Below are 69,556 nucleotides of genomic sequence, written 5' to 3' on the forward strand. Positions count from 1 at the left end.
ATGATGTAACCATTTATGTTAAATGTTAATATGTACAATTTTCTGGAAATCATAACTTTTGCAAGTTTTTCAAAATATAGGATGAAAATGTAACATACAAACTTCAAAATGAAAAAGTGGTACCCAGTTTTTCAAAACATTTAGGGGTTATGCAGTAACAAAGATTGAAGACCCAATGTCTAGATTCTAGAAGACAGTTATTGTTTGACTCTTCAGAGTAGCGCCCACTTCTGATTCTTGAAGGGGTTACAGTACCTGCTCGCAGCCACAGTCATGCGTTGAGCGACAGGCACATGGACCAGCAGGCTTAATTTTGTCATTAAACCGAACGGAAGAGTGACGTCGTTTGCCTTCTCCACGCTGTTCCCGAGAGCAAAGGAGGGAGGTGGGACGGTACAGGACAGTTAGGATTCTGGGGCCAGAGGATGGGGTCTCAATGGCTACTGTGGGCTTGGCTCAGGCCAAGGTGGAGCTCCCAGCACGGGGAGCAGGACAAGGGGCTCCCCACACCCCTCCACCCGAGGTTCCTTCTCCCCACTCTCCAGCCCCACTCCCTCCCCACCCCGACACGCCCCTCTAGCTGACCCCAGCCCTCCCCCCTGCTCCTGTGCACTCCGCATCCCCACTCACCTGAGCAAGCCAACTCCCACCCCATCTTCCTCACACTGAGCCTTAACCTCTGCCAGCTCCCGCCTGCCCCCGCCTCACCTCTCCCACGCTGCTCACTCCCGCCCGCCCTCAGTTGCTCTCCAGCGTGGCCCCCGGCAGAGCAGAACCCTCCTCAGCCATCCAGCCTCAGTGCCCACGGGACCCTGGGGGCGGCTGGGGACACAGCCTCTGCTCCGGGTTCCAGAGAGCACTGGTGAGTTGCTTGGGGCCCCTGAGAGGATAAAGCTGGAACATTCTGAGGTCATGACGAGGCAGGAGCGGGGCAGGGAGTTCGTAGTCCCGAGTGAGAAAGTGGCCGCAGGCCTTTGGAGGCTTCAGCTCACTCAGCCCTGTGTCCCTCTGCCATCTCTCCACCTGCCCCTGCAGGCTTCTCCGGTATAGATCTTGAAGGTTCTGACTCATTTTCTGAGGCACTGGGGTGGCTTCCGACCTGTGGGGATATCGGTCTCCCCAGACCCCCGGGGGCCGGGACGGCAACGCCATTTCCAGGGAAGGTGGCTCCCACCGCCGTGTCCTTCCTCTCCTCCACTGAAAAGCTGGACTCGCCCCAAGTTCCGGGCCCCGTTCCGGGGAAGCCCCGGGTTCTGTGTGCAGCTCAGAGGAGCCCAGCGCCCCAGCTGCCACAGTGCTCAGGCCCAGAGCGAGCCAGGGTCCCACCTCTGCCCCCCACACTCGGACCCTCCCGGGTCCCCACTCCTCGACTCCCTTCTTGGCCTCTTCTGTAGGATGACCACTGTTTCTAACTTGAAAACGAAGCCAAAAATTTGAAAAATGTTGAAAATTTGAAATTGGGGGGCTTTGTAGGCAGACAGTGAGCCTCTCTCAAGGTCCCACTGCCAAGCAGTCACCGCCGCAGCCTCACAGGGGCCTTCACCTTCCCTTGCAGGCCATCCAGACCTTCACCTGCTCCTCAGAGCTTTTCTGCCTTCCCGCCCGCTCTGGGTAAAGACACCTGAGTCCACCCCTCTCCTGCCCACAAGGCTTCACTCCATCCACTGTTCTTACTCTTCCCGGGATCCTCACACTTTCCGGGAGGCGTCGCCCAGGCCCCATCCTGAATCGAGGTCTACATTTGCATGTGCCACATTCACACTCCGCCTTGACCCAGCGTGGCCAGGCTCTGCACCCACTGCCCCTCCTAAAACCCCACCGGGTGACTGGTGCCCAACTGGTCTGATATCCCACCTCTGCGGCTTCTGGCCCTCTCTCAGACCTGGGCCCCGCAGTCTCCACCCTTCCATGGCTCCCTCTGGGTCTCCTGTGCCCTCTCACCTCACTGTTCCTCCTCCTTTCACTCTCTGAGGTGCCTCTGCCCTTCCTGTGAGCTACCACCCCCCACCAGGTGCCACACAGCACTTGCCCCATCGATGGCTGGTGGCAGCTGGCTCAGAGGGGAGAAGGCCTGAACATGGGCAGAAGCTTTGGGGGCAGGAAAGCAGGGATGGACAGAAGAGGGTTCAAAGACAGGAGCAGCAGAATTTAGGGGCAACTGGATACCAGGGGGAAAAGTGGACAGAGGCCACGGAGGACAACCGGACTTACAGCTCAGGGGGTGTCATTCACTGAGCTGGGGAGCAGAGAGCGAAGCTTCCAGCTCAGGAAGCACGGGCTCAGGTCCAGCAGGCCTCGGAAAGAGAGAGAGGCACGGAGAAGCCGGGCACATGGGCATGGAGGTCAGCAAAGAGACTGGGTCAGAGACAGGGATCTGCAGGTGATCACTGCGTGGGGCTGAGTGTTTGCTCCAGGCCGGGGAGGTTTGTGTGAGCTGTCCAAGGGACAGCAGAGTTTGTGCTCCCGATACCTCCTCAAGCAGGCAACAGAGAGGTGGTTTCATTTCTTATAAATTTATTACATAATAATATTATAATAATTATTATCAATAATAATAATAATATAAGAAACATAGATCTCTGTGGGGTGTATCACAACGTCAGGGTCAGGAGGCCTCAGGACTGGAGCAGGGGGTGAAATCCCCCAGCTGGAACTCCATACAAAAGGAGGGGTGAAGCAGAACTGACCCTGTAAAGTTAAAAACCCAAATTGAACGGAACCAAAAACCCACAGGTGAGTGTGAGACGAGTGTGTATGCGGCAGTCTGTTACAGTGACTGCCGCCGTGTGTGTGACCTGGTCTGTTGGTGAACGGGTTACTGGGTGTGAATCTGCCCAGGGAACGGGGCCGGCGGGCCGGGGGCGGGGCGGGTGGGCACAGACCGGCGTGCCAGGTCCCTGGGCTGTGATAACTTCTGTTTTCTGGGTTTTTTAATTTTTATTAAAAAAAGCTAGAAATATAAACAGAAACTTGTGAGTGACGTGGATGGAGCTTAGTCCAGACTCCAAACCCTAGGTTTAAAAACGTCCCGGGCCCCCCACCCCACAGGTCATTGCTGAGTGTGAGGAGTCACAGTAAGGGGGGCTGGGGTGCCTGCTGGGCTCTTTGCCTCTCCCCAGGGCTCGCAGTGGCCTGACTCTAGGGCTGCCCCGATGATCCCCCCTAGAAGCCCGACGGGGGGAGCACTGCCTCCAGGGGCCCTCGGGGGCCTCTCCCAAGCAGCAAGCCTTCACCAAGAAGGCGCACTCAGGCTCGGCGAGGCTCTGGAGGGCCAGGCTGGGCAGACAGCAGGTCCCAGGGTGCAAGACGACCTCTGACTTTCTTTGGAAGTGGAGACGGGGTGCTTTCACAGGCACACACCCATGCACGCACCCTGTGCACGCTTCCGAAGCCCCTACACTAGTCCAGAGTGGCCCCTAGGGACCGCTCTCCAGTCAGGCACACGCGGGGCTCCGATGCACTCAGTCGCACCCCGAGATTCACACACTCGCACATGTGCGCACACACACAGGGCGGAACTGGAGACTTCAGGTCTGAGGCAGGGAGGCTTCTTTGCTGTAGTCGCCCAGCAGCGTGGGGAGGAGGCTAGACCCCTACTGGGGAGGGACCCTGCGAGAGAGATAGCTGGGGGCGGGTGCCAGGGCCCTGCCCTCCCACCCCCCGCTCCAGGGCCACGGTCTCCCAGGCGATCTGACCTTGCTAGTGCCCAGCAGGACTCGCTGCCTGCCGCCCCTCCTCCACGCAGCACCTGAAGGGTCGGTGGGGCACACTATAGCTCAGCGAGGGGAGGGGGCCCAGCCGGGGCCCCAGGGCGGGTTACTGGGACCCTGGCCAACCCCAGACCAGCTGGAGCGTCCCCCGCCCCATGTGGGGTGGCAGTGGCAGTTGAGGGGCCAGAGATGGAAGACTGGGCAGCCGCAGCGGAACCACTGGGGGGCTGGAGGGGAGGGGAAGGGAAGCTATTGAGGACAGAGATATTTGTTCCTTTTCTCGTTCCAAATATAGAGTGGATTAAAATATGCAAAACAGGGGGGCTCCTTGGCCCCCAACCGAGAACCCCAATGTCTCCCCCCTCCCCCCGAGTCACCAAGGTGTGTCTTGACCTTGCATGCTGGACTAGGTTCCCCCCTCTGGGAAAGTAGCCACCAGGAGCTGAGCGGGAGATGGTCAGGCCGGAGCACCCCCGTCCCCAACCCCCTCCCGCTCCAGCCCCCCGCCCCGCCCCACGGCCCGCGCCCTTCCTGACCGTGCGCTGGGTGGGGCTCGACGGCCTGGGAGGGCACTAAGCAATGTACAGGGCAAGTCTCCGAGCAACAGCAAACAGGACGATTCATGCAACATTCCTGGCCCGGGCGCCGTTGGGGTGGGGGTTAGGGGGCGGGCCGAGCCCGCGGCCCGGGGGCGGAGGTGGGGGGCCCTGCCGGCAGGGCGCGGCCGGGGCGTGGGTTGGGGGTGGGGCGTCAGCTGCCGTCCAGCTGCCTGAGCGCGCGCTCGATGTTCATGCGGTGGCCCACGCGCGTGACGCCCAGCTCCACGAAGTCGTCCTTGGTGAGCGCCGGCAGGTGCGCGCCCTCGATCTCGTGGTCCTCGAAGCGGTCGCGGTGCTCGCCCAAGTGGATGCTCTCCAGCCAGTCGCCCACGTCGAACTTGCTCCAGAGTTGCAGGGGCTTTTGCTGGAAGGGCCGGCGCGGGCTGGGGGCCCCGGGGCCGGGGCCAGGCGCTGGCGAGGGCAGCGGCGAAGGCGAGGGCGAGCGGCTGCGCGCGCTCACACTGCGCACCACAAAGCGCACCTCCTTCGGCTCGTGCGGGATGGAGAGGCTGGACGACTTGAGGATGGTGGGGGGCGTGAGGCCGAAGGGCCGCCCCGCGCCCCCCGCGCCCGCCCCCAGCCCCTCCACCCGCTCCAGCGACGCGGGCTTCACTGGGCTCGGGGCGCGCCGCGCCACTGGGTAGCGGCCGCCGGGCCGCACCGGGTAGGAGGCCCCGCCGCCCGGGCCCCCAGGGCTGCGCTGCGCTGAGATGGAGCTCAGCTCACCGAGGCTGCTGAAGAGCCTGCGGAGGGAGAGGGGGTCAAGGCCAGGTGAGGGGCACTAGGCGAGGTGGGGGTAGGCGGAGGGGCGGGGGCCAGCGGCCAGGAGGACTCTGGGAGGGCGGGGGCTGGAGGGGGCGGCCTGGGACTCGGTGGGTAGCCTTAGGGCCAGAGGAAGAAAGGAGGGGAGGGTCCTGTGGTTACTCTGGCCTGGTCCTCAGAGTCAGAGCCGGTGCCCTGCTGGGGGAGGGGGGGCCCTAGACTGCACGGACCGTGAGGAGTAAAACCCCTGGCCCCCTCCACTCTTTGCGGGCTCCAAGAGCAGGCTGCCGGAGGAAAGACAGCCGCTGGGGCCAAGGGCTTCCCACCGCATTTCCGACAGCCCGGGACACCGGCTCTGGACACTGCCCCGTCCACCCACACCCTGGAGAGTAAGACTCTGGCAAGACCCCTCACCACTTCTCCCACACACCACTTCCCCCTCTGTCATCATGAGGAGACCCAGAAAGACCTGGGCTGGCTGCAGGGCTGGCTGAGTCGTGACAAAGGCTGGTGGCAGCACAAGACTGAACAAGTCCATGAGGTCTGAGACAGACACGAGGCGGCGTTCACACCCACACAGAGCAGCGGCACGTGCAGGACAGGCGTGAGGCAGCAACACACCCATGACACGCGGCCTCCCCGCACAGGGCAGCACACAGCAGCAGCAGTAACACCCACGTGTGTTACATACATGCAGCAGCAGTAGCACCCACGTGTGTTACATACATGCAGCAGCAGTGGCAGGAGTGGCAGTGGCCTGCTCATGACAGTGACACAGCAGCACATGTGCACGCGCGCGCACACACACACACACACACACACAAACACACAGATGGGTCTTCACTTCCCAGCATCACCTGATAGGACCCCAGGCCTTCAGCCCCGCCACGCCCCCCAGCATGGCCATGGTGGGAAGCCTGGCTGGGGGGACCCCTCCGGAGAAAACCCACTCCTAGATCCCATGCCACCTCCACCCCGTTTCTTTCCCTATCCCCTACTGTGGCCACGGGAAGCCTCATGGGGCCGTCAGTGGCACCAAAGCCCCGTGAAGCCACGCAGAGCAGAGATCCAGGCGGGCAGGTGCAGCGCACGGACAGTGAGAGGCATGGGATGGGCATGCTCACTTACACAGCCGGCGCTCGGGACCACCGCGCAGCTAGACAGAGCAGCCACATGCAGATGGGCAGGAGAGAGCAATGAGAGAGAGTGTTAGCGGCCCAGGCCCTCAAAGCAGGCACACGGCCCCCAGTCACGACCACAGTGAGGGCAGCCAGGTGCAGGGACCCCCTGGCCAGATACCCGGTAAGGGAGGAATTCAGGTGCAGTGGGCCCAGGTGCGATGGGAGGGAACACATCTGGAGCTGCTGGAGGAAGGAAAGTGCAGGCCCGACGTGGGCAGAGCTGGGTGGGCTCCTGGTTTCCCTGTGACCTGTTCCCCTGGTCCGTGAAGTGCAGACCACAGTGGTGTCCATCCACAGGCTTTACTAAGAACCCTGTGTGGCAGCTGCTCAGCAGACCCCTGGCACTTGGGGATGCTTTGTGTCCCCTTGTGCTGCTGCTGCCTGAAGGGCCTCTCTCCAGCTGCCATCCCACCTCCCTCTCCCTGCCCTTGCCCGCACTGGGCTAAGGACCCCTCCCCTGGGTTCCCCCACCCACCTCTGTGCCATCCTGACTGGTCCCTGTCCCACACCGCACGGGCACCCTGAGCATCCTTCCTCCCCTGAAAGCAGGTTTTGTCTTTTCCCGTCTCACCCGTGCAAGGTCAGCCTCCCCCTGGAGATCCAGCTCTGTCCCTCCTACTCAACCTGGTTTCCATTGCCTTCCACTGGCTCCTCTCCTCTGCCTCTGTCCCTGCTGCCTTGCCCAATTGCTCAGATCCAGAGCAGAGCCTCTTGAAGAGGCCAGACCATGCTTCCCCCACCCAGCAGAGGGGGACGCCAAGGACACCTGGGGTGATGGGCTCAAGGAACAGGCACCAATCACCAGAAGAAACCCTCCCCTCTCCCACATCTGACCTCCATGGTACCGCCTGGGTTTCGGAGCAAAGTGGGGCGGCAGTGGAGGGTGGGGGAGGGCGCCCAAGTGGTGGTGATTGCTAGGGAGAGGGCGAGGGAGCAGCGCTGGGGGGCTGGGCCCAGTACAGCGCTCCCCTCCCGCCACCCCGGGCCCTCACGCATCCCACCCTGGCATGGGGACCTGCACCTCAGGATGGAGTTCTGCGTGGCCCACCCCCAGAGTCCCCCGGAGCAGGGTCTGGGGCCCTGGCAGGGGGTGAGCTGGAGGCCTAGGATGAGGGCAGACCGGCTCAGGAGCACCAGGGAGACCCTGCCGAGGGGAGATACTGGGTGTGGGGAGGTGGGCACCTGCCAGAGGCTAGGGCTGGTGCCAGGAGGTGCCAAGAGTGAGGGGCTGATCCACTGGAGTGCAGGGGAGCGGGCCGGTCACACTCCTAAGGCTGCCCTCCCAAGACCCCAGGGCATAGCAGGGAGTGGCCAGGGATGCCCATGGCCCAGGCGTCTGCTCCTCCTGCCCTTCCTCTTGGGGAACAGGGAACTTCCCACATTGCCCCAGGCCAGGCACCCTGGGAGCATCCATGGTCAAGGTCCACATGTTTCCACACCACCTCTGCAGAGCCATCGCTGTCCGTCACCACTCTGAGCTGTCTGACGGCCTCCCCAGCCAGGCTCTGACCATGGCATGGCCACATCAACCCCTGCCGGCCTCCCAGAGGGCTTCTGGGCCACCCATTCTCTAACATGGGGTACCTTGCTAGGCACCAGCACCCCTGGGCGCCTTCCGCTCTTCCTCCAGACGTCTCAGCCAGGCTCCACACTCCCCAGCAACTTTCCCACCAGTGTCTGAACGTTGCAGTGTCTGGCTTCCTCGTGACTCCTCGACCAGTGAGGCCTGGTCTTGCCCCCCCACCCCTCGCCCCTGCAGTTACCAAGGCTGTCAGCAGAATCCCCTTGCTGACCTGTCCGCTGCTTTCCCTCTTAGGCACCCTTTCCTCTACCCCTTCCTTCCTAGATAGGTTCCCCTCTTAGTTCACACCTTCTCCCAGGCCACGTCATCCGCTCCCACCCTTTTCTGTGACCGATGTGCTCATGAATGCCACATGTGAAGCCAAGCCACTCTCTCCTGAGCTCTCCTGAGCTCTCCCCAGACCTCTCCTGGGGTCTCCAAACATGCTCTCCCTCGCCCCAGAGGCCTGGGAGCCACCATCAGCTGCTCCATCCTTTCACCCCCATGGCTGATATGTCACCAACTCCCAGCATTAACCCTGGCCCTCCTCCTCACCCCCAGCCACCTCTGGATCCAGACCTTTCATGGTCCCACTCAGGACCTTTCCTCTCACTTCCTAATTGTTATCCTTGACTCTTGGTACCTAGCTCAAAGCCAGGAACACAATATGCACTGAAAAAAAAATGTTACAAAACAAAAACAATGTGACATGTCACTCTCAGGCTTGACTGCCCGTCAACCCATTGGTGCCGACAGGCAAGAAGCAGCCCACTCCAGCCCTGGCCTCTGCCTGCAGCCTCCTGCCACTGCACTCACGCAGGGCAGGTCTAGGCCTGGGGCCTTTTGACATTTAAGAGCCTCATTAACGGAAATAATCCTCAACAGGAGCACAAACTATATACGGGCTTGTGAGCGTCCCATCGCACTCTCTCTGGTCTCCGTGTCTCACTCCAGCCCTAACTTCTCACCGCCCACACCAGGTCATGGCTCCAACCTTGATGCACCCAGATGCCCCTATGACCCCTCCTCTGTGACCCCTTCCCGCTCCCCTAGCAGAGTTCCGTGAACTCCTGAAGCCCTGATCACATCTCCTGCGAACACACCTCACAGGTCCCCAACCTGTGAGGACCTCCGCAAGGACAGAGCACAGCCTGGCCCCTGTGCTCTGCACTGGCCAGCACACAACAGGTCCAGTTTCAAAAGAACAAGCCCTGAGGCACCTGCAGTCATGCATGGCTTTATCCAGATCCCTGTCAGACGTGCTAGCAGGACCGGGCTCACAGCAGGTCCCTAGGGCAGGGTTTCTCCACCATCGCAGAAACGTGCATCTCCTGTGGGATGCTAATTAGTGATCTACTAAAGAAGCTGTCCGAGACCACAGCACACAGCACATCAAAAGTTCTGAGAAGTACTGCAGGAAAGAAACCTCATCAACTTTGTGTTTCCAAAGCTATTTCGCCATGAACTCTTTTCTGTAAAATCAGATGTGACGGTCAGACAGGTGTAAAACTGAGGGCCACAGCAAAACTGAGTATTGCTGTGGGGCTCAGAGACATGTGGCCCTCAGACCACATGTGGGATTCAGATCCAACCGTGGGGTCTGGAAGACAAAGGGAGTTCAGAGCAGATGTGGGGCTCTGAGCAGACAAATGTTCTGCCTATCAGGCTAGACCCAAAGCTAGAAGCATAAAGAGGTGGATGGTCTGGGATCAAAGTTCCAAAAAGCCAAAGGCCATGGGCCTTCTGGATGGCCCCAGTGCATTTCCACAAGTTGCCGAGCTTCAAGTCCATGACGTAAGGGGTAACCTCCCCTTCCCCTTCTGAGATCTTCCTAGATCTCGGGCCGCAGAGTGTCTTGCGGGTAAAGGACGCCAGAGCCTAGACTGAGCTGTCAGTGAGGAAGGTGGGCAGAGCAGGCGCTTCCTTTCTTGTGGTGCCTGTCGGGTGAGGAGAGGGGCAGGCCTGCGAGGGAACACATGGGGGGCCAGTGGACAAGGCACAGGGGTGTGACCCACTGGGTGGCCGTGGCAACTGCCCTAGGGCTTCAGCTAGGATCCATCCTGGGAAGGTCACAGCCCCACCGGGACATCAGAACTTCCTGCACTTCGGACATGTCTCTGAAAGACAGTATCACTAGCACTTTTATCACTACGTGAGAAATGAGTGTCAGACTCTAGCCACTGCTGGCGGCAAAACAAGAGCTGCCCAGCAGCGCCGATGGGCAACACAGCCACTGCCGGCCACACGCGGGGCCGACTGGACGTGGCCACGGCACCTCCTGCTCAGCCGCCCGCCAGTGGCCAGAAGCGAAGGGTCGAGGACAGGCAGTGGGGCCCACTCCAGAGGGCCATGGTTTCACCCAGGTCCGAGGGCAAGAAGGAAGAGGAATAAGAGGAAGGAAGGAAGGAAGTGTGAACAGGAGCAGAAGGGAATGTGGAGGGAGGTGGGGAAGGAAAGGCAGGGCAGACGGGTAACGTCGCTGGGCCTGTCAAGCGGCACCGGCTGGGCTCAACTGCGAGTAATTTCAGAATCCACGTGCTGTTCGTTATACGCCTGACTGATAAACAAAGGTTCGGTCTACACAACGAACACATATGCATTTCTGTGTGAGGGGAACTACTGCACATAAACACAGTGTCTGTCACTAGAAGGGGTTTAACGACAGAGGCTCCAGATTATAGTGGACAGATAGCGGGGCTTGAGGTCAGATGCCACCATCTACTGGCTGGAATGGATCTCCTTAGAACCTCGATTTTATTGTCTGGAAAATGGAGATTATATTATTATCCATCGAACAGAATGGCTCTGAAGATGAAGTAACGTGACCTGGCCTTCTCCAGTGCAGAGCGCTCATTTTCCCGTAAGGACCCTAAGAGTCCCCCTACCGGCCTGGCTGAGTGCCTGGTCACCCTCACCAGTTCACAGGGGTGGGACTGAAGTCCACTGAGGTTAAGTGGTTTGTCCAAGAATACAAACTCAGATGCAACCTGCTGAGGGTTGGAATCCAGGGCCATCTGACCCCAGGCCGATGTCAGGGAACAAAGCGAGGTGCTAAAGCTGGTGAATGCCATGGCACAGGGAGTCTCTTGTTTTAGGCTCTCCGGCATCTGGTACCTTTGGGAACAGCACCTGATTTTCCTTTGGATACCCGCCCCCCTCACTCAGCACCCATCCGGTAGCTCTGGCTGATCCCATGCCCTGGCTCCCAGGATAGCATATGAGGCAGGCCTGGCCAACAGCAGCCCTATGTCTCCCTGACCCCAGTGCCTGTTTCAGGGGAGGCAGGGGATCCACACGAAGCCAATCGGAGGCCGGGATTCTGCAGGAACTCCTGAGGGAAAGAGGCTCACTCTCCAGTGGGCCTGCAGGACAGATGCGATGCAAAGGTTGGAACTGCTGGCCTTGCCCCCTCCCCCACACCGCTTCCAAGAAAGGAAACAAACACAGGTTCTGGCATGACCCAGACCCACTGGACAAGAGAGCCTCGCCGTGACAAAGGGGAAATGCTGAGGACGACCGTGAGGGACGTGGCGGAAGGTCCAGCCCAGAGACCGCCTCCTCCTGCCCTGTGACTGCCCAGCTGCCCCACGGGAGCCAGCAGCGCTGAGGCAACACCTGGGCTCTCCTGAGCTCGGCCGAGGGGCTCGACAACCGGCCAACCTCAGCCAAGTGTCTGTCCTTCTGTGGCATTTGTCCTAAGCCGCCTCCCTAGACCTCAGATCACAAAAGACAGCACTTGCATTTAGCTTTGTTCTTTCGTACGTTTAGCAAATGTTTTATTGAGGCCTGCACCGTGCCAGGCACTGTGCTACCCGCTGTCAATGGCTTTAATTTCCATCAGGACCAAGGGGCACAGCGGAAAGGAAGGGCTGGTGGAGGGGGGGGAGAGACAGAGAGCGAAGATGGGGACTGGTCCAGGCTGCATCAGGGAATCCCCACCCTCCGTCCCTCAGAGGCCTCGGACCTGGGCCGCTCACTCCAACTGGGCACTCCTGGCCACACCCCTAACACCCCCTCGAAGGGCACTTTAAACATCGCCCTGCTGGGAAGAGGGCTTTCCCATTCAACTGGGAGTTGGAAGAGGTGAAAAGGGGAGGGCCGCAGCGCAAGCCTGGGATGATGGGAGCTGGAGGGCGGCGCTGCCGAACCACTCGGGGGAGGCAGCACCAGTTTCCCAAGCCCCCACTTATCCTCCGAGTCCTTAGCTGGAAGAAAGTAGACCAGACAAGCCCCTGTGAGTAAGACCTGCATTCCTCACTGCTTTGTGAACTCTGCCTTCCGAGGTTGGCAGCAAAGACTCACTAGGTCAGGAGGTGGCACCCCATGTGCTACCCACAAAGCCAGAAGTGGGGGAGGGCCTATGGGGCACAGAAGGCAAAGGCAGACAAGGGCTGGCCAGGGGACGACCAGCTCTGCCTCAGACCACTCATGGGCAGGAACCAGCTCTCCCGCCAGCAAGCATGGCGCCCACAGGCCCGAGGAGGTACCCCTTGGGGGCGGAGCCTTGGGAATGAGGTCCTCAAGGAAAGAGCCAAGGGATGAGCCCAGAGGCTCTGGCAGCTTCTGCCCAGCCGGAACAGCACCCCAGCCCCCTGCTTGGCCCCTCCCCCCAAGCCAGTGCCTCCCCCCATTTCCAGGGCACCGTGTGGCCTCTTTAAGTCCCCACCTTGTGTAGGAAGTGGGCGGGGAGAACAGAGGAACAGGTAAGGTATGGAGAAGAGAGGGCAGATGGAGGTGCAGAGAAACGGCATGATTTCCGCCTGAGAATGGCTTCTGGATGCACTTTGAAAATCACGCACAGGGATCTGTGTTTGAGGGACTCTGAGGTGGTGCTGAGAGACAGAAATGTTTCTGGGGCAGAAAACAGGAAATCGGTGGTGGGTCCTAAGAGGAAAAGGATCCAGTGTGCTCCAGGTTTCAAAAGGAAGTAAGGCAGCTACAAAGCGAAGCAAGGAAAGATGGCATCAGCCACGTGAGACAGCCACGTGGCCCCAGAGAAGCCAAGTGGCAGGGGTGGGGGTGGGGGAGAGCTGCCACTTGAGAGCGGGCCAGAGAACGACCCTTGATGGTAGGAGAGGCAGCTACGTCAGGTGTGAGAGTGAGAGCACAGGGACCCCGGGCCAGGGAGCCTCCAGGAGGGCTGTGGAAGCGCTCATGGCCAGCCGGGGTCTCGGTGGGTGCCCAGCGCCCACTGCCAGCACCAACAGGGATAGAGAGAACAGAACCCCTGACATTTCAGATCGCTGAAAGAGCCTTCGGTCTCAGACAGATAAAGCAAGGCCAGGTAAAGGACAGAGATGCGGACGGGAGGAGCACAGGGGTGGGTGCCACGGACAGGTGAGGGATGGGACAGGATGGGCCGTGGAGGAGGAACAGAGGGAGCCGTGGAAGGACGAGAGGAAGAACGGGGCGGGCGTGGACAGGGGACAGGACCCTCCCCACACTGCCCTGCTCACCGAGCTGCCGCGATGGGCGACTTCTTGGCAGGGTCCAGCAGGCCACCCAGGCCGCCAACTGGCTCCTCCCCCAGGGAGCGGGTGTCTTTGTTCAGCTGTTGCAGGCGGGAGCTGAGCTCACTGATCACAGTTGGTTTGTCGTCTTCGGGCCCGGGGAGCCCCCGGCTCTCCACGGGGTCCCCCCACAGCTTGGACCTTCTCTGGAAGAGGTAGCGAGGGCGAGCAGGCCCGGCAGCAGAGGCCAAGCCGGCGGAGGCGGCGTGATGCTGCTGGGCCATGAGCTCGCTGTCCGAGGACTGCTTCAGCAGCGGGTCCCTGAAGGTCACCGGCCCCTTCCCCAGCGGGGACTTGAGCTTGGGCTTGGGAGGCACTGGTGGCTTCTCGAGTAGAAAAGTATGTCCGTCGGCGAAGGAGGTGTGGGTGTCGGTGAGTTCCCCGCTCTCCGAGCTCAGGGTGGACATGCTGGACACGGTGGAGATGGTGCTCGTGGTCTCCAGGTGGGGGTCGCTGGAGCTGCGCGTGTCGGCCTCCTCCACCCCCGAATCCGCTGCAGACTCGGGGGCAGGGGGCGGCTCGCTGCTCGGCTTCCCTGAGGCCGGGCCTGGCAGCGTGGCGGGCGAGGGACCTGGGCCAGGGAGCGGGGTGGCCAGCAGGACCCCATTGGCAAACTCTTCAGGAGGCGGCACGAGTCCGATGCGGGCCAGCTCCTCTCTGGTCTCCTCATCGCTGGAGGACAGCTGGGCCGGCGGCAGGTTCACGGCGAACACCAGCTCTGGCTCCTCCTCTGAGCTGCCCTGGCCCAGCCCGGCGTCTGCTGGGGTACTGCCAGGGGGCTGGGCCCGGGGGCTAGGCAGGGGCTCTGCCACCACGGCCGACTGCGGGGGGGCCGGGGCCAGCTCTGGGGTGCCCGGGCGCTCCTCTTCGGCCCCCAGCCCGCTGGGCTCCTGCCCGTTGCTGGTGGCGTGCACGACGATGAGGCCGGCTGGCCGCTGCAGGGATGTGTCCAGGACGCTGAGGATCATGGACTTCTTGTCCTCCGGCGACTTCCGCTCCTCCCGGGGGGCCTTCTCGGCTTCCCTGCGAGCAGGCACAGGAACCCAGGCTGGGCTCCTCGGGGAGAAGGCTGGGGAGGCCAGGGGCCCTCGCTCGGTGTCACGAGCCTGCACGTCCACAAACAAGGGCCCAGGGCGCTCGGTGTCAGGGCTGTGCACAGGTGTGGGGGACCGGGAGGGCGCCTGCGAGGCCAGAGCCCGCTCCCGGGCAGCCAGGGCAAGGGCCAGGGGTGAGCTGGGGTCCAGGGGTTTGCCGGTGAGCGGGTGGATGAAGGTGGAGCCCGAAGGCCCAAGGCTCGGGCCGCTGACCAATGGCTTCAGAGCGGAGACAGGGGAGGGCAGCAGCAGGTCACGGCCGGTGGTGGCGCCGGGCCCCAGCAGGCGCTCGTCAATGGAGCGGGAGGGCTGCAGGGAGGGCAGGTCTGCGCTGGGAGGGCTGCTCTCCACGGCGCCCACAGACAGGAAGACGGTGGAGCGCCGCCGCTCCTCCAGCCGCCGGTCCTTGCCTGGGGCCGGGCCGCCGAACGCGAGCCCGGGCCCGTCTCCGGGGCCGTAGTCGAGGCCGCTCGGCCGAGGCCCGCGGTGTGTCGGGGAGGGCTCCCGGGCGAAGCTGCCGCCCGCCGGGCCAGGGCTGCCCACGGCCAGGGCCGCGCGCTCCTGCGCGTCCTCCACCTGCAGCTGCTTCACCAGCGGGCTTTTGCGGCGCTGAGGTTTGGACGGCGCGAAGAGGCTGGCGCTGAAGGCGCCCAGGTTGGCGTAAGGGCTGTCGGGGCCGGGCGGCCGCGGCCGACGCTTCGGGCGCTCCGGCGGGGTGGCCGCTGGCGGGGGCCGGGGGACGTCGCCTGCCTCGGGCGCCGAGTCCTGAAGGATGATCATGGAGCGCGCGCGCTTCTGCCGTTCCGGGTAGGGCAGCGGCCCCAGGGCCGCGCCGGCATCATACAGGCCCGGGGCGCCCGCGCCCAGGCGCGCCTCCAGGCCGGGTTTGAAGCTGGAGCGCACGGTGTCGTAGGCGCGGCCCGGCGGAGGCGGCGGCGAGAAGGCGGGGGGCGGCCCGGAGTCGAAGTAGTAGGGTGCGGGCGGGGGCGGAGGTGCGGTCTGCGGCGGGGGCGGGATGCCTCGGCCCTCGCGCACTGAATCCTGCATCGACGTGCTCCTCGGGAAGCGCCCCTCCAGCAAGGACGCCAGCTTCTCATCTTCCCCTGCGGGACAGAGGGACCCCGGTGAGCCTGGCCCAGGAGCCAGGGGCCTTCGAGGAGGCCCCTCCCGACCCAGGCGCCCGCCCTACCCGTCCGCACAGGCCGGCCCCGCCCCCCACCCCAGGGCAGCCAAGGTCCCGGACGCCAAGGCGCCTTCGAAATCCGCGGGAGGTGCTGGCCGCCAGCCAGAGGACGGAGTCAGGGTGGGCGTGGGCGCTAGGGTGAGATCAGGGGGAGACACGGGGATCCCAGAGCAGGGGATCTAACCAAGATCCCCAGTCTGGGCTCGTCTCCGCTGGGTTGGGAGGGCTCCTGCAGAGACTGGGGAGAGGTATCCGTTCAGATATAGTGGAGAGGAGGGCCCCCCAGCGGAGGCTGTGACAGAAGACCCAAATTCTGCCTACTCAGGTTGGGGACATGGAGAGGGCCCAAAGACAACACCGCAGGAGGGCAGGGGCAGGCCCACCCCCACCCCCACCCCCAGTCGTGGGGACAGAACTACAGAGAAGGGCCAGGGGGTGGCTGGCACAGGCCTTCGCACACAAGACTGAGCAAGGCCTCATCTCCGAACCACCAGCAGTGGAACAAGTAGGTGTCACTGGGAGGCCCTGGTGGCAACCAGAGGCGGGAAGAAGGGAGATGGTCAGAAGTGAGAGGGAAATCTCCCAAGCAGGAGTGACACGCTGTGGACAAGGGGGCAGCAGGGCTGTGGCCGGGGAGAGAGAGAGCCGATGCCCTGGTGAGGGAGGCTTTGTGAAGAGAAGTCCTGAAAGGCTCTACCCCAGAGACCGACGGGCACTGGACTGGGAGAGGCCGCCAGGAGGTCACTGCCATAGCCCTAGTGGCAGAAATTCAGAAAGGCTGGGCGGAAGGAGGGAGGGAGGGTTGCAGTGGAACGGCAGCCTGAGCACCTGACACATGTTTTAGTTTCACTCCTTATTGGCTGTGTGACCCCAGGCCAGGCCCTGAGCCCCTCTACGCCCCAGTTCTCTCATGGACAACACAGACTGAAAGTGAACCCTACTTCCTGCCGCACTCAGCTGTCATTAGGATCTGTGTGAGGGCAGGGCTGGAGCGCTCAGAGCCCCCACTGTCCTGCCGCCCAGCTAGGACGGGGCAGGACCTCCCGAGTGTTCCTGTGTACACAATGCGTACACCTGTGCTGCAGGTGTGTTCAGTCAGGCTGCAGGTGTAAGAAGGCCCAATCCAAGGAGAGTGGAGGAGTGGCTCCTCAGTGCTGACACACAGGTCTCTGGAACAATTCCTTGGGAATCTACACCTGGCCTCACTCTGGGCTTGGTCACATTTTTATGAACTCACGACGATGCAGACTGCCTGTTCCCAACCACCTCCTCCTTTGGCCACCACAGCGCTCACCAGGCCTCCCACCCCGCACTGTCTGCGTGTGTCCTGCACAACAGCTCTTCTACCCCCCGGCACAGCAAGGTGCGTGGGGCGTGGGGGAGCTTTTGTATAAGATAAGGCTTGAATTCCAGCTCTGCCACTTCTTGTCTGATGCCTCTTAACCTCTTGGCACTTCAGTTTCCTCGTCTCTGGAGACCTGCCCCCTCCCACTGAAGTGCAAAGTGAAGCCATTTAAAGCTTATAGCACAGGGCTGAGCCCCCAGCAGCGCCCCCAGGAAGGTGGCTGAGGTCGACGTCATCATCATCACCATCATCATTTTTAGGCCAGCCCTCCACCCCCACTGCTGGACAGATTCTGTGCCAGGTTCGGCCTGGGTCTCCTCCCTGCTGCATTTCTTGCGCAGCATATAAACGCAGCTCAACACCCACAAGCTTGTGCATGAGATGGAGCTACGTGGGACAAGCTAGTGCACCTGGAACACGCCGGAGGGTCAGCATGCCACGTTCTGACCCAGGGTAAAGACAAGTCACTTTCCTTGTGATGAAAATGGGAATCCGTTCTGATACAGAGCGGGTGGGGCCGCTGCCCAAATAACAGCCGTGAGCATTTCTCCAGCACTTTCTGCGCACCAGCCTCAAGATGCAGGACCTACATCTACTATCACCATGAGCAGTTACTCAGTACTCAGCCTGTGAGTACAGCCCTCTGTGCGAACCTCAGAGTGGCCTTAGGAGGTAGGCACTAGATGGTCCCCATGTTTATGGATCAGGACCCTCAGGTTTCAAGGGTTGAGATGTGCGCCCAGGGCCACAGAGCCAGGACAAGGGGTAAGAGCCCCGGAGTCTGACACCTCAGCCAGCGTTCAAGTGGGTGACAGGCGGCAGGCTAGGGCAAGGGGGATTAAAGATGAGCCACCCATGGACTGAGCACAGGAGGGCCCAGGAGGGTGGGCAGGGAACAGCTGGCAACCTCCACTGAGAGGCTTACAGCCTGAAGGACAGGCACTTAGATGCGGACCTGCAGTGGTCAGTACTGAGACTGGGTGGGGCTGAGGGACGGGCCATCCAGGCAGAGTGAGGGCAGGTGGAGAACAGCCGGTCCTGGCAGATGTAAATCAGAGGGAGGCAGAGACAAAGGTCCCTAGAAGAAGCAGGAGAGGGCTGGGGCTAGGCCTCAGGGCCCCAAGGCAAGGCAGATCCCACAGAGGACCAGCTCTAGGGATGTGAGGTGGTATCTTGTGCAGAAAGCCCCCTGTGGCCAGAGGGACGGAGTAGAGGGTGAAGCCGGGGCAGGAGGTCAAGAGGAGACCAAAGCTGTGGCCTCCAGACGCTGAGGCGCAAGACAATGGGGCCTGGCCAGGCAGGGCTGCGAGGACGGTGAGGAAGCCGACCATCCCTAATTTGTCTGGGGAGGCAGAGAATAAGGAGGAAACCACAGAGGATGCCCAGGGCTTAGGCCAGGGAGGTGAGGGGGGAGTGCCTCTTGGCTCCAAAGTAGCTGCAGTCTCATGTGTCCTCTCCCCCACCCTCCTACCTACAGAAATGACCCATAGTGGCCTCTGAAGGACCACTGCTGTCAGCAATTCATGCCATTCTCTCTCAGAAACCCCCACTCATCCTGTATATCTGAGCCCAAACACACACACACACACACCCGGCCTTTCCTGACACCCGAGCATGGTTGGTGCTCCCTAGTAAATGTGCTTTTGCCCCCACCAGGTAACTGCTGAGCTGAGCTGTCCGCAGACACGTCACCTCCTCCAACGGAGCCCCCAGACCCTGCCCAGCATCAGCCTGGAGTGTGCATCCATCAGCAGGGGCCCTGGGGTGAATGAGGGACTGGGTTTGCGGAAACTGATTGGCCAGATGAGTGAACAGAAGACAGGTAAGGCAGCTGTGTGACCTTGGGCAAGTCATTTTACCTCTTTGCCTCGGTTTTCTCATCTATAATCTAGAGGTACTGATGGTGTTACCTCAGCAGGGTTACTGCAAGTATTAAATGAACCAGTGTGTGTAAAACACAGAGCGGTGGGGTACACAGGGACAAATGGATGGACGAGTGGAAAGGTCAGTGGGTGAACAGATGGACAGAAAACGAGACACGTGTGTAGGTGGACGGATGGACAGGTGGGCAGGTAAGGGGGCCTCGATGCCTAGCAGGAGGGGCAGTGGGCGGGGCTTATTAGATGACCCAGTCTGGGGTCAACAAGAGAGGAGATGGCCAAGGGCGAGACGTGATGAGGCCCCAAGGAGACGGGTGCAGAAGGCAAAGAGGCTAAGGACATAGCCTTGAGAAGGACCCACATCTTACAGGGGAGCGATGGGGACTGAACAGGTCCAGCCTGAGAACTGAGGAGAAAGCCAGTAAGTGTTGTCCTAGAAGCCCTGGGTAGGAAAGTTTCATGGAGGAGGGGGCAGCAAAATCAAACGGGTCCACGGGGAGGAATGCCCTGGAAACCACTGGTGACCCTGGTGAGAACAATTTCAGTTTCAGGTATGGACAATGCCCTAACAGGCCGAGAGGCAGGCAGGGAATGGGAGACAGCAAGTATGGGTGACTTCTCGAGAAAACTGGCTGTGAAGGAGAGGAGAGATATAGAGCAATAACTGGGGTGCCGGGGGGAGGGGAGAGGGCAGATTCAAGGGGAGGGTAGCTTAGCATCAGAAACATGACAGGTACTCGGGCTGCAGGGGGCACAGCCAGGTAGGGTATGGAAGACCCAGGGACGGGGATGCTGGTGCCTGTGGGAAGTACAGACGGGGGTGCCCGCTGGCAGGCGGTGACAGATGGCGAGAAGCCTCAAGGGTATCTTCCAGCAAAGTGTCTCTGGCTTGGGGGAAGGACTGACACCGCCCCCCCATCACCACCATATACGTCCACAAAAAATGAGATTCCTGGGTTGGGGCCAGGAAGAGGCAGGACTGAGAGAAACCGGAAACCTCAGTCAAAGGGTGGGGAGAGACAGGGTCCTCCAGCCCCGCACGCACTCCAGCCCCCGCCCCAGTCCTCCAGCCCCATGCAGCTCCCAGCCCAGCCATACCTACAGACTTGGTCCGTGGAATCCCCTTCCGCAGGGAGCCTGGCAGCTTCTCTGGGCCTGGGAGGCCCTGGCGCTCAAACAGTGACTGTGAGAGTTGGAGGGGGCGGGGGTATATGGAGGTTCCAGAGCACTGGGGTCCCCAGTTGCCCATCCAGCCCCACCCATCCTCCTCCTAAGCCTGAGATCAGACACCCCATGTGCTAATTCCAACAGTGCTAATTCCCATGGTGTCTGACCCAGAAGCCAGGCCCAGGCCCTGCCTCCAAGGAGCAGGGGCATGGCTGTGGGCCCACAGGCATAGGCGGCACTGGGCAGGGGTGATGCAGACGGGCCAGAGCAGTCAGGGGTCCTGGGTATGGCCGGGGTGAGGCTGGGGGAGCAGCCCAGAAGGTGCCAAGTGAGAGGAGTGGGCGGGGGGACAGCAACACCACGTTGTGGCCTCAGCGTGGCTGGGGTCCTTGCTCTAGGTGGCACAGAACCTGCCTAAGGCGGGAGGCGCCAGAAGAGTGAGAGCTCAGCACGAGCCGGACCGTGGCTGTTCTGAGGGCTGATGGCCCCAGGTGTCTTCGGGAGACGCTGTGGGGTCCTTCACCCCCACCCCTGGAGAGTGGAGTCCAAATGATGGACCCTCACCCTCCAAAACGCACAAACAGCCAGTAGGGGACGTGGCACTCTGACCCCGTGCCCCACCCATCCCCCAGTGCCCCCAGCTGCCAGGCTGGCTTACGCTGATCTCAGCAGGGGTGATCCTGCGACTGGTGGGCCGCTGCTTGACGGTGGCAGCTCTCGAGTCAGCATCCGCGATGTCTGGCCTCAGCGCCGGCTCCGTGGCGGCTGCCAGGATCTCGTCCAGCTTCTCTGCACAGCCAAGGAGGTGCCGTCTCAGCCACAGGGACCTGGAACCCGCTACAGCCCCCTGCAGCCCCACTCACGCATCCCGGCTGGCCCTCCCGGTGCTGCTGACAGAGGCCACTGGGGCCCCGCCCACCTCGGCCCCTCACTCCCCAAGACACGCGATCCAGAACCAAGACAGGAGGCCCCATAACTCGTATCCCATCCAAGCCCCTCACACACCAGAACCCAGACCCTGCTCCAGCCTGGCCCCTCCGTCCTCAGGGAGGCTCCACGAACCCCACTCCAGGAAAAGCCTGGCTGACCATTAGGGAGAGAACCAGGCAGGGGGCGGGACTGTTTACAGCCCAGAGACCTCCTGAATTTCCCCATTTCCCTTTGCCCTTCCACTCTTCTCCTTAGCACATGGCATTACTCGCCTGTCTGTACCGCCACTGCACCAAAAGATAAGCTGTAGCCCCAGAACAGACCCTGATGTACAGTAGCTGCCCACAAAGAATGTGTATAAACCAAGAACCATGGGGGGCAGGGGGGCGGGGCTCACTGCCAGACGCTAGAGACCTAAGAAATAGCTGTATGCAGATCAGGAGGCCACAGAACCTACAACCCCCGAAAAGCAGCCCCACCAAGGGTAGGGGGTGCAGAGAAGAGGATATTGGGAGGGGCAGTGCTGAGGGGGCTTCCACCGGCCCCTTAGAAAGCAGCCCCAGAAGCCAGGAGGGGGAAGGACAAGCCCAGGGCTGAGGCCTGAACCAGGTGCCCTCGGGCGGCACTCTTTTCAAATCTGTTATAAAAGAAAAGCTTTGTTTGCTTGTTTTTCTTAAAGCTATTTAATGTTTTTGAAAGTGGTGTTTTTGATTACCAAGTGACTTGGAAATTTTGTTAAACACTTGTGTCTGAAAACTATCAGCTGTGGACGGATGACTGGGGAGGGCCCACTTAGGGCCAGCACACGGGACACAGCAGGGGCTGGGGGCAGCTCCCATGTCCACCTGGCTGCCACACTGCCCCTCTCATCCAGGAGCCCCACCGCAGCCCACCCATCACTCAGCCTCCAAATCCCTGAGCCCTTCCAGACTCTTAGGAGCTGTGCCAACCACAGAGGACCACGCATCTGGTTACACTTAGTCCTTTCATGCCCCAAGTGCCCCCCTTGGAGAACTGTGGTCAGTCCTGACACCTCCTCCCAGCACTGCTCAGCAACTGCTGTGGGGAAGGACATAAACTCCTCCGAGATGTACAGTACCCGACCCAGCCCAGACCCATCCTGTATACTGACTGTGCTGACCTAATCTCTTTGTGACTTGATTTCCTGATCTGATAACAGGCATTAAAAAAGGTACCTCCTTCAGTGTCTGTTGTGAGAATTAGCACATACGGCAGAAGTGCTACAGCTGTGCCTGGCTCAACGCAAGCACTGAGGACACACTTGCTACAATTCTTCACGTCTGTGCGCCTCATCTCCCCGAACAGCACATGGGCTGTCAGGAGGAGAGGGCAAATACCCTTGCCAGCATGCCCTGCGCGTCCAGCCTGGTCCCCAAACACAAGAGAGTTCAACAAATGCTACGAGTCACCCGCAAAACACGCTCCATTTACAGACCAGCTCGCGTGGCCTGTGCACAGCGCCCAGCGCCGCCAGGTGCAGACAGGGGCGGGCTGTTAGAGGGGCCTCCCTGTTTGCTTCTGTAATGAGGTGAGTAATTTCCCTGTGGAAGCTGAAATCACCATGATCACCATTTGCTAAGTCCGTGGGGATTTCCAGAGTTGGAAGAGGTTTATGTGGCCCCTCTCAGGCTGCAACCACCACAGGCAGAAGGGGTCGCTATTGCCCCCATTTTACCCAAGAAGAATCTGAAGCTCTGAGAGAGATAAGTTGCCCCAGATCATAGATCCGATAAGTAAGAGATCAGACTTAACAACCAGATTATCCGGAAACCACAGACATAAAGACATGAGCGGAGAGAAGATATTTCCGTGGGACACACGGGGCGCACGCTCACCCAAGCTGTGGATTTAGAGGCTGCGTCTCTAGGTCCAGAAGCACTCAATCTCAGAGACCCAAAGCGGTGTGCACATGAAGTTATTAGCAAAGCGAATATTGTTGGCCATGGGGCGATGGTGCTGAGGCCAGACGAGACTTATTTTCAAAAGGAAAAGAATCAAGAATTCTGCAAACTACAAGCTGGTGAGGTTGACACCAATCCCCAACAAAATGAGAAAAATATATTCTTAAATAAATGACTTTAGATACTTAACAAAAGAAATGAAGCCCATTAGGAACCAGGTCTGGGGCACTACACTGGCTGTCAGGAGTCGCTATGTGGCAGGGACGCAGCTGGGGATGCAGCTGTTTGAACCAGGACCCAAGCAGGGATGAGGGGCCTGCGGGGGCGACGAATCGCCGTCACTTCCCCTACAACTGGAAGAAGCACACAGGCCACAGCAGAGCACCCTGGGAGCCCCGCTAATGAGCTGAGGAAAGAACCAAAATATTCCAGAAATAGCTTGTGTGTCTGCCTCAAAGGTGTGAAGAAAAGTGTCCCCAGAGGAGACCTAGTCATCTGTTTTATACCTGAAAAGACCCTGAAAAGGGAAAGCATTTCACCTGGGACCGGGGCAAGGGCAACGGGAGAATTCAGAGGGTGAGATCGCAGGTCACACAGGGAACCTGGGCTCAGACAGACGGGCAAGTGTGTCCCTGGCACAGGGAAGGCCCAGTGGATCCCGGAGTGAGGGGTGGGCGGGCACCAGGCACAAAGACAAACGAGTGACCACACACGCCTGGGGCCACAAAGCCATCTCAGGCCCCTGTGTGGCGCGGACTCCTGTGCAGCAGAGGCTCCAGTCTCCATGTGAGGTGGAGCCGGCTGGCAAAGGCCAGGCCCTAGACCCCACCAGACACTGGACCTCAGCGCCCAGGCCCAGACTCTGTCCCCGCCTGGCCGCTGTGCCTCACGTAGCCAGGCTGGACATCCAGGACACACAGGAAGGAGCGTCAAAGGATACAGGGTGGGAGGTCTGACGGGAGGGGCAGGGGTGGTCAAGTCAACAACCTGGGCGACAAAGCTCTGGGGCCCAGATTCCTGCTCCTAAAGGGCGTCAGCCTTGGGCTTGACCCCATAACAGATCAGCACAGAAACGGGACCCACACACCAGGCACAGGAGCCCCAGAAAACACGCAGAGAGACGCAACACGGGCTGGGGCTGAGCACCTGACACCCCCGCCCCCCTCAACCTGGTCAGTCACCTTGTTCCCCAGGCGAGCTCCACAGCTGGGCCTCCTGAACCCTTCCCCCCTCTGCTCCAGGCTGTGGCACGAGCTGCGGCCTCCACTGGGACGCTTTTCCAGCTCTGCCTCGGCAGCCCCCGTGGCCCTCACACCGCTGCCCCCAGCTCACTCGAGCCCCCAAGGATTGTGGCCACACTCACCATCCCAGGCCCATCTGACCCCTCCCAGGTCCTTCCACTGTGCCCCCAGCAGCCCCCCACGGAGAAGGCCAACAGGAGGGTGCAACCCAGGCTCCCAGACCCCCTGACTCGAACTGGAGCCCCCTCACACACAAGCACGTCCGCAGCCAAGGGTCAGGCAAAGCTGGGCCCGGAGCACAGCAGATGACTCACCCCCTTTCCTTCTCCGAATGGAGGCTTGGAATCAAGAAACAGAGTAAACGGGGTGAGAGGCAGGCTTTGTCCCTCGGCACCCGGGCCCCACTCCCCACTCCCACCCCCTCCTAGCCCATCCTTACCCTCCCAACAGCCAGGACCTCCCAGACCCCCACCACCCCTGGCCTATACCCTCGTCAGATCGTGAGTGGCAAATCGACCCAAATGCCAAGTCAGTACCTGAAATTCAAGGCGGGAACAACCACAGCAGGGACAATGCTTGTGTGCATGCATGCTCACACACACACACACACACACACACACACACACTCACGCATGCTTGTGTATGTCCACACACACACAGACATGCACACACTTGTGTGGACGCAAAACTAAGTCACACTTGGTTCAATCAAATGTTCAGAAAAAAGGCAAAACCCCATAAAAACCCATTTCAGAGACCACCAATGGTGCAGTGGCCACCCACAAGCATTCCTGCAGTGTGTTTCCAACAACAGGCAAGTCAGCATGCTTTCCAGACCAAGGCCAGTCAGGGACCACACCCTGGCATGTCACCTGCCCTGACATTCTCATCCCGAAAGAAAAAGGAACCCAGAAGTTCCAGATTTCTTAGGGGAAAGAGGATGAACAGGAGGGGCTTGGACCCATCAGGGCCCCCTCTGGCCTGGGTCTCCACCAACCTCTGCAGCCCCAGCACGTCCTTGGTTCGAGCTATGCAATGAGCACCTGCTGAGTGTGAAGGGCCCCAGGGCTGAAGGGCACTAGAGGGGTCCCGCCCTCCCTCCTTCTCCCTCCTTCTCCCTCTCTCTCCCTTCTCAGGAGGAGAGTCCCCACCCAACCCCTCCTCTTAATGCCGTTTCTGCCAGCCACCTCAGCCCTTCCTTTTCTGGGACACCAATGGCCCCCCCAGAATATACCTTCCCTTCCTCTTCCTCCTGCAGGCCCTCCAAGCCACAAGGAGCCACCTTGCGTGAGCCCCCATCCTTGCCACCTGCTTTCTCTGTCGCCTCACGCTTTTCTTTCTTCCCAGGTGTTCAGGTCATCTTCTCAATAGACTACAGACACTAAAGGGCCCTATCAGCCCTCGATATTGTGACATAAAACTGACATGTTTATGCTGGCAATGAACCCACGGGTCTTATTTCTATCCCGTAAAAGCCCAAACACTGGATCATGGGATGATCGCTTAGGTACCTGGGAAAACCCTGATGCTGGCCTGGCTTCCTCAAACCAGGTGTGTCTACAGAAGGTCGGCAGGTGGCCTGGCTTCCCAGGACAGCTGTCGTCCAGGGGCAGGAGTGGGTTTCCTGTGCTCCCAGATGCCCAGGCCCTTCTCTGAACAGAGCCACGGGAAGGGCCTGGGTCCAGTTCAACAAAAGCTGTGACCCCCTCACTCAGCAGTGTGGATGGGGGCTCTGTGGTAGGCTGTCCCTTCGCCCTCCCCCAGACTCTGCTCAGGAGAAGCTGGTGAAAAGGATGCTGACCTCGGGCCGCAAGAGTGAGCCCCTCCCTCTGGAAGACAGGCGTCTGTGGAGCAACCCTGTCACAAGGCAACAGAGGGGACGCCCAGGCCAGAGAGGAAGGAGACTCTTCTTCCAGCCACTGGTCTCTGCACACAGAAGCGGCCCAGAGAGCAAAAGGCAAATCTGTTTCTACAGGGCAGAGTCCCTGGGTCCCTGGATGACAGACCGCAGGCTGCCCAAGCACCTCTTTCTGAACATGCAGCTGGACGTGGCCACGTGACGGCCTCTGGCAAGAGACTCCCAGGAACCATCCACCAGAGCCTGGTGTGGGGTCTAGCCAGACCCAGCTGCCTACTGGTATTGGTTTATTGACCAGTTTGGATCTTCAGTCAGTGCAATGGGTCAGCTCCCCATGACTAGCCTTGCACCCTTGTGACCCCGGGGCCCGGAGTCTGCCAGCTTCTCTGCCTTACTCTTGAATGAGCGAGGTTACTAGGCATAGAATTACAGGTGGAAAGGCATTTTGACCCAAGACTTTGAAGTTACCGTTCCATTGTCTTCTAGCATCTGCTGATCAGACCCCCGCTGTCAGTCTGACCCCTGTTCCTTTCTAAGTCATCATTCTCTGGCAGTTAAGATTTTTCTTTTTGTGTATGGTGTTGTGAAATTTTACTATGACAGGTCTAGAGGTAGCTATGCTTTTACTTCATTGCTTCAGACTTACACTCCTGCAAACTGGAGTCTCATGTCCTTGTTCAATTTTAGAAAATTTTTAGCCATTTACTCTTCAAATATTGCCTCTTCCCCAATCTTTTTACTCTTTCCCTCTGGGACTCTATTTAGGCTGGGATTTTTCTCATTTGTCCTCCATATTTCTTATCTACTCTTTGATATTTTGCATCTCCTTATCTTTCTGTGCTGAATTTTGGGTAATTTCCTCAGATTTATCTTTTAATTCATAGTTTCTTCCTTCAGGTGGGTCTACCATACTGTTTCCCAGGCACAGGTTTTTTAAATCTCAGGGGCTATATTTTTGTTTCAATAACATTTCTTTAGGAATCCTTTTTAAATCTGCTTATCCTTTTTTTCCCCCCCACTGTGTTGTTCTTTCATTATGAGTTATGTTAGTTCTCTCAAACTTTGTATTTAAACACCTTGTTTTGTCTCTTTCATAGTATTCTATGGTTTCCAGTTCTTCTGATGCTTATTGCAAGTCTCGGGCTTGCCTCTAGCTCTCCCCCATCTCTTGGCTCTGGGGGGGTATCAGAGCCCCAGTGCCCTGCCCGTAGGATCTGTATCGGTCCCAAGCCCTCATGGACTATGGGAGCATCTGCTTCCTCTCACTCCCTTGGCTCTGACTTCTCTCTTCATTTTTGAGAACTGGAAAATTCCTCTTCTTTTGTTTTGAGATGGCTATGTATTTTTAGAGTTTTACTTTATTCAGAATATTTATGGGGAAGAAGGTCCTGACCACATCAGCCTAATCTATCTTGGTGGCTGTCCTCCACACCAAACTAAACTGCAGTCAAGAGTACCTGCTTGGAAGGGAAGGGCTCAGCAAAGGACTAGGGTCAGGGATCAGTCCATGAGGGAGGTCAGAAATAATTTTAGGGGACAGGTAAGGGTTCCTTCTATGGCTGGGGCAGAACCAAGCCGGAAGCCAGGGTTGGGGCTCAGTCTAGAACCAGGATCAAGGCCCTTCCTGTGCCCACGACTGGGTTAGAGCTCAGCACAGGACCAGAGTCAGGGGTCCTTCTATGGCTGGAACGAGAACAAAGTCTGGGACTCGAATTGGGTTCAGGTTATAGAAGGACAGAGCACGTTAACAGTAATGTGTATTGGGACTTGCCATGATAAAGATGTTCATGGTCATGTAAGTCAGGGCATAACCATTATTAACTGTCACGTATGTCAGGACATGGTCATGTATATCTGAACATGCCAGTGATGAGGCTATTAACGGTCACATATATTGAGACACACCCACGATGAGGCTGCTGGTGGTCACCCTGGGATCGTGCCCCCCATGTACCCATCAAAGCCCCGACACACTCCTGTTTGCCTCCTGCAACTTACGAGGACCTGTCCCATCATCGTACCAGCAATGTTCACAACGGCCCCGTGAGGTCGGCAGCTCACTCTACTGACCCCTGCGTAACCGACGTGTGAACGGGTGCTGAGAGGGTAAAGGAAATGCAAAGACCACACAGCTAGTGCCTGGCAGAGCCAGGAGCAAAGGTCAGGTCCCCTTTTCTCACTTGGATGAAATGAAGGCGTAAAGTCATACTGGAGGTGTGGAGGGCCAGGGGCAGCGTGTGCACACGCATGCAAACACACTGGTGAGCCAGGGCCTGATTCCCCACCGCCAGACGTGGTGGTCCCACTGTCCATCTCTAGCCCTGCCACCCTGCCCCTCAGCCCTCAATCCATCCACACGTCAGCTCCCTTTTCAGTCCCCAGACACCCAATTCCCCCACCACTTCAGCACCCACCCATTTACCTCTAACCTGTCCATACGTCCATCTCTCCGTCCTCCCTCCCCTCTGTCTCTGCCTGGCTTTGGCCCAGCTCCCCTGACCTGGCCCCCCACCCTGGGCTATCTGCCCACCGCCTGCCCTGCCACTCACCGAGCTCCTCAAGCTCCGCCGTCATGGACTTGGAGCGCAGGGTCAGCGTGGTGCTGGGGGCCCTCTTAGGGGGCGGCGGGGCTGCAAAGAAGAGGGAGGCCTTGGACCTCCTGTCCAGCAGCAGGCAGCGCGGCGTGGCCAGGTGCAGGTGCCACCTGCGCTCCACCGCCTGGATCTCCTCGTACTCCCGGGAGGACGAGTCACACTGCGCCAGGATCTTGTTCAGGCTGCGGCTGGACGCAAACTTCTTCATGGCGCTGGCAGCTCGGGGTTGCTGAAGGCCGGGCTGGGCCAGGGCAGCCAGGGCCTCAGGCGGTGCTCGAGGGCCCCAGGGGGGTCACCGTGCTGGCCAGCCTCAGCCCGAGGGCCCACGTGGAAGGCTTCGAGGGCAGAGTCATGGGGTGGGGGCTGGGAGGGGTCTCCCGGCAGGCCGGGCTCCTGCTGCTCCAGGGCCACCCCCCCCCCCAGGCCTGGAGGCCACTGCCCCTCGGGGGACCAGGGTGTGGTCAGCCAAGCCAGGGCCTGGGCTGGGCTAGACCCGGCCAGCAAAGCCTCCTGGGCCCAGGCTGTGCCGCGACGTTGGCGCGGGGAGAAGACGCTTTTCCTCTTCCCTCAGGTGCCGCCTCCCCCTTCCCTCCGACAATAAGCGGCAGCGGCAGCGTCAACCTCACAGTTGCTATGGCAACCCCGGCCTCCAGGCAGCTGCTGGCAGCGTCGGGAAGGAGGGCTCTTCCATGCCAGGGGCTGGGGGGGCGCCGGGAAGGAGGGGGCAGGGATCTTAGGAGGGCAACCTGGGGTCAGAGGCCGGGAGAGGGTTGGCTGTCTAACATCAGGGATTGGCACCCAGGCGGCGCACGTGGGCGTTCGCCTAGGTTCAGGCCTCTGACGTCAGCAGTCAGCAGTCTGGGGCCGGGGGTGATGAGAGGAGCATGGGCCTGGGGTCAAAGGTCTAAGGTCAGGGGACAGAGCAGGGAGCCTGGGCACCGAGGTCCGAAGCCCGAGTCCTCACCTCTGCGCCGAGCCCCATCTTCTTCAGGCTTCCTTGTCACTGACACCACCTTCATGACGAGGCGGTTCCCGCCCTGGCGGATCAGAGCCACCACCTGCTTGTGCCCGACCTTCACCACGTTCACTCCATTCACCTGGGACAGTCAGGGCCCGGGGGCCGTCCAGGTGAGTCCTCCTCGGGCTCGGAGGCCAGCACCCCACGGGGCCGCACAGGGAAGGACGAGCCTCACCTCGATTAGGAAGTCCCCCGTGCGCAGCCCGGCCCTCCAGGCCACGCCCTCCACGTCCACCGACTCGAGATACTGAAGCGCCGGGAAGGCCGGCGTGGGCGTGAACTCCTCGATGGGGGTCTCTGCTGTGGGACGGGGAGAGGGCAATGAGGACGGCGTCCTGCCCGCAGGGGCCAGGTGGAGGTGCCTGCCACACGGCAACCTCCCACGAACCACCTGGGCCGGGGGGCAGCAGGCGGGGGCTGCCCAGCGCGAGAGGAGCCAGCCCGGGAATCCAGGACACGCCCCTCTGAGAGACCCCCCCCGCCCCCGCCATTCACCCCACCAGAAAGGCCCCCGCTCCGTTAGACACGCACAGCCGAGATCCTGGGAACCAATGAGGGAAAGGACCCGCTGCCTCCTACCAACATCCCAAACCAAGAACACAGAGTCACAGCAGGGAGAGAGGAAGCGGGTGGGGAGAAGAAGGGGGGGCAGGGGCGCGGCAGGAGGAGAGCAGAGAAGAGGAGCAGAGGCAGGACACAGAAGACACCCCGAGTGGTGTGCAGCCCTTGCCAGCCGGATACCCGCCTCCGTTACCTTTGGCCCCCCGGAGCACAAAGCCAAAGCCTTCGTGGTCCCGTTTCTGCAGGACAGCCACCTTGTCGTCAATGACATAGTCGCTGACGGGGGAAACAGAAAGGTGAGGAGAACCCTGCCGGGAGAGCACGTGCCCCAGACAGGATCCCGCGGGCACGGGCACAGTCCTCCCTGGGAGCTGTCCTTGGACTCACCCGGGAGGCCTCCCTCCACATCTGACGTTCCATCGCACGCGTGCCCACCCTCGCCCGCCTGCCCACCTGCCCCACCTGTACCTGTGTGCAGAGAGGCTGTCATAGGAGCCCACTGTGTAGTGGCGGAAAAGTCGCTTCGTCCGGTCCTCCCGGGTTTCTGAGGGGAGGTTCAGGAGCTGACGGAGGGTCTCATCCTCCAAGTGGCGTGAACCACCCCCTCAAGCACACCGGTTACCAGCCTCTGCACGCGCACGCACACACGCACATGCACGCACACACCCCTGGCCTGGTAGTGCCCACATGGAAGTGGGGGGTCCAAATGCTGGGATCCTGGGCCCAGCGGTCCTAGGTAAGAAGGCTGAGGGGACCATGCAGGAAATCTTGCCTCTAGGGGTCAGGGTCCAGACAGGGGCAGGAGCTGTGGCTCATCTTTCTCCTGAGCGGCTGCACACAGCAGACCGGACAGGGCCAGTGCAACCACAGAGAGAGTCAGCAAGCCCCAAAACTCAGGGCAGAGAAGGTGTGCGCACACGCACGTGTGGCCTGGAGTCATGTGTAAGTGCTGTGTTCATACAGGCGTGTCTCTGTGTGTGACCTGCAGTCATGTGCAGGTGCTGTGCTCATACGTGTGCATGTCTGTGTGTGCGTGACCCACAGTCATGTGCAAGTGTCACACTACATACCCCTGTGAACTGGCATTGAGGTGGCCTTGTGTCAACGTATCCCTCACCACAGGGATGCTCACCCTCACGGGGTCCTTTGCTCCAGACCCTACCTCTGCGTGGGCAGGGAGGGGTCCACGTATGGGGGGCTAGGTCCCCCTATCCTGCTGTCACTGCATCCCACAGAGCTTTATCCCCATCTGTACTTGCTCTCACAGTCCCTCACAGCCACTGCGGAGCCGCCCCACGCTCGGCCTCGCTCGGCCTCGCTGATGTCCTGCAAGCCTGCAGGCTCCAGTCCACACCTCCAGGCACTACCCTCCCTGCTCCAGGCTTACTTCTCCAGCTGCCTGTACGCTGGATCCTCTGGTACCCCTGCACCCACTCCTGGCCCCCAGCCCCCAGCACCTTTGTCTCCAGCTCCACACCTCCAGGCACTACCCTCCCTGCTCCAGGCTTACTTCTCCAGCTGCTTGTACGCTGGATCCTCTGGTACCCCTGCACCCACTCCTGGCCCCCAGCCCCCAGCACCTCTGTCTCCAGCTCCACCACCACCTCAAATTCCACCCCGCAGCTCCTCCCCGCTCTCTACCAGCTCAGCATTCCTCGAGATTAATTTATTCATTCAACAAGTGCGTACTGAGCTCCTACTACGTACCAGGCTCCAAGAATGGAGCAGAGAACAGAACGAAGCCCCCCTACCCTGCGGAGTTTACAGGCTAAACTGTACAGCTGAAGAGAAAGAGGAGACGAGAAACAGGTACACACAGAATGTGTGGAATGCTGGTAAGCGGTAAGAAAAAAGGAAGCCATTCGGGGCGCTGCAATTCTAGGTGGTCACGTGCAGGCCTCCCCAGGAAGGGAGAGGTGAACAAAGGCACGAGGACGTAAGGGAGCAGCCCTCCATGTGGGTAAAGGGCTTTCTGGGAGTGGGGGCACTCAGGGCAAAGTCACGTGGCAGGTATCACCTCAGCGTGTTCAAGGCACAGTGAGCAGCCTGGGCAGCTAGGGCAGAGGCAGCAGCAGAGCAGTAGGAAAGGAGGTCCGAGAGGGCACCTAGGACTCTGACGACTGTGTCCTCCACTAACTGTAAGCTCCTGTGGGTAAGCACCACGTCGCACTGATTTCTGTGATCCTACCACCAAGCACAGCACCTGGCACATAACAGGCGTTCCAAATGCCAACTGGAAGGACAGACAGGTGGACAACTGGCTGGGGGGATGGGGGGGGTGGACGGATGGAGGGATGGATGGAACAAGAGACAGACAGAAGGATGGACCAAAAGGTAAATGTATGTATAAGTGGATGGAGGGAAAGAGAGCAGGGTAGGGGCGGGGGGGATGGATGGAAGGAGGGGATGGGTGGACTGGGTCTGCTAGGTGGGTTGATGGATGAGTAGATGGATGACAGGATGGGTGGGTGAGTGAAAGCATAGATGGATGGAAGAGTAGACAGAGGGGACTTCCCTGGTGGCACATTGGTTAAGAATCCGTGTGCCAATGCAGGGGACACAGGTTCGATCCCTGGTCTGGGAAGATCCCACATGCCGCGGAGCAACTAAGCCCATGCGCCACAACTACTGAGCCTGAGCTCTAGAGCCCGCGAGCCACAACTACTGAAGCCCACACGCCTAGAGCCTGTGCTCCGCAACAAGAGACGACACCGCGATGAGAAGCCCGCGCACCGCAACGAGGAGTAGCCCCAGCTCGCCGCAACTAGAGAAAGCCCGTGCGCCGCAACAAAGACCCAGCACAGCCAAAACTAAATTAATTAATTTTTTTTTTTTTTAAAAAGAGTAGACGGAGGGACTTCCCTGGTGGCGCAGTGGTTAAGAATCCGCCTGCCAACGCAGGGGACACAGGTTCGATTCCTGGCCCAGGAAGATCCCACACGCTGCAGAGCACCTAAGCCCGTGCATCACAACTACTGAGCCTGCGCTCTAGAGCCCATGAGCCACAACTACTGAGCCCACGAGCCACACTACTGAAGCCTGCGTGCCCTAGAGCCCATGCACCACAACTACTGAGCCCGCATGCTGCAACTACTGAAGCCTGCATGCCTAGAGCCCACGCTCCGCAACAAGAGAAGCCACCGCAACGAGAAGCCCGCGCACCTCAACAAAGAGTAGCCCCTGCTCGCCGCAACTAGAGAAAGCCCACGTGCAGCAATGAAGACCCAACGCAGCCAAAAAAAAAAAAAAACAGAGTAGATGGAGCAGTGGCTGGATGGAAAGAAGAGCTCCTGTTAACATCAGAAGACACAGATATCAGGAAAAGTATTGATCTGCATTTCAGAACCCTGCCACTAACTTGTGTGACTCTCAGTATGTTCGACAGTCCCTTTTGGCCCTCTCCTTATACAGCAGGAAAATTCACCTTGGAGGCCCCCTAGGTTCTGATGGCCTATAGTTTTATCTCACTGGCACCGTCCCCAGTGCTCACACCCTCTCCTCCCTCTGCAGCACACCTGCACCCACCACCCTGCCGTCCCCAAAGCCAGAGCAGGCCAGGCCTCAGCACTGCTCAGGTAGGGCCCAGACCTCTCCTCACCTCCACCACACCCTTCTCCACGCTGACCCAACTTCGGAAATGTTCACAGTGCCTGCCTGCAGAAGGACCCCTCCCCCAAAAAAGACCCTCTGCAGATCACTGGCCTCCTATTTTTATATTTATCGACCAAACACAAATTATTACATAACACAAATTCATTTTCCAGTTTTATAATCAGACACGTAAAAGCCAGCTCAAATGAAAACACACCGCATGCCCCCCCCCACCCCCAGTACTGGAAAGAAAGGGGGAGGAGGGAGGATGCCAGCCAGAGCCATAGCTTTGGTGTTCTACACCAGCCTCCAGGATACCCAGGGCCGCCTCCCCACTCCCTCCCCTCACAGCTCAACTCTCCCTGCTTGCAACTGCTCCTTTCACCCAGATGGGTGCCGTGGGAGCCTTGCTCTCTGCTGACCCTGGGCATCGGCCTGGCCCACACGCGTTGGCAGTATCCCCTCTTTGGCCTCTAAGTCCCTCTCTGTCCCTGCTCCAGTCTCAGAAACAGATCTTTCTTTGGATCTGGGCCTGTTGGAAGCAGGTTCCTGTTCCTGGGCTGCCCTCTCACCTCTGGCAGAACTCAGCCCCTGAGTCCCAAACCAGAGGCTCTGCCCAGAGCAGCTGGCGGCCGGGCCTGCAGGTGAGGACAGAGGTTATTCCCACCCCCTCCCAGCAGGCAGCCCCCGCAGGCCTGTCTCCCTACCCATCCATGAAACGCTCCCATCTACCCAGGTACCTTCTGACACTTTCAGATGACAAACTCCAGAGCCTCCCCCGTCTAGGAGCCCCACAATTGCCCGGAGGCCTATAGCTCCTTCAGCAGGTTGCCCTGTGTCCTCTGCCTTCTCTATGACTCCAGTCCAGCCCTGCCCACCCCGTCTCCATCTCCTTGCTTTGCCCTGCCTGGGCCGTCACCCTAATCCTGAATGACCAGCACAATCGGGACAGCGCCCCCCAGATTCCTCCTGCGACACTGCCACAAACTTTAGCCCCTGGTCCCAGGACACCTGACCAGCCCTCACGCTCCCCACTCCATCCCTGCCACCCTCCCCTCAACACACAGGTTTACTCAGCCAGAGCCCATGAAGCGTGGCAGCTACAGCACAGACCCTGCAGCCCACGGCCTACATTGCAAACAAGACTCTGCTCCTTGGGCTGTGGAACCCACCCTCCTAGAGATGAACTAACAACAACTGTCCTCACCTCCCAGGCATGCTGGGAGAGTCAGTGAATTCTTAGATGTAAAAGAGCTTAAAACGCAGCCAGGCATCCTGACACCGCCTGGAGCACACTGGGTGCCAGCGCATGCAGATCTGGAAGGCCCTGCCGTGCTCTGGCCAACAGGCTCTGCCCCCGCCCCCATCATGCTGACCACCTAGGCGGTCCTAGCGATCCTTCAAGGCTTAGCTCAAACAACACCCCTGCTTTAAAGGCCCCTCTGACTCCTTCAGACCGACCCAGGGAGCCCCCCGTGCTCACGCCCGTCACAGCCATGCGGTGTGCACGCCTGCTCCCCGCTGGGCAGGGAGCCAGCCCCTGTGATCCCAGCTCCCAACACAGGGCCCAGCACACGTCAAACACCTAACAAACATGGGCTGTTCTCAAATTCCAACTCCAGTCCCGACCTCCCTTCCTTCCTCCCCAGCTTCAGACTCAGCTCCAACTGCCCCTGGACCCACAGAGTTCTCAGACCAGAACCTTCATTGCCCACCCTACAGGGGCGCACAGGACCCACTCCCTACGCAGGTCTGGAGGCCCCTCCTTCCCCTCCCCCCTCTCCCGTCCAGTTGGCACCAGAGCCCAAACTTCCGAAACCATTCCCCTCCCCACATACCACCCCACCTGCCCACGATGGGCAGACAACAGGGGGTCGTGTCCCTCCCAGGCTCCCAGCCGCAAGGAGGGCCATCAGGGTGAGGCGGTGAACAGCCAGGCATGAGAGTAAAGGCTCCACTGTGAAGCAATTATACTCCAATAAAAATAAATAAATAAGTAAAATTTTTTTTAAAAAAGTAAAGGCTCCTGCTCAGGAGTGGGTCAGCGGCCACACTCCTGCTTCCCTGGGCTCTGCCACGCTCCACCCAGGGCAGGGGTCCAGGCCACACAGGGGTGGGCTCCCCTGGGGAAATTCGCAACCCAGGATAAGGGAGCACAGCAACCCTGGGTCTGAGCCCTTCATGTGCAGAAAGACAGAGGTGTGCACCCTGGGTCCAGACACACCACTAGTGACCACCACTAGCCACCACTCAGGAGGGAGCTCCCTTGTCCCACCAGCTCGTGGGGCCAGAAATAATTCCTGCAGGTCGAGGGGCCTCCTGGGTGCGCAGTCAGCCCTGGCTGGGGTCTTGAAAGGACCAGCCTCTCCTTTCCACTGGCAGGACCACCTCAGATCCCAACTCCCAGAGGGGTCCTTCCTGGAGGTTCAGGTGGTGAGCAGGGTCGGACCGAGGCTGCTCACCAGCCCCAGGAGCCACGGCCTTTGCCCTCACGTCCTCCCTGCAGGCTAAGGATGCAGCCATCCCCCACCTGCTGCCCTCAGACCATCCTGGCCCCAGGGCACCCATGACAGCCCCTCTGGGCCCAACTGGCCTCATTTCCTTTTGGCTGGTCCAGGCCTCCCTGCACTGCCCACTTGGACAATCTGTCCACTTTGGAAAGATGCCTCTTTTCTCATACTGACCTCTTTACTTGTCTGCCAGCCACACAGCAATCGCACACTCCAAGTACCCAGCATTTCTGTGAGAACCATGTCTGGGAAGGGTTGTGGTCACTGAGAGCCACACGTGGGATCACGGACTGGTGCACGTCCATACGTGTGCGTCCCATGGGCACGTCACATGTGTCTCCACAGCTGTCCAGGATCCAGATGTACACGTGTGTGCTGGTAAGTAAGTATGGGATGCACACATGTGTGCTGGTAAGTAAGTATGGGATGAATGCGTGCTGTGTCTGTCATGTACACGAGTTTGTACCTACTTCGAACGTGTGTTTGAATTTGTTCTAGTCTTTTCTCTGTGTATACAATGTGGATTTGCCTCCAAGCAAGACCAACGGGAAGCTGGAAGGGGCGGCACCCTCAGGAGCCACCCAGGGGACGCAGGGGTCACTCACCGTGCCGCGTGTCATACTGTCTCATCTGCACCTCCTCCACGCAGTCAGCCGGGAACCAGCCCGTGCGGCCTTTCACGGTCCCCTCCCAAAAACCGCCCTCCCCAATGCTGAGCACTGGAGGGACAGAAGCCAGACAGGCTGTCAGGGCAGAGAAGGGCAGCCGGAGGCCACCTCTCCCACCACCACCACCAGCTCCACCTCCACCACCTCAGGCTCAGGCTCTGCACACCCACCCTTCACCTCTCTCTCCTTCTCCTCCCGTCCCTTCCTTCATCCTCCTGTCTTTTTCCCTGGGAAAATTTTGGGATCCACACAGAAGAGAGAAAAGAACAGATGGGCACAGCACAGGATGGGCATGTGGGGGACAGAGAGACGCACAGATGGACACACTCGAGGGGGGGACAGGAGGCAGAGGCAGGGGCCACAATCCTACCCCTGCCCTCCCAGCCGACCCCTCTCCTCCCACCTCTTCAACCAACCCCCAACCAACCTTGCTCTGTCGCCCACCCCAGGGGTCACTGCCAAGAGCTCAGGGCCATTGTGCTGTGGCCAGGGGATTAGGCCACAGGATGGCCCCTGGAGAGCTGACCCTCGCAACTGTGTCTTTCTGAGGCTCCACGGACAGAGAGCGCTCATGAGGCGAGGACCCCAGTGACGACAGAGACCCTCGCAATGAACGGAGCTTGTCATGCGTGGCACAGGACCCCCTCCTTACAGACACCCACATAACTGTCACAGATACCCCCGGAATGGCAGAGAATTCCCACATATCACAAGCGTTTCCAATGAAGAAAGTCCCAGAAGTGACACAGGAACCCCGTAATTCAAGGAAGCTCTGAAACAGGATAAGGTCCTACGAACACAGAGAACCCCACCAGCACCAGCCCCCAGCATGACACAGAAACACCCCCATGACGAGAGGAGCCTCTGCTGTGACACGGAAAACCCAGAATGACAGAGGATGGAGAGGGACCCACGACAGGAACCCCGTAAAGACAGACACCCCTCCCTGACGGAGCCCTTCACAGTGACACCAGGAATCCCCAGTGGCAGATGCACCCCGTAATGACCACGGCGACTCAGAGTTCCCAGGGACACCCCTAACGACAGACGCCCCAAAATGGCACCAGCCGCTCCACGGTCGCCGGGAAGCCGGGCCGGGCACCCCAGAGTGGCACCCGCGAACCCCAGGAGGCCCCGCGCCGCGCCCCCCGCGACCGCGCCCCCCGCGCCCCCTCACCCTTCACGGCCTCGCCGCGGTGCAGCGGGATCTCGCCCTCGCCCTGCGGGCTGTGCGCCTTCACGGCGATGAACTTGCGGCCGGGGACGGCGCTGTAAAGTTTCCGCTTCGGGCCCCGGGGCGGCGGCGCGGGGGCCGCGGGGGGCGCCGGGCCGGGGCCGGGCGCGGGGCCGGGGCCGCCGGGGCCGCCGGGACCGCTCGGGCTGTAGACGAACACGTAGGTGACGGACGCGATGCCGGGGGGCAGCGGGCACGCGAAGCCGGCGCCCGGGGCCTCCATGGCGCGCGGCCCGGCCCCGCCGCCGGCCTCACCGCAGCCGCCGCCGCAGCGCCCGCCGCCCGCCGCCCGCCGCCGCCGCCGCCGCCCGCCCGCCCGCCGGGGGCCCGGCCCGGGGCCGCTCCATGGGCCGCGCCGCCGCGCCCGGCCCGCTCCCGCCAGCGCACGAGCCGCGCCCGCTCAGGGCTCCGGGGCCGCGGGGCTGCGCTCCCGGGCGCGCCGGGCTCGCTCCATGCCACGGCCGCTCCGCGCGCCCCGCCTCCTCCGCGGCCCGGCTCCTCCCTCTGCGGGCGGCGGGCCGGGCTCCCTCCTCTCCCCCTGCGGCCCGGTCGCCGCGGCCCCGACGCGGGAGAGGCCGAGGGGCCGAGGGGAACTACGGCGCCCTGAGGGGAAGCTGGGGGAGGGGTCGGCCCGGCGGAGGAGCGCGGGGAAGGGGGAGGCGGGACCGGCCGGGTGGGAGCCGGGGAGGGGACTGGAGGCTTCGGACAGGAGGGAAGCGCCTCCGTGAGGGTTCGCCTCGCCGCCAGGAGGGGCTCCCCCAGCGGGTCCGCGCCCGCACCCTCCAGCCGGGCCTTGGCCTCCTCACACCCTGACCGCTGCGTGTGCTGGGCGCCAGAAGCCCCCTCCCGACCTGGGTCTTCTCCTCCTGGACATCTGCCTCGGATGTTCATGCCCCCTCCAGGCTGACCGCCTTGCCCGGACCACTCCCCCGATCTGGGCACCGAGCCTGAGGCCTCGGCCCTACGCCTCTGCCCTGCTCAATCAACGGCCTGCACTGGCTCCCTGGCACCTAGGCCGACCAGGTCCACGTTCTCCGCCAATAGCCGGGCTCTCTGGGACGAGAATTAGCTACACTTCAGTAACAAGGCTGGGTACCTTCTTCTCCCTCCCCCAGCCGCGCATAATGCTGTTCCCAACACCTCAACTATCCTAATCCTGCTCCTGCAGCCAACTATTAAGTTGCTGTCTCTCAGCTCCGGATGCACCTTTCTCTGTCCGGCTCTGTGATGGTGGTGGGGACTCTGCGACTACATTTCATGCCAGACTTTGCCAACAGGGGGAGCCAGGGGGAAACTGCCACCTCGGCCACCTCTAACCGCCACCCCCCAACAGCAGCTCAAACTCAGACATCTACCTTCTCTCCTTTCACCAAAGGTGATCTCTCCCCCTGAGGCTCTCTCCCTCCAGGTGTGCCAAACTTCCTCAGCCCCCTCCTGGCCACTCACTGGGGGACTCCGTTACCTGGATCGCTCCCCCCTAGCTGCTGCTTCGCCCTTAGCCCTCCACCACATCTGGCACCCTAGGCACCTACTAAATGTTTGCTGGAAAAAAAGTTATAATAATTCTGCTCTCCCCACAGAGCAGGTCGTAGCTTGTGTTTGCTAAAAGAATGACCGATATACAAAAACTACATGAAAGCAGGGCTTCCACACAGCTCCAACTCAGGAGCAGCCCATCTGCAAAACTGAAACATCCCAAAGTTTGTTCTTTTAGCCACTGGGCCATGCAAAAGTTTTGGGGGAGAACTGAGGTGATTTGGGGCAGGACAGGTAGCCTTGCAGTCTGGGTAGGAACACGCAGAGACAGAGGAGACATCACAGGTCGAGGCTGTATGAGCAGGGACGACAGCAGAGGAAGAAATGGCTTTTATAAGCTCCTGCTGCACCCCAAGCCCTCTGCTGAACGCTCAGGCTTAGAAAGTTTGGGAATCAGGTCTACCTGGGGGCAAGTTAAGCTGCTTCCCAGCTCTGTGACTTTGGGCAAGTCATTTACCCCACCTGAGAGTTAGGACCGTCATCTGTAAAGTACAGCACAGCCTCATACACGGTCAAGGTTAAGTGATATGATACACACTACGCTGCTCAGCCCAGCTGTCACTGTGAACACAAAGTGCTATTTATGTAACTCTTTCAATCAACATGTCTCCCGAGCACCTTCTATGTGACTGGCTCTGGAACAACTGTGGGAAATGAGAAAGACAGCTCCTGCCCTCAAGGTGCAGCGAGGAGAGAGGCCTTAATCAGCAGCAGCAGGCCGCTGCTGTGGGCCAGGGGGGTCCCAGTAGGGAGCCTTCACTGCCCAGGCTCCAGAAGGCTTCCCAAAGGAAAGCCTTTGGGTAGGATTAGCCTACCTTACTGATGAGAAACGCAGGCACAGAGTGGTTGGCTAATCCGCACAAGGCCACACGGGCGGCAGATGCAAGGACTGCATTGGAGCCCGTCCATCTGTCTGCAGAGCCAGTATCTACCTTCCACTCCCCACTGCTCAGCTCCGCGGGGCTCCAGCCCACAGAGTCTGCTGGGGCCCCCGCCCAGGCTTTTTGCTCTAAGTTCTAGGAATGCCAAGTCCTTCAGACGTCCTTGGTTCTCAGGGTCCCAGCACTCATGGCGAGGGATAAAGAGAAGAACCATGGGGTCCTGTGGTTATACAGGGCCAGAGGCGTTGGGGAAACACCAAGAGGGAGCCTTGGGATGAAGACTCCCCCCTTGGGAACAGGGCTAGGGTCCACCTATAGATTTTGAGCCCTCATGGAGAGGAAGCTCCAGTCCCTAACCTCTTGCCACACGTCACCCAGCCCTGCCTCATCCCAGCCCTCATCCTCCTCCCTGGCACTGCAGGAACCTTTCTAAACCACAGGTCGGACCAGACCCTCTCCCCACAGCATTCTCCCTCAGCTGCCCACTGCCCTCGGGACAAGTCCAGCTCCAACCAGAGATCAGCATGGGGGAGCCTGCCCCAGGCCACAGGACCTCACCTTCTTCCCTTTCCCATCCAAAGAGACCCCCCCACCCCCCGACCCAAAGCCTCAGCTCATCACTGCAGAGGTGCCAGGCACCAACAGGCCTCTCCCTGCCCGCCTAATGCTGGCTCCTCCTGGCTCAGGTCCCGGCCCCCACATACCTGATCTTACTCTGGCTGCCCCTGCCTGCTGCGGGGCCACTGCCGTCACTCTGCTGGTCGCCATCCCGGTCCCGGCCTTTCTCTTCCTGCAGCCGCTGCAGCAGCAGCTGGTGGGGGAGGCTTCGCAGTGAAGGTCCAGGAGAAGCTGCTGGCTGCACCTCACCCTTCAGGTTGATGTCACTGGCTGAGCGCTGCAGGGGCCGAGGAGAGGCAAGGCCGCTAGGGCCAGCCAGCCGCCGCCGCTTCGCATAGCTGGGGGTTTCCCTGAATGGTACTGGGAGGGGGGAGGGGGGACAGGTGAGACTCTGGGCAGCCAGAAAGGGTGACCAACTTGTCCTGGTTTGCCTGGTATTTCCAGATTTTAAAAGTAGAATCCTATGTCCCAGGAACTGCCTCAGTCCCAGGCAAATCAGGACAGCTGGTCACCCCATGACTGAAACTATGATGCGGGGCGGGTCACATACCAAACTGCCTCTACCTCTACCTTCAGGGGTAAAAGCCTGCCCTTCCTGTCAGCCAAATGAGGTCTTGGAACTGCCTATTTCACAGGCTTCCAGAGAGACAAAGACGGCCACATGTGACAAATCTCACCAGACTACCACTGTATAGAACTTTTTGCAGTTGACCATAACCAGAGAAACTGTAAAAGATGTTCTAGACCAGGGGTTGGCAAACATCTGTAATGAATCAGATAGTAACCATTTCAGGCTTTGCAAGCCATACAGTCTCTGTTGCAAGGACTCAGCATGGCCACTGCGGCATGAAAACAGCCTCAAATGATGTATAAGCAGATGGGTGTGGCTGAGTTCCAATAAAACTTTATTTAAATAGCAGATGGTGATTTTAAAAACATGATCCAACTATGTGCTATTTACAAAAGAATCACTTTAGATCCAAAGACACAAGTAGGCTTAAAATAAAAGGATAAAGGAAGATATTTCATGTAAATAGTAACCAAAAGAGAGCTAAGTAGCTACATTAATATCAGACAAAATAGACTTAAAAAGTGTTACAAGAGACAGAGGACATTATATATTGATAAAAGTGTCGATTCGTCAAATAGATTAACAATTATTAATACATATGCACCAAACAACAAAGCATCAAAATATATGAAGCAAACATTGATATATTTGGAGAAATAGACAGTTCTACAATATATTTAAGACTTTAACACCCCACCTTCAATAATGGATAGAACATCTAGAGAGAAGATCAATAAGAACATAGAAGACTTGAACCAATTAGACCTAACAGATATATATATATAGGACACTCCACAGAACAAGAGCAGAATACACATTATTCTCAAGTGCACATGGAACATTCTCCAGGATAGATCATTAATGAGGTCACCAAAAAAGCATCAATAAATTTAAAAAGACTGAAATCATACAAAGTATCTTCTGCAATGACAATGGAATGAAGCTAGAAATTAAGAACAGGAAAAAAAACTGGAAAATTCCCAAATATGTGAAAAATTAAACAACACTCTTAAACAATCAATGTGTCAAAATAGAAATCATAAGGAAAATTGAAAACACTTTGAGAAAATAAAAACAAAAATACAACATACCAAAACTTATGGGATGTAGTAAAAGCAGTACTAAAAGGGAAATTTATAGCTGTAAGCACCTACATTAAAAAGGGATAAAGTTCTCAAATCAATAACCTATTTAAGGAACTAGAAAAAGAGAAGCAAACCAAACCCAAAGCTAGCAGAGGAAGGAAATAATAAAGCTTACACGAGATAAACAAAATAGAGAATAGAAATACGGAGAGAATCAATGACACCAAAAGTTGTTTCTTTGAAAATATCAACAAAATTGACAAACCTTTAGCTAGACTGACTAAGAAAAAAAAGAGAAGGGGGACACAAATAACTGAAATCAGAAATGAAAATTGGGGTATTACTACCAACCTTATACAAGTAAAAAGAAATATAAGAGAATACAATGAATAACTGTATGTCAACAAATTAGATAAACTAGATGGACAAATTCTAGAAAAACATAAATTACCAAAACTGACTCAAGAAGAAATAGAAAATCTAAACAGACCCATAAAAAGCAAGGAGATTGGATCAGTAATCACAAATCTCCCAACAAAGAAAAATCCAGCATGAAATGGCATCGCTAATGAATTCCACCAAACATTTAAAGAAGAATTAGCAAAATCCTTCTCAAATTCTTCCAAAAAAATGGAAGAGGTAGGAACACTTCCTAACTTATTCTATGAGCAATTTAAAAATGAGCAAAGGGACTTCCCTGGTGGTTCAGTGGGTAAGACTCCGCGCTCCCAATGCAGGGGGCCCAGGTTCTATCCCTGGTGAGGGAACTAGGTCCCACACGCATGCCGCAACTAAGAAGCCCGCATGCCGCACCTAAAAGATCCCGCGTGCCGCAACTAAGACCCGGCAAAGCCAAAATAAATAAATAAATATGTTTTTAAATAAATAAAATAAATAAATAAAAATAAGCAAAGAACCTGACATTTCTCCAAAAAAGATGTACAAACAGCCAATAAGCACATGAAAAGATGCATCAATACCCATTAGGGAAATGCAAATCAAAACCACAATGAGATACCACTTCACTTGGACTAGAATGGCTATAATAAAAAATTTTTTAATAAAAAAAATTCTTTTAAAGATAATAACAAGTGTTGGTGAGGATTTGAAGAATTTGGAACCCTCATACATTGCTGGTGGGAATGTAAAATGGTGAAAAACAATTTGGTAGTTCCTCAAAAAATTAAATATAGAATTATCATATGACCCAGCAATTCCACTCCTAAGTGTACACCCAAAATAATTTAAAACAGGTATTCAAGCAAATACATTTCACACATCTTCATAGCGGCAATATTCACAATAGCCAAAGGGTGGAAACAACCCAAGTGTCCATCAAAGGATGAATGGATAAACAAAATGTCACATATACAAACAATGGAATATTATTCAGCCATAAAAAGGAATGAAGTAGTGATACATCCTACAACATGGATAAAGCTTGAAAACAAGGAAGCCAAATACTAAGGGTCATTCCACTTAAATGAAATATCCAGAATAGGTAAATCTATACAGACAGAAAGTATGTTAATAGTTGACAGGGGTTGAGGGAGAGGGGAATGTGGAATAGTTGCTTAATATATATGTTGTTCCCATTTGGGAGGATGAAAATGTTTTGGAATTCAATAGAGTTGGTTGTCAATGTACTAAATACCACTGAATTATTCAATTTAAAATAGTTAATTTTATGTTACGTGAATCTGATTTTAACTGAATTTAAATCCTCAATTTTAAAGCCTCGATTAAAAAACAACAACAACAGACGGTGGGCTGGATTTGGCCTGGGGGCATTGTTTGCCAAGCCCTATTCTAGACTCCTGTTATGCAAAGTGTGGGCCTTGGACCTCACCTACAGCTTTTAGAAATGCAGAATCTCAGGCTCCACCCAGACCCTCTGAGTCAGAATCTACATTTAACTAGATCCCTGGGTGACTCAAATGTACATTGCAAAGTGAGAAGCACTTCCCTAGGGCACTCTTCAAAAGCACTCTGGGATAGCAAGTCAGTGAGCCGTGTACTTGAAAGTGTACACACAGGAGAGGGCGGGAGAGCCTCTGGACCCAGAGGTAGCCCAAGGCAACAGGTGAGGAAGCAGAGGTGGCTGGTCCCAGGTAGGACCCCTGCTTCCAGCTGGTCAGTCTAGAGGGGGAAGGTGAGGCTGCCAAGAGGCTTCCAGGTGACCTGTCCCCGGAAGGGTGACAGGTCTCAGCCTACCAGATCCCTCCAGGTGGGCTTCGTGCCTGAGGAAAAGGAAGGATGACTGGGCAAAGCCTCCCTGCTGCTCCTCCTCTGTGTGCAGGTCCCACCCGGGTCCCCAAGCTGGGGTGGGACATGACAACTGACTCATGGAGGGAGGGTGTGCAGAGGGAGTGGGGTAACAAGGATGGATCCCTGGATTGCTCAGGACTGAAGACAGGCTTTGCCATTAACTCTTCTGTGCCTCACTTTCCTCCTCTGTAAAAATGGACTAACAACAATCACTCATTGGGGGGTTGTTAAAAGAGTGAATTAAAATAACAGGGTTTATCATAAATACTCATGAACATCTGGCTGTGTCTTCTGAGTGTATGTGTGACACCTGAGCAGGTAAGGGTACATGGCCAGCAGAGCTGATGCCCACAATGGGACTAACTGATATGGACCTCCCAGCTCAGCGACAAATGCCTAACCCCAGCCGGGTGAGCTCACTCTGGATCAGGCAGACAGGAAGCTGAGATAATGGTGACCCCAGGAGCCCTAGCATGTCTGTCCAAAGAAGAGGGGCAGCTGAGGCCTGCCTGACTCTCAGCCTGCACCGTGGCCTGGCCCCCACCCTCAAGGCCAGCTGCCAGAGTCCAGACCCACGGTATCGAATCCCACATGAGGTCAGAGGGGGAAGGCGTTGCAAATAACCATATTTTACTGAAAGGAACTGAGGCACAGAGGTCCCAAGCAGCTTTCCCAAGGTGACCTCACAAGCAGAAGAGGGAACCCACATCCGCAAACCAGGCTTCTCCCAGGCTAACAACCACCTCCAAACACTCAGCAGCCCCAACCAGACCCTAACTGGAGCCCTTGCTCTCTCACCCTTAATTCACACCTCAAACTTCATCCCAGTTCTCTCTCAAGCAGAACCTGGGCCCCAAGCCTACACCACTTCATTAGCTCAGTTATGAGCTCGACTCACACCTACTGATTCTGCAGCCTACCCACTCTCACAGTCCGCTGACCCTGCTTGGGGAACAAGGGGCTCCTAACCAAGCCTCACTGTGGGGAGGACTGTTCAGGAGAGACTCTATATAGGAAGACTTCTTAAACATGAACTTGGCCTTAGTCTTAACCCCTCCCTGACCACAACCTCACATTAGAACCAACAAGGACTCAAAACCTGAGACCAGCTCTAGCCCTCTGCTGTCCACTGTCACTTTAAATTTTATAAAAATTGGGATATCGCAGTCCCAGCAGAAAGGGGAGCCTGGGAGTCTGTGTTCCAAAGAGAGCCGTGGGCAGAAAAGCCTTGTCCACCAAGGACAGAGGGAGCTGAGCAGGAAGTCCCTCTATGGCTAGCTGGCTGGAGGGGGCAGCCTCTGGCCAGAAAATATGCTTTCCAGGAAGAGAGGCCCACCCCCCAGCCACCCCACACAGGGAGGGGCGGCAGGATTTGGAGGACTGACATGGGAGTGGGTGCCCCCCGACCCAGGCCCGACGTGAGCCCGCCTGCCCTGAGGTTCAGACTACAGGGCACCCCCGGTTCTCCCTCTGGGACACGTCCGGGGCTCCCCCTGAAGCACTGGCTGCCGAAGGCTGAGCCCCTTTTGCCCCGAGACCGCTGCCACCCTTTCCCATGTACATCCCCACCGTGTTCTGATTTCTTTACGCGTGCATACAACGGTCGAGGCTTGCTATGGGCCACGTGAACCGCTTTATGTGCCAGGATGAAGTGAAACACTGAGGGTCCACTGCCACATGTCCCCTGCTGGCCCTTCACACGACCTAACAGGAAAACAAACCTTGACCCTAACTTCAACCCTGCTTTCAACCTAACTTGATCTCTAAACCCAGCACTGGCGCCAACCCACAGCCCTAGCCATTATAACCATACCCTTGACCCTGACCTGACTCTAACCCCAATCCACAGCCCTCACCTAACCATGACCTTGACCCTGGCCCTTTGTCCACCCTACACAGGCCCTTCCCTCAGCACGTTCCCCATACCTGCAAGGGCCACTAATGGACCACCCCAGTTGTACTGGGAGAACTGGAGGAAAAGGCTCAGGGTATGGGGGCTTCCTTGTAACATCCCCACTGACCCTTGCACTGCTGGGCCCCGACGACCCCCACAAACCCACATTCAGCAGGGACCTGGGTGGGCAGAACTCACCAACATCCGAATCTTTGTGAGTCTTGATGACCTCCGCAAGCTCAAAGTTCCCTGCTATGATGGCCACCTGAGGGGGGGAGGGGCAGGAGGAAGGCTCAGCAGCACCAAACTCGCCTCCCCTCGGCCCTGGTGGCTCCTTCTCGACTCCTGTGTGGGGTCTTCCTCAGTTGGGGGCCCCAGGTTCGGACCCTGTCCCCTGCCTAAACTCACCATCCCAGTCTGCACGGGACTGAGGGGTCTCCTGGGACACGAGACTCTCGGAGCTAAAGCTGGGACACGCTGGCCACTCTGCCTGTTCCCTTAATGGCCCCTCCACACACCATCTTTTCTGTCTCAGCCATGGCCCACCACTACCTTACTCCTGTCACCCTCTCTCCTCCGTGCCCTCACCCCTGCATCTCATCATCCAGAAAGCCCTCCACTGCTGCCTCTGCCCCCTTGACTGGACGATCAGTGGCCAGACCTGTTCTTCCCACGTCTCCTATGAAGGCCCCTGCTCCCACTGAGAGTGGAGTCCCAGCTCCCTCCGTGTCCAAAGTCCCCATGACGTGGTCCCTGACTCCCCCCACCAACTCCAGGCCACACAGAGACCCATCCATCTGGTCATCCTCGTGCTAAGAACCAAACCTGGCCAGAGAAAAGGCCCAGAAACATGATCTGAGTTCAGTCGGGATCTGGGACCACCCCTCTCGCCCCTGGTTTGGCCTCTGCACCCCACCTGTCTCTGGTAGGTCAGGCCCACACCTGTTCTCCCTTGGCCCCAGAGCCCTCTAACCCTCTTCTCTTCTCCCTGGAAGGGGGACCAAGGGAACCACCCTCAAAGAACACCCCCACCACGAGCTGGGCACTGCACTGGCTCACCCCCTTCCTCCGCCCCACCCTGGGGCGATCCTGGGGTCAGAGCTCCCTTATTACTCTACAGGGCAAAAAAGCAAGGTCTAGAGAGACCAAGCCACATACAGACAGACAAACACGCCCTGGGGCAGCCTCGTGCTCCTGTAGGCACTGGTGTACCTGGAAGGCTGTCTGGCTGTTATAATTGCGGACATCCTTATTGGCTCCACGGAAAAGCAGGACGCGGGCACAGCTCTCCTGTGGGAGGGTCGGAGTAGGGGTTGCAACTGGGCGACAGCACATGCGCACACAGGAGTGCAGGGCACACACACCCACGCCTACATGTTCAGCGCACACATTTGTAGCACAGGGACAAGCAGGTCAGGTGTACACGTGCAGGTCCCACCTGGCCCAGAGGGCCCAGATGCACACAATTCACACCTGGTTGTGCAGAACACACACGTGTGACACGTGTGTGCAGGGAACTGATACACACACGTAGGCCTGCAAGGCCACAGCTCACTGCAGGAGGCAGAAGACGCACTTGTGGCGCGACACACCGGGTCAGACGTGCACACACAGGTAGTCACTGTACAGCATCACCTGTGTGTACACACACGTGTGCACAGGCGCAGGCACACCTGGTTGTAGAGGGCGCAGATGTGCAGGGCTGTGTTCCCCGAGGCGTTCTGGGCCCCCATGTTGGCTCCGTAGAACAGCAGGTGCTCCAGGTGCTGCACGTGCCCAAAGCGGCAGGCCTTGGGGAGGGAAGAGGTGCTGCTGGGCCCCTGGACGGAGCCCACGCCCCAAACCCCAGAGGCGGAGCCGGGGACACCCCCGCCTTCACGCTCCCCGCCCACCTGGTGGACCTCCTGCCAGCCGTTCTCGTCGCTGGTCCCCAGCTGAGCGTGGTCGTGCAGGAGCAGCTCACAGCAGAGCGCGTCCCCCCCGCCCAGGGCGCTGTGGTACAAGGGCGTCAGGCCGCGGCTGTCCTTGTAGTCGGGGGAAGCGCCCAGGTCCAGCAGGGTCTGAGAGCAAGAACCTCAGTGTTCACGCCAGGCCAGCCTCCTCCCGCTACCGGGCCGCGTGCCCCTCCAGGCCAGGCCTGTGCCCGCACTGACCGTCAAGGCCGCCGCATTCCGCTGGCGCGCGGCACAGTGCACAGCGGTGAGCCCGTCGCGGGTGCGGAAGTCCAGGTGAGCGCCGCCGTTCCTCAGCACCTTCAGCAGGTCCGTGGCATCGTCTAGCTGGGCCGCAAGGCTCAGAGGACACTCTGGGTTCAAGGGATAGAAGAAGGCTATAGTCCTGGCCATTCCAAGGCCATGCCCCTTCCTGCTCTGCTTCTCACCTCCTGAGTCAGGATCGTGGAAATTGGGGTCCAGCCCCTTGTCCAGCAGGCGTGCCACCTTTTCCGTGTTGTGCAGCTGGACGTATTCCATAAACTTCTTCAGGTTCGCCTGGAACACCCAGCCATCCTGATCAGCCCACAGCACGGCCACCATCACCTGACCATCACCCACCTTCCACCAGGGAGCCTCAGGTTACCTGTGGGGCATCTACCACCCCACCCCGCCCTCAGTCTGACCTATCAGCCTACATCATGACCTTGTCACTCCTCTCGCGTCACCCTAAGCCCTGCACTCCCGCTGTGGCCCCGATCCCAGCTCAGCTGGACCCACGTGCTGCTCCAAGTCCTTCCCTGCATCCCAAGCCCAACACAGCTGTCAGCCCGAGCCCAGCCAGCCCCTCGACAAGGCCAGGCTGCCCTCACTCACGCCGCCTGAGTGAGTTCCCTACCCCAAGCTCAGCCCCTGCCCTGGCTTCTCTCCCTGGCCCGGGGGCCCCAACCTGTCCAGCCTGGAAGAGCCCGCGGCCACATGGGCAGGAGCCAGCCCAGGGCAGCCCATATCCCCATCACTCCCAAGGTAGCCTGTTCCTTATCCAGCCCGTTCTCTTCACAAGCTCACCCCATGGCAGACTCCCAACTCCGGGGCCCTCCCCCATCACCAGGTGTCACCTCCTGTCACGTGACCTTGACTGCCTTTCATTCATACCCCCAGTCGTGCACTAATTTACTCAGCAAAGCCTCACTGAGCTCCTGCTGGTGCTACAATGCCACGTGCACAAGGCAAGGTGCCCTGGCCACAGGCCCCAGGCCCTCTAGAAACAAAGTGCATCAGAAGTAAGACAGGGTGCCACAGGGACAGCTCCATAGGAGGCAGCATCCTCCGGGGGGTCAGGCGATGAGACAGGAGGAATGATGCCCGTGGCTGAGAGGAAAGACCTCAGCTGCAGCCAGCAGGGAGGGAGGGGGGTGGTGTGATGGTGGGGGCCAGCTGGAGCCCAGGCAGGCAGAAACACGGGACTGTGGCAAGGAGTTGAAACTCATCCTAAAAACGAGTGGGACTCACTGAAGGTCAGGAGTCACTGGTGTCCTGTGGGTCACTGGGGACAGTTCTGGAGAAGGGGCAACTACAGGAGGAACCCAGGGTGATAGGTCACACCGGGGCCAGTGAGGGAATCTCTGCCCAGCCACAGAGTCATGGCTACTGACCACCACATGCCCCGGGGTAGCAGAGAAGTCTGGCACGGAGGCTCCAGGATCACAGCGCGGTCACTGGGCCACAGGGGTGAATGTTCAGATCCCTCTCTTAGGCTCCAGAGACTGTCAATGAAGTGTCCAGCAAGCAAATGTCCATTGGCCCAGGGGAGCCTGGGGTGGGAGCTCAGGGAGTCTGCCTGTGGGAAGGGCCGCGGCACCCACCCTGCCCCTCCTACATTCAGAGAAGACAGGGAGGTGCCCCCCAAAGAGCACTTGGGGTCAGACCCTCCTAGCAACAGTACCAAGGAGTAAAGACTCCACAAGTATGCCTAGGGAGAGGGCCCCAGAGTCAGACAGATCTGGGTTCAGCCCCAGCATCACTGGATGCAGAGCTGTAAGTCACTTAACTTCCCTGGGACTCAGTATCTTCATCTGTGAAATGGGATAATAATAGTCCCTCACAGAAAAAATTAATGAGATGCCTAAAGTGCCCAGCACTGGATGACCACTAAGTGCTGGGCTCCCTGTTCTCCCCACCGCTACCCAGCTCCCCGCAACAACCACATCTGGTGCCTGCTCACGTCTCCCCCACAAAGACACCGTGCCCTATCGCACTCCACCCCTTAGCCAGGGGCCCACCAGAGGGGTCAGCCAGAGTCTGATCTGACTAGAACCCATCACCAGACCGACCACCCCAAAGCCATGGTGCCCGGAGTCTGCACCCAGTCCTCTAGCCGTCCCCAACACCCACTCTGGGCCCCTGACGACAAGAGAAAGCAGACTGAGCCAAGGCTGGCAGGACTGACTGGTCAGCCCCAACCAAGATCGGGTGGGGGGGTCCTGGGAACAGGGGGAGGGCCTCAAGAAGGGAATTTTTAAACAACATTTTTGACGCCACAAAACCCAGTTAAGGCTGGGGTGGGTGAACACTGGTCATGGGGGGGGGCGGCCGGAGGGGGTGTAGAAGGTGACCTTGGAGTCCACTCCCCGTGGCTGCCTCCTTACCTTTGTGTGAAGCTTTGCAAACTGCTTATCATCAATGAGGTTCTGGGCATAAACTCGCCGCTTGTATCGAAACTGCTCAGGTAAAGACAAGGCAGAAAAAGGCATCCACCTGGGCTGAGTGAGTGAAAGTATGCACAGAACCGAGTCCTGCCCGCTTCCGTGAGGCTAGGGCCCCACACTGCTCGCCGCCCCCGTCACAAAACCCCTGCCTGCCAGCCACACAAAGCCATGCACACTACCATGGACGCCACCAACACAGAGGTCAGGCGCGATGTAGGCCCAGCTGCCCGCCTGCAGTGCCCTTTCTGTCTCATTCCCATCCCCGGGATTCCCCGGAAACCTCAGGCCTCTTCCAAGACCAGTTTCCAGGCTGACCTTCCGAGACATCCCGTCTCTGGGAAGAATTGTCCCTACTTGCCTGGGCCACCACGGAGGCCAAGCCGGCTCTGAGCTCAGCCACCGTAATTCTTGCTTCAGTGCTCATTGCACTTGCCACCCCCACCTCCAAACCGTGGGTCTGGGTCCCCTTGCTCACAGGGCGCTCAACAGCCTTTACACCGTGGACGGGTGCGCAAACGAGGAAGCTTAGGTCGCCCTTCGGACAACTTCACGGGCGGGGAGGGGGAGACGCTGACACCGACGTGCACACAGACCACGGCTGGCTTACTCCACACAGCGCTCCGGGCACTCACGCCTGCTCACACCCCATCGCACGTGCCGCTGACCGCACGCACGGCACGCGGCTCACACCTCACGCGCCAGACACACAACTCAACCCCCCCGCCCACCGCTTCCACACTAACTCCCCGCGTCCGTGCCCCTCGCTGCCGCGCCCTCCGCCGCTCCCGTCCCGGAGCTCGGAGCTCGGAGCTCTCAGCCCGCCCCCTGCCGCGCCCCCGGCCGCCGCTCACCTCCAGGTAGGGCAGGGGCGTGTCCAGGTTGGGCGGGTATTCCTGCAGGAGCCGCTCCTCGTCCAGGAACTTGCCCGCGCGGCCCCGGGAGGGCGGCTGAAAGAGCCCGTAGTTGAGCGCGTCCTGGAGGCTGTGGTTGAGGGCGCAGAGCACGCGCTGCTTGGCTGCCCACACCGGCGCGGCCGGGTCCAGGCGCAGGCACTTCTGCGGCGGAGCGGGAGCGTGAGCGCGGATCGGCCCCGCGCGGCGCTGAGTACTGAGTCCCCGGGCCCCGCGCGCCCAGGCCGCGGACCCCGAGCCTCCGCGCCCCGCCGGCTAGGCCTCGCCCCAGGGGCGGTGCTTCCCCGGGCCCCGCCCCCGCCCTGGAGGTGGGGAGGGTCCCGGCGGAGGTGGCGGGGGAGGGGTGAGTAGCCGCGGGCCTGGGGTCTCCCGCGCCGGGCTCCGAGCGCGCGGGTGGGGGGCTGGGAGAGGAGGGCGGGGGTGCCGCCGGGATCCGGGCGGCGAGGCTCACCGTCTGCTGAAGGTCCGGGATGCCGACGCGCACGATCACGGCGCTGGCCCCGGGGCCGTCCATCCCCGCGCCCCGGCCGTGGCCGCTCGCGGCCGGGAGCTGGGCGCCCCGGGGCTCCTCGCGGCGCCCCGGCCCCCCCTGCCCCCCCACCGGAGCCCCGTCGGCCGCGCTGCGCGGGAGGGGGCCGGGGGGGGCCGGGGCCGGCACGGGGGACAGCGGCGCCGAGGGCTCCGCAGGGGCGGCGGCGGCGGCGGCGGCGCGGCTCAGCTGCATCGGCCCCGGCTCCGCTCGGCGCCTGCCTTCCCCGGGGGCGGGGGCGGCGGGGGGAGGGGGCCTGAGCGGCGAGGGAAGCGGGGGTGGCAAGGGGGCTGCGCCGGAGGCGGGGGCCGGGAGGGCTCAGAGCCAGCCGAGGGCGAGGGGGACTTTGCGGGGTCCCGGGGTGAGGGGTGGGGTTGGTGCGAAGGGCGAGGGCCGCGCAGCAAGGCGGGGGCCTAGGGGCTGCGCCGGGGGTGTGGGGAGTCCTAGGCCTCAGTGTGGGGAGAGTGGCTGAGCAGCAAGGGCCGCGCCGCCGTTCGGCTGCGGAAGAGCATCTGTGGCCCACAGGGGAAGATGCGGCGAGGAGGGGGTCTTGGACCTGGCGTGGGGGCTGCCTTGGGCAAAGGGACCAGAGGCAGGGCAGGAAGGGGAGAGAAAAACAGGAAAATTAATTTCCGGGGGTGGCAGCTTCTCTACCACCCTACCGACCTCCCCTCCCCACCCCACTCAAGCCCCGGAGGAGATGACAGGGACCAACACTGCCCCAGTCCTGGGGTGGGACGGTGGGGACCTCGGAGCCCTGGAGGGGCCGGGGCTTCTCCCACAGCCAGAACCAATTAACCTTACAACTTAACCCTTAGGACCACGCCGAACAGTGTGCCACGCGGCTCCCGGCTCCCCCACCCCTGGCTGAGGCTGAGGAGTTCACTCCGGACTCTGAGGCCCGCCTCTTCTGCCCCCCTCCTCAGGTCCCCTAGTCCGCCTAGCTCCAACGCCTGTCACGCCCTCCCAGTCACCTTAGCGACGACAAGATGGGGGCGCGACCTGAGAGGAAGGGCTTAGGGGAGGGGGCGCCACTAGCCTCCACCTGCAACCGGGAAGTGAATTTTAGTTTCACGCGTTGTCGTGGCAACGCGGGAGGGGGTGATGAGTAGGCGGAGGAGAGGGGAGCGCAGTAAAGAAACTAGCTCAGGCGCCACCGCCCCACTGGAGCTGGCCAGGTCCCCCCAACACTCATCAGCCTCACAGAACTACCCCAGTGCTGGGAAACCCTGTGCCCCCAAGGTCCCTAAAAGCGAAGAGCGGCCCCTTAACGTCAAAATAGCCCTGATTTCCCGAGAAACAGCTTCTGACTCCCACAGAACTCCCCCAACATGCCTGACTCCTCCCCAGAAACAGGCCCTGACCCCCGCAGCCGCTCACCCTCGCACAAGACACCCTGGCCGACCTTCACAGAACACCCCAGCATGAGGACACCTTCCGGCCCCTGGCAGAAGACAGCCCAGCCTCACCTACCTTCTCCAAGAGCAGCCCTGGGTCCCCTGAGCCTCCCGGGAATAAACTTGAATGAACCTCCACCCCACACACACACACACACACAGAAAGCCTCCCTACCCCTCCCCATGACAACCTGGAAGCAGCCTTACCCCACGCGGACCAGCGCTTGACACCCCCTCCAAGGACAGCCTCCTGCCCACAGAGCCCCGCAATACCCACCCCTCCTTCCCCCAGAACAGCCTCTGTTCACCCCAGAGCGCGGCCCTCTTCCCCAGGACCAGCCCTGACCCCTGAGGGAAACCGGACTCTCTCCCTGCCCAGTCGGCCCCCCTTCAGAAAAAATCTCTGCCTCCCAAGATTTCACTGACCCCGCAGAGCCGAGTCTCCAGCGCTGTCTGTGGTCTGGGCCCGCTTTCTTCCCGAGCCTGGGCGGACCCTGCCTGCCTAGAAATGCGGCCCCAGGATGTCCAGGCTCTTCCCAAGGCCACTGGCCTGGCCTGAGTGGGGGAGCTGAGGGTCCCCAGGGGCTGGAGCAGGATGGGAGGGGTAGGGGAAGGGGGGAGCAGGAAGGGGCTGTCGGAAGCCCACTTATCTGCAGGAAGCACCTTAGGAAGCACGTGGCCCAGCCCTGGAGAGAGGAAACTAGTGCTTCCCGGCCCCCCTCCTGTCTCCACTGCCTTCCTGCCCCTGTTCTCCCCTCCCTGAGTCACCCAGAGCTGCCCCCACCCCACCCCCCCCGTGTCCCTCATCCCTCCCGCTGTGGCGGCTGAAAGGCCGGGCCGTGCTCACCGGAGTCCCCGATTCGCGATGGGACTGGAGGAGGAGGCGCACACCCAGCCACAGAGCGGCCCCCGGCCTCCAAGCTCTCCCCACAAACCTGCCCCTGACCTGGAGAGCCAGGCGCCCGCCTGGCCACCCCGCCTGGACCTCACGGAGGCCCCCTCGGCCTCCCCAGCAACCCACTGTCTTCCGTGAGTCCAGCACCATGAATGCCGAGCTTTCAGGAGAAAACCTCACAGCCTTGCTGATGGCCACATTCCTGGTCTCCAGGCTCAGACGGGCCTGCACTGCCAGGGCTGTTTCCACAGAGCACCCGGCGCAAAGGATGGGTACATAATGAACGAATGCCAAACCGGCACCACTCCTCTGGACCCACCACCACCCTGGCAAACGGCAAAAATTCCAATACCCAGAAGCACCTTACCCGCACAACGTCCTCCTGTCCCTGCAACATGGTGGGTTTACAGAGGAGGAAGCCCCGGGACAAGCTGTTTTGTTGAGAATAAAAGACCCCCAGGCTCCTCACCACCTCCCAGACTCACCCCTCTGCTCTCCTGTCTCTGTCCTTGAAGGTGAGGATTCCCCAGACTCCATGGCCCTTCTGTATCTCCACTCCTGCCATCAGGGCTAAGATTCCAGAATGACCCATGGTTCTCCCATCCCCACTTCTTCCCACCACACACGTTCAGACGCCCAGGGCCTTTGGGAGCTCATGTGGGCAAAGCGTCCAGAACAGTGCCTGGCACAGGGTTAAACCCATCCGTGGGTGAACCCCTGCACACCGGCCACTGCATAGGCCATCTGACACCCTTGGTGCCCCACACCCTCAAAGTCTTAAGCCCACCCTCCCCAGCGTGGGTGGTCCACCCCCAACTCCTGGCCCTTCCTGGTGAGCCCGTTTGTGTCCCCCTCCCTCACCATGCCATCCCTCCCTCCTTTTACATTCCTGGGGCCACCTCCTCACCCAAACCCTAACCCTTCCCTCCCTCTCACCCCTCAGCCTACAGTGGCCTGGCCCCACAATCCGCCTCTTGCTGAAAACCCCACAGGCCTGCTTTCTCTCCTATCTCCCCTCACCCCCTGGTTTCCTTGACAACTGGGGGTGTGGGGCAGATGAGTGTCCTGCTGTCAGGTGCTCCCCTGGCTGCCCTTGGTCTTCTCTCGCAGTCTATACTCTTCCTCTGCCCTCCACTCTGATCTTTCCTCGGCAGCACCCTGGTGTCTACCTGCCCTGTAATTCACTTACTTGTTGCTCACTGTTTAGGATCTGTCTTTCCCCCCAGAATGTAGGCTCCCTGTGGAGAGGGAGCTTTGCCTGTTTGGTTCACTGCTGTGTCCAAGGCCCTGGTGCTCAGTCGATGCTCAGCATGTATTTGCTGAACCTTCATCTACAGACTGTTCACGCCCAACTTTCTTCAGAGCAGACCCTCTCCAACCTCCAGAGCAGATTGTAGGGGCAGAAGACCTGATTGTTCAGTTGACTGTCCGGATCTGGTGTAATTTTTGTGGGTAGGGTTTTGGGGTTTTGTTTGTTTGTTTGTTGTTGCTGTTGTTGTTGTTGTTTTGCTTCTAGTTATTTAACATCTATCAGTATATTTAGATTCTGTTTCATCCTGAGTCTGATTTGTTAAGTTTTATCTCTCTAGGAATACAAATCTATTTCTAAACAATCAACTTTTCATTCTGTTAATCATCTCTATTTCTATTTTGTTTATTTCTTTCTACTGTTTTGGTTGTTGTTAAGATTCTTTTTCTTATTTCTTCAGCTGGGTACTCAACTCAATTTTTAGTCTTTCTCTTCTCTGACAATGAGTATTTAAGGTTATAAATTTCCAAGTGTGACTTTAGTTACGTCCAGTAAATCTTGAAAAGTAGTATTTTTAATTTCATCTTGTTGATTTTCTAATATCAATTGTATTGTTTGCTTTAGGAATTGCTGAAAAATATGCTTACTTAAATTTTCAAATGTATACTAGGTTTTCTTTGGAAGGAGGACTAACCCTTAGCTACTGATTTCTTTTTTTATTGTGTTGTGGTCAGAAGGTGATCTGCATAATGCAGATATATATATATATATATATATATATATATATATATATATATATATATATATATATATCTCCATTATATCAAGATTGTTAATTGTATTATTCAAATATCCTATGTCCTTTCTAATGTTCCGTTTGCTTGATTTATAAGTTACTAAAAGAAGTGGGATGGGCTTCCCTGGTGGCGCAGTGGTTAGGAATCCGCCTGCCAATGCAGGGGACATGGGTTCGAGCCCTGGTTCAGGAAGATCCCACATGCCGCAGAGCAGCTAGGCCCATGCGCCACAACTACTGATCCTGCGCTATAGAGCCAGTACTCCGTGACGAGAGAGGCCACCGCAATGAGAGGCTCGCGCGTGGCAATGAAGAGTAGCCCCCGCTCACCGCAACTAAAAAAAGAAAGCCCACGTGCAGCCACGAAGACCCAGCGCAGCCAAAAATAAATAAATTAATTAATTAATTAAAAAAAAAGAAGTGGGATAAAATCCCACTTCAGCAGTCTCACCATGAAATTTTGCCAATTTGGGATTTATATGTCTTTCCAGACTTTGTTTTTAATGCTAACAGGTTTAGGAGTATTATAGCTTCCTGATAAATTATTCCTTTTATTATTATATGGTACCCTTCTTTATCCCTGTGCTTTTTGCCTTAATTTTATTTTTTTTCCATAATTAGCCTAGGCACAGCACTTCTCTGTGAGTATTGACCTCGCATGTCTTTTCCCCTCATTTTCCTTTTATCCTTTCTACATCTTACATTCCTAGGTGTGCTTGTCGTAAATAGTATGTGTGGCCAGATTTTTGTGAAAACCAATCTTACAATTTTCAACTTTTGATGGTGTTTTATTGTGATTATTGATTACTGATATGTTTTCACTGATTTTTACCATCTTATTTTGTGTCGTCGGTTGGTTTTTTGTTTTTGTTTTTCCTCTGTGCTGCTTTTTTCTCCCTTTGGGCCCTCCGTTTGATTGATCACATTATCTTTATTCCTTTTTCCCTCAACTCCCATTGTTTTGGAAGTCCAGCATTCTCTTTCTTTTTTTTTTTTTTTTTTTTTTTTTACCTTTTAAGGAAAACTTTATATTCTAAAATTATTAAAAGGACATCATAAACCCATTCAATCATGCAGGTCCTTTAAACTTTGCTTTGAAAGTCTTAAGGAGAAAAATATATGGTACTGTGACTAGGGCATAGGCTGGAGAAAACTTTCTGATTTCTAATTTTTCTTCCCTTACCTTACTACTTGAGAGAAGTCAATACAATTTTCCGTTTGTATAAATGAAAGGCCACAGTTTTTAACTCTTTTATAATAATATTCCTTGAGCCAGAAGAAGATATATTTTCCACATTTTAGTTACATTTCAACAATTATGTATTATATGCCTATAGGGCTCATGTTCAATGGCAAAGTGAAGTGGACGGATGGTCTCAGATGTTTCCTTGTAAGATAGCGTGTCAAGAACTGGCTTATATATTATCCGTCCTCCAGACTGACATCACGCTTCATAATAGCTTGGTATGATGATTGCTGTCAAAATCGCCTGCAAGGAAACATCCGTGCCACAGGGCCTGGCCGCGCCGCGGAGGGACCTCGCCGGGAAGGACGCGTGGGCTCGCGCAGGGGGAGCGGAGCCCCAGTGGGTGGCACCCGCGCTGCCGCCTCGGAAGGGGGGCCCAGCATTCTCTTTCTATCATTTTCATAAACACACTTACATTTTCAGCCTGTGGGATTAACAAAGCCTGAGGTTAATTACTGTCGCCACCCACCTCGTGCACTAGTGGGAGTTGAAGATGCTTTAGCTGCAGGTCTTTGTCCACATCGTCCTCACTCCAGTGAGGCTGCTTGAGGAGTCACATGTCAACCCGCTCTTTACTCACTTTCCTTCTGGCTTGAATTTTCTTCTTCCTGAAAGTAGTGACAAATTTCAGTCTTTGAAATGTCTTATTTCACCCTCATTTTGAATGATAATTTAGCCAGTGTAGAATTCTAAATTGACAAATTATTTTTTTCTCAATACTTGGAAGTCTTTTCTCTCTGTGTGCTGTATTCTGGGTAATTTTCCCAATTCTGACTTCCATCTCACTGATTCTGTTTGATTTTAATCTGCTGTTAATCCCATCCATAGGGTTGTTGTTGTTTTTTTTCCCATAGAATTTTAAATTTCAATGACCATGGGTTTTCTTTCTGTAAGCCCTGTTTGGTACATTATCAAATCTCCTTGCTCTTTCTTTATATTGGTTTTTTCTTTTTTGTTTAATGCAATTTTTAGATTTCTTTTGTCTTTAATTATTTTAAAAACATTTATTTTAAAATTCTAGTCAGTAGTTCCCTTATGTGAAATTTTTGGTGGTCTAATCCTGTTTGCGGTGTCCACCGACTCACTCACTGTAGGGGGACTGTAGGTTCTTTCTGTGACAGTGTTGTGACTTGGGGTTATGGACTCAGCTGGCCCTGTATTTATGTGGAAATCCTGGGCAGCCTAGATGTGTCCCTCAGAGGAGTACGACTAGCCCAGGACCTGTTTTATGTTAATTTCTTGGCTTGGTGGTCCTGGGGGCTACAAAGAGTAATACAGTTCAGACTCCAAAATTGTTGGGGACAGGCAGTGGTTACAACTTCATAGGGAGACTTCTCCACAGCGAGATCACCACAAAGCTTTATGAAAATTGCTTAAATAAAAGAGAAATATATTATAAGAATTATGAAAATAGATTACTCACCAGGTTTTTGAGCACTACATGTCATCCTAAGTGTATGACACGTATTAACTCATTCAGTCATCACAAAATCAGTAAGCAAGCCCATTATTGTCCTCATGTAACAGATGAGGAAACAAAGCAAACTAGAAGTAACTTAACTTGTCCAGAATCACATGTGGCTCATCAGTGGAGAAACCAAGATTTGAAACACATCAGTGGGCATCTGACCCAAGCAGGACCAATGAGAATCCTGCCCTGGAGTCCTACTCTTGTAACTAAGGGAAGAAACCCTTTTTCTACTCTTGGGATTCACAGGAGAGATGTAGCTCGGCAACTGCTAGTGGCCGAGATTCCAGCCTTGGGAAGAAAGCAACCCTGCAAGGAATATAGGTACAGGAGACGAGGACAGTTCTGAAGGAGCTTGAGCCCACAGACTTAGTCCCTGAAATCTGCTTTTCTTGCCTTTGGTTTCAAGAGCCCAGGGTCCCTAGAAGGGACTTTCCCTTCTAGGTTGAAAATCCATGGAAAAGAGAGGCTGAAGGGCTGGCCTTAGGGCAAGGGCCTCGACTGGAATACCAGCTCAGCCACAAGATACCCCAGTGGCCTGAGAAAGCCTCCTGGCTTCCCTGTGTCTCCCTGTGAGCTCTGGTACGTTGGGTACAATGGTAGGAATTACTTCATTCCCTCCCTCATTCAGGCCACATACCAGAAACCTGCCTTTGGGCTGACAAGGTGGCTCCTGTCCCCCTGGGCTGTTGTGCAGGTTAGATGAGGTCCATGGATGTGACATGCTCACCACGTGCCTGGTACATAGTGAACACATTTTTGGTATAATCATAAAGCTAGCTCAGATTTGGTTTCTGTCATCTCAACCACAGGAGTGCATTCTAATGCACGTTCTTCGTGTATAGTGGCAAAACTTAGAGCCGTGAGAAGGGATGGCTGATCTTTGTTGTAAGTTCTTAGAAAGAGCATTAGCCTTAAAATATTATTTTAACAGTGAAATTAAGAGTGAGAAATATATGCCTAGTTAATTTCACACTTAGGATTCTACTTACCCTTTGGTTCAAGACTGTGAGTTTTGCCTACACGTTTACCTCTTCTTCCCAAAGGTCACTGACAATTTAAGAACTATGTGAGGTTTTTTTAAAAATTATTATGGTAAATAATATATAACATAAAATTTACCATCTTAACCATTTTTAAGTGTATAATACAGTAGTGTTAAAAGGAACAATATATTTTTTTGAATATAATGTCCATCCTAGTGTTAAAAGACAGACACATGGATTGCGAATAAAATCTGTGAAGACATGATACGGACGGATCAGAAGATGGAAAAGCCAACAAAAGCTGAAGAGTTGGCTGCACAGCCCTAATGTCACTGAGACTTCTGGGAAAGGGGCCAGCTGGGCACAGTGGGACCATGCTGGAGTGGGGTGGGATCAGCTGACTCCAGCTGCAGGGCACAGAACTGCTCCCTGAGTATAGTGGGCGGGGGACTGGAGAGACCCCTGGGCCAGAAGAGAAGTGGGGCTGTTATTGCAGGGAGGGAGGGACTTAGCTTTTTATGAAAGGTAATTCCTAGCCCCTCCTTCTCAACTTTCTGAATGACAGGGGATCCCCAGCCTGCTTTCTGCCAGAGTCCCCTTGCACTCACACATCCCCACCCACCATCTTGAAGGGAAGCCCTCCTAGGGATAAATCCCTCTCAGTTCATTTTTTTGTTCTGAGCAGTATTCCATTTTATGAAAATACCACGTTGATATGCATATTTGGGTTGATTCTAGTTTGGGACAATTATGAATAAAACTGCTGTGAATATTTTTGCTAACTTTTAAAGAAACTGGCAAGCAGTTTTCCAGAATGATAGTACCATTTTACATTCCAACTTTTCCCATCTCCTCCACGTCCTTGCTAGCACTTGGTATTTCCTGTCTTTTTAATTTTTAGCCATTCTAATGGATGTATAGTGGTATCTCCTTGTGTGATTAAATTTGCATTTCTCTGATGACTAATGATATTGAGCCTCTTTTCATATGCTTATTAGCCATTCACGTGTCTTTTGTGAAGTGTCCCTTCAAGTCCACTGACCATTTTTTTTTAAATGTGTTGTTTACCTAATTGAAATTTTGAAGCTCTTTATATATTGTGGGAACAAATTTTTTTGTAAGATACGTGTATTGCAAAAGTTCTCTAATTTTGTAGCTTCCTTTCACTTTCATAGTAGTTTCCCTCAAAGAACAGAAGTTTATTATTATAGAGTGAGCTTATCTTTTTTCTTCTATCATTTATATTCTGTGTCCTATCTAAGAAATCTTTGCCTCCTGCAAGATCATAAAATTTTCTCCTGTGTTTTCAATGAGAAGTTGTAGTTTTAACTTTTCATTTAGTTCTATGATTAATTTCAAGTTAATTTTTATTCGTGGTGTCAAGAAAAGGTTGATGTTTGTATTTTCCCTTTTGGGGTGTCCAGTTGTTTCATTCCATTTTTAAATTATTTTAAAATATTTTTATTTACATTGTTTTGCAACCATCACCACTATGTCCAGAACTTTTTCATCATGCCATATGGAAACTCTGTGCCCATTAAGTAGTAATGCTCCATTCCCCTCCCCGAGCCCCTGTAACCACTTTTCTACTTTCTGTCTCCACCACTATTTTAGGGACCTCTCAACACCATTTTTGAAGACTTTCCTTTCCCACTGAATTGCCTTTGCACTTTCTTTACTTTTCCTTTAATCTATATTTATAATTTTTTTAAATTTTTTTTTTTTATTTTTTACTTTTTTGGCTGCGTTGGGTCTTCGTTGCTGCACACAGGCTTTCTCTAGTTGCAGTGAGCGGGGGCTACTCTTGGTTGTGGTGTGTGGGCTTCTCACTGTGGTGGCTTTTCATGTTGTGGAGCACGGGCTCTAGGAGTGTGGGCTTCAGTAGTTGTGGCACGCGGGCTCAGTATTTGTGGCTCACAGGCTCTAGAGGGCAGGCTCAGTAGTTGTGGCGCACGGACTTAGTTGCTCTTCAGCATGTGGGATCTTCCTGGACCAGGGCTCGAACCCGTGTCCCCTGCATTGGCAGGCGGATTCTTAACCACTGTGCCACCAGGAAAGCTCTAATCTATATTTGTATACTTTCTCCAATACCACACTATCTTAATTTCTATAACTCTATACTAAGTCTTGAAATCAGAGAGTGTAAGTCCTACAACTTCATTCTTTTTTAATTTTGTTGGCTATTCTAGGTCATTTTCATTTCTATGTTTTAGAAGTTAGAATCAGCTTGTCAATTTCTACAAAAATTAAAAACCACCTGGGAATTTAATTGGGTATTGCATTGAGTCTATAAATATATTTAGAGAAAATGGACTTCTTAACAATATTGAATCTTCTAATGTTTGAACATGGTATGTCCCCCATTTATTTTGTTTTCCTCAAGTATCTCAGCAAGGCTTAGTAGTTTTCAGGGTTGCATTCTTAAACATTCTGTTAAATTTGCTCCTAAGAATTTCATTATTTCACATTATTACAAATGAAATTTTAAAATTTCATGCTATAATTGTTTTTTGCTACTATATAAAAATACAACTGATTTTTGTATGTAAATTTTGTAGCTTATAACCTTGTTAAATTCACTTCATTTTATAGTATTTTTGTACATTCCTTAGGATTTTCTACATAAATAGTCAGCAAATAGCAAAATACTTCCTTATTTTGAATGTTTATGACTTTCATTTATTTTTCTTGCCCTGTTGCAATGACCACCAGTACAGTGTCATACAGAAGTGATAAGAGCAGGCATTCTTGCTTTGCTCTCAATCATCAATAGAAAATGTTTGCTATTTCACCATTAAGTATGTTATCTGAAGGTTTTTTTATAGATACCCTTTATCAGATTTAGAAAATTACCTTCTAGTCCTTGTCTGTAGAGTTTTTCATTATGAACAGATAGCTGACCCTCTTAAGGAACATTTTGATACCTTACCCAATAACTGCTTACATCCTATTGGCCAGAACTGGGTCTGGCTGCAAGTGAGGCTAGAAAATGTTCTTTCTTAGATTAGCACATTACTGCCTCCTAGAAAACCAGGGCTCTGTTAATAAGGAAGAAGGCATGATGGATATCAGAATAGGCAACTAGCAAGCTGCCACTGTGGGTATACAATTCTAGATTAGCAGTTATTGACATGCCACATTTTAAACTTACTATTCTATTGTCATCTTGTTGCTATTAAAATAAATACTGTTTTGAATTGTTATTCTTTCCGTAGGTAATTTGTTCTCTCTGGCTACTTTTCAGACCCTGTTGTCTTTAATATTATTCAATTTCAATATGATGTGCCTAGGTGTTCTTTTAGTTTTAGTTATCCAGTTTGCGATTTGTTGTGATTCCTGAATCTGAGGAGTTATGTCTTTCATCAAATCTGAAAATTCTCTGCTATTATCTTTTTTAATATTGTATCTCCTCAGTATCTTCTTTTAAAAATATGTTAGACCTCATGTATGAAAACATTATGTGAAGGGAAATAAGCCATTCACAAAGGACAAACATTATGACTCTACTGATATGAGGTTCCTAGAATAGGCAAATTCATAGAGTCAGAAAGCAGAATAGAGGTTACCAGCGGCTGGGGAAAGGAGAGAATAGATAGTATTGTTAATGGGGACAGAGTTTCTCTTTGAGATAATGAACAAGTTCTGGAAATGAATAGTGGTGATGGTTCTACAACATTGTGAATATATTTTGTTAAATTATAAATTGTGAAAAATTTTAAAAGATTGAAATTTTTAATATATATTAGACCTTCTCACTGTAACTTCTATAAAATGGTCTCATCTCCCAGTCTAACTATTTTGTATTCAGTCTACCATCTTCTAGTTCAATAATTCTCAGCTGTGTCTTGTCTGCTATTAACCTGCCCATTGAAATTTCAATTATTATATTTTTCATTTCTAAAGTTACATTTCGTTCGTTTTAAAATCTATCAGATTCTTTCTTTTCCTTTATCCTTTTTTTCTGATGCTTTCTAACAGTTTCTCTTTCCTTGTTCAGGTTTTCAATTGCATCTTTTATCTCTGAGGCCATTTTTAGCATCCTTACATGTTTTGTGATTTTTAGATTGTGATCTCATGTTTGGTTAATCCAAACTGTGGTAAGCTGGAGGGATTGAACTCCTCCAGAGGTGATTTGCATTTGCTCCTGCTAGGTGCCTCAATGCTGCCAACATATAACCACTTCAACTCAATTCTAAACCACCCAGGTAGGGAATTCCCTTGTGGTCCAGTGGTTAGGACTCCACACTTCCACTGCTGGGGGCACAGTTTCGATCCCTGGTCGGGGAACTAAGATCCTGCAAGCTGTGCAGTGTGACCAAAAAAAAAACCCATCCAGTATATATTTAAAACCCACACCCATTTGAAGGTAAACGTCTGTACTTATGAATTCTGAAGGGAGATTTGATTTCTGTCTTGTGGTTAGTTTGTCACAAAATCTCTCATTTCTCTTTCCTGGAAAGGAGATTTTTTTTCCTAGTCTTTGTAACCTTTTACTGAAATTACGGGTCTTTAATAATACTGACTTTATGTGGGTATCAGAATACCCACTTCTTATATTGCACGGGCCCACATCCCTTTCTCTTGCCTTCTGTGCATCCATTAAAACCCAGAGCTTTAAGTTCCTGGTATGGAGAATGTCCCTGATATCACACTTGCTTACCCTGTTGCTTTTAGTTTCTACTTACTATATTTTACTCAGCATTTTCAAGTGTTTTACAATAGAGGGGTTTTAGATTATATTGTTGGAAATCTGTTTTTCTTATTCAGCCACAGCAGTCAGCACATAGAAGTGTTTAACGATTGTTTGCTGGTCAGATATTAAATGAATCAATAAATGAACAGAAAGACATCCTGCATTTTATTTTATTTTTTTTTAATAAATTTATTTATTTATTTATTTATTTATTTATTTTTGGCTGCATTGGGTCTTCGTTGCTTCACGCAGGCCTTCTCTAGTTGCGGCGAGAGGGAGCTACTCTTCGTTGCGGTGTGCGGGCTTCTCATTGCGGTGGCTTCTCTTGTTGTGGAGCACAGGCTCTAGGAGCACAGGCTTCAGTAGTTGTGGCACGTGGGCTCAGTAGTTGTGGCTTGCGGGCTCTAGAGCGCAGGCTCAGTAGTTGTGGTGCACGGGCTTAGTTGCTCCGCGGCATGTGGGATCTTCCTGGACCAGGGCTTGAACCCGTGTCCCCTGCACTGGCAGGCGGATTCTTAACCACTGCGCCACCAGGGAAGTCCAACATCCTGCATTTTAAAATGTTTATTACACACACACCCACACACAACAAAGTATGAGGGTAAGGCACTAGGAATACAGCAGTGATCAAGTGGGTCCCTCCTGGTCAAACACATCCTCTCATTCACTGAGAACTTCAGCACCCTGATGACAGGTTGTCTGCTCACTCCAAGTTCTGACATCCTCCATGTCTCTCCAAGTGATCCCTCACACCATGGCCTCCCAGTTCCTCCACCTCTCATCTCACTGACTGTAAAAGCTAGGGTTTAGGTGTAGATTATAGACCCACGTATGGCTAGTTTGAGCAGAAAGGTATTTTATACATGGAATTAGTGTCTACAAAGTCATTGCAAGTACTGAAAGTAGCACTTACCCTGAGCTGCTAGAAATATACTCTCCCCCAACAATACCACAGAACTAGTCCCCTGGGGATTTGTTCTTTTTGCCACAGTCAGCAAACTGAGGTATCAGAAAGCTGATACTCCAACTGCTGGCTCCAACAGACCACACCTCGGAGTCTGTATTTCCCAGCCCTTTTCACATCTAGGTAGGACCATGTCACAGAGTTCTGGAATTGGTTTGGGTAGAAATGATGTGTGCCACTCCTAGGTCTAACCCATAAACACCTCCTGCTTATCCTGCGTGCTCTGTGTTCACTCTTCTGCTGGCTGAATGTAGGCATCTAGGATGACCTTAAATCCACATGTCAAAAATGGCAGCACTTCCTTCAGCATGGGTCCCTAAATGCCTATATGGAGCAGAGACTCACCTACCCCCATTCCTGCCTATGTTGCAAACTGGACTTTCTGTGAGCAAGAAATAAATATCTATTGTATTGAGTCACTGAGATTTGGGGGTTTATCTGTTAAAGTAGCTGGTGTTTCCTCAACCGATATAGGAGACTCCATTGAGCTTTCCACCTTCAGAGTCCTTGTCTAGAGCAGCAGGTAGTGTTGCACTGGCCAGCTGCTCAATATATCTATTTGAATAATATGCTTGAGAACCAGGGAGATTAATACAAAATAAATTCGCGTAACCACTGTATCCATTGTGGGATGGACAGCGGCCCCAAATGCATGACTTGCCTGACTTCCAAAGCCCAGCTCTCATCAGTGGACTGTGGGGGCATCAGAATGTCCAAGAAGTGGCCCGCTCAGAGCCAGTGCCCAACAACCCCTCAGAGCCTGAGGTGTCCCTTCCCCCAGTGCATGGCCATCCTGCCCAAAGGCCATACCTCCCTGCAGCGGAGGCCAGGGAGAAGACTTAGTACAGCCTAGGGTGTTTCTGCCAGGTCTTTCCCTCTGGCAGAGGGCTCCAGGTCTGTGAGTGACTCATGTCCAGGAATTGGAAGAGGAGCTGCATTGTGAGTCAAGTCTGGGCCATGTTCCCGAGACCCAGGGTCTTTCCACCACCACCCCCGCCTCCACTAGTGCTGCTCTCTGTTTTTGTCCTGGAGGGTAACTCCACTGGCCAGTGAGCCAAAAATCTCTGAGGCCACGCCATTCTGCCTGACATGATGGTGACAATACCTGCCGGGCCACGTGGCCCCTGCCACCCTAGCACCTTTTCATCCCATTTCATTTCTGTCCCACAGTGGCCAGCTCCCCAGAGCCTTGCAAGGGTGTTGCTGCTTCCCTTCCTTACTCCAAGGTCCACCTCAATGTCTCAATGAGCGCATCCTCCAGGCCCTCACAGAGGACAGTTAGGGAACGACAGAGCAGGTCAAGCACAATACACTCCTGTCCCTCTCTGTCTTTGGATGCCTTTTTCTGTACTAAACCAAAGAGTTTCCAGCACCTTGGCTTCATTCACATGGGCCGTCATGAGCACTGGTTTTAACAACCACAGCACAAACAGTCAACACCATCCTCGCCCTTCAGATCCAGAACCTGTGCTCAGTCCTGCCTGACTCAGGATCATTTTCCTCCAATATCCAGGGGAGAGGAATGATGGTTGCTGAGGGCAAAGTGGACGGAGCAGACCCAGAGCAGGAGGTGGAGGCCTGCACAGATGGTCTTCAGTGTCCCGGGTCCCCCACATCCGCCAGTCCCAAGAACCACTGCAGAAGCCCTTCAGGTGGGCCAAGTGTTCTCCATGAAGCGGCTGGCCCACCCCGCTCACCCCAGGCAGGCCCAGGAAATGGGAGGCCCTCCCTTGCCCTAGGTGCCGAAAGAGCAGGCACGCACCGCTCACAGGGCCCCTCTCCTAACTGTGGGTGTTAGTTCCAAATTAGCAATGCCCAGAGCCACTTCCGCAGCCTGGCAGGATGCCTCGCACCGGGGCTCTGTCCCAAGCTGACCCTCCTGCCGGCTCCCGCAGCAAAGCCAAGAAAGGCTCACATCTCCAAAAGACTCTGGTGCCCGCAGAGCTCGGCTTTGAACAAACACAGCTGGCAGCGCATGCGCCCTCCCCCCACCCAGAGGTCAGGGCTGGGCTGGCTCTGCTGTCCCGTGTGCACACACCAGAACAGCCTCCAGAGACTGCAGGGGAAAGTGCCAGCCATTTGCATAACATTACAACCACCGGCCGGCTCTTCCAGAGAATAAGGGCAGGTCCTCCGCTGCCTGGGGTAGTTCCCAGCTTGCAGCAGAGAGGGAAGAAAGTGCTTTTGGTTGATTCCTTTTAAACTCCGATTCACAGCGCCAACCAGCTGTGATAGTTCCAATTACAAGTTCAAAGATTTCTGGGCCACGGAGAAACTTTCTGTCCTGGCCACCCACCCCATACTGCTCCCACGCACCGGCCCAGAAACCACACTGGAATGTGACACCAAGGGGGTGGCTCACCGGAGCCCCTTCCGTTCCCCACGAGGCCAGCAGCAGCCGCAAGCTCAGCCGTGTCTCTGGGAGTCGCTACCCTTCCAATTTTCTCCCCAACGCTGCCTCTCGTCTTGAGCGTTCATCTTTCACCAGCAAAATACCAGCTCCCCAACCAGGGCTGCAGTGGAAACTGTGTCTTGGCCCCCACCCCAGTGACCAGAGGCCTTTCAGGGGCCCTGTCCACTCTCCCACTGGCTCCAGGGTCAGTAACCACAGGAAGCCCCCCCCCCAACCAGCAGCCCGCATCCTGCTCCTCCTGAGGCCCGACCTTGTGGGGGACCCTGAAGCCTGAGAGCTGCCCTGGGGAGGGCTGGGGGTGGGCGACGAATGTCCTAGGGGAGCTGCTGTGGGGAGGCGCTCTGGGGGAGTTACGTGGGGTGTTCAGCTGCACTAAGATACCCACCTAACCATCCCCT

At 56.1% G+C, this 69,556-nt stretch overlaps 1 protein-coding gene across 6 annotated transcripts; it reads right to left on the reverse strand.

Annotated features, from left to right (window-relative positions):
• Nucleotides 1–2,497: 2,497 nt before the first annotated feature.
• SHANK3 (SH3 and multiple ankyrin repeat domains 3) lies at nt 2,498–53,246 on the reverse strand. 6 transcript variants are annotated; one of them, XM_057556259.1, is made up of 22 exons: nt 52,974–53,246; nt 52,463–52,666; nt 51,552–51,623; nt 49,353–49,461; nt 49,126–49,277; nt 48,865–49,032; nt 48,646–48,762; nt 48,185–48,262; nt 47,171–47,237; nt 41,241–41,514; nt 38,063–38,265; nt 36,823–36,936; nt 30,585–30,660; nt 30,310–30,392; nt 29,731–29,855; nt 29,502–29,634; nt 28,493–28,573; nt 24,400–24,423; nt 20,651–20,781; nt 19,924–20,008; nt 13,270–15,520; nt 2,498–5,052 (listed from the first exon to the last, which is right to left on the reverse strand). In XM_057556259.1, the coding sequence occupies exons 1-22, from the start codon at nt 53,244–53,246 to the stop codon at nt 4,461–4,463; spliced, it is 5,412 nt and encodes a 1,803-aa protein (XP_057412242.1). In that variant the 3' UTR covers nt 2,498–4,460. The 6 variants fall into 6 exon arrangements, with proteins under 6 accessions (XP_057412242.1, XP_057412243.1, XP_057412245.1 ...); XM_057556261.1 differs by lacking the exon at nt 2,498–5,052 and adding an exon at nt 5,060–6,227; XM_057556264.1 differs by lacking the exon at nt 2,498–5,052 and adding an exon at nt 6,097–12,018.
• Nucleotides 53,247–69,556: the final 16,310 nt, after the last annotated feature.

This window comes from Balaenoptera acutorostrata, chromosome 11 (assembly GCF_949987535.1).
Source record: "Balaenoptera acutorostrata chromosome 11, mBalAcu1.1, whole genome shotgun sequence".
NCBI classification, from domain to species: Eukaryota; Metazoa; Chordata; class Mammalia; order Artiodactyla; family Balaenopteridae; genus Balaenoptera; species Balaenoptera acutorostrata.

Coding starts and splice junctions, on each gene's coding strand:
- SHANK3 (XM_057556259.1), bottom strand. CDS start 53,246: ATGCAGCTGAGCCGCGCCGCCGCCGCCGCCGCCGCCCCTGCGGAGCCC. Junction 49,278..49,352: donor CCACGATCCTGACTCAGGAG/GTGAGAAGCAGA, acceptor CCTTGAACCCAG/AGTGTCCTCTGAGCCTTGCG. Junction 38,266..41,240: donor GGCAGCCAGAGTAAGATCAG/GTATGTGGGGGC, acceptor GTTCGTCTACAG/CCCGAGCGGTCCCGGCGGCC.